The 66,352-nt window shown below is 40.7% G+C and overlaps 1 protein-coding gene across 2 annotated transcripts; it reads left to right on the top strand.

Annotated features, from left to right (window-relative positions):
- The first annotated feature begins 14,456 nt into the window (after positions 1-14,456).
- NDUFA12 (NADH:ubiquinone oxidoreductase subunit A12) lies at positions 14,457-43,831 on the top strand. 2 transcript variants are annotated; one of them, XM_043562144.1, is made up of 4 exons: positions 14,457-14,622; positions 15,546-15,628; positions 19,170-19,257; positions 21,318-23,173. In XM_043562144.1, exons 1-4 carry the CDS (start codon positions 14,537-14,539, stop codon positions 21,442-21,444), a joined length of 384 nt encoding a protein of 127 aa, XP_043418079.1. In that variant the 5' UTR covers positions 14,457-14,536; the 3' UTR covers positions 21,445-23,173. The 2 variants fall into 2 exon arrangements, with proteins under 2 accessions (XP_043418079.1, XP_043418078.1); XM_043562143.1 differs by lacking the exon at positions 21,318-23,173 and adding an exon at positions 43,564-43,831 and having other exon boundaries at positions 14,463-14,622.
- The last annotated feature ends 22,521 nt before the right edge of the window (positions 43,832-66,352 follow it).

Genomic DNA, 66,352 nt, shown 5'->3' with positions numbered 1-66,352 from the left:
GAAAAGATTGGTTGCAGGTCTGTGTACAGAATTATTGAATTATCTTTTTCTACCCTCAGGTCAAGTGACCACTTTTGTCCTTCCAGCTTTTTGAGCAGGAGGCAGAGGTTAATTCTCTTTAGAAATGAACTGGAAGAGCCGAGGATTTCCAGGGTACCAGGGATAACAGCTTGGATTAGTTATATTAAGGGTTGAAAATACAGATTAAGTGAAAATCTGCATTCTGAATATGGGCTCCCTAATCATGTTCCCACACTGCTGGCCATTGGAATAGGCTTCTCTGCCAGGATTTTTTTTCTTCAGAGAAATTAATTGGCCTTAGAGAAAAGATCTCCAGGTACTCACTTTTGGTTGTACCTTGATGAAAAGCCTCTTTGCTACTTTATCACTCTTCAGTGAAGCCAACTAATTTCCAAATTATATATATGTATATATATAAACATATACACACACATATATACAGACATACATACATACATATACGTAGGGTTTCTGTTCAGGTCTTTAGTGCCTACTATTAAATATGAACTTAGAACCAGGATCACTAGATAATTGAGGAAAATCTCCAGTACCTAAAAGAACAGACATTCTTAGGTCCCAGGGGAGGCAAATATAATCCAGGGATCAGAAAAATATCCACCTCCAGGGGCACCTGGGTGGCTCGGTTAAGCATCTGACTTCAGCTCAGGTCATGATCTGTTTGTGAGTTCTATGCTGACAGCTCAGAGCCTGGAACCTGGTTCAGATTTGTGTCTTCCTCTGTCTCTGCCCCTCCCCTGCTCATGCTCTGTCTCTCTCAAAAATAAACATTAAAAAAATTTTTTAAAAATATCCACCTCCAGAGGTAATATTTTGAAAGATGTTGTATCCATTAAATGAGAACAGGATGCTTTGAAAAGGGAAATTTGGTCTGTGTGTCCTCTCTCTCTGCCCCTCCCCCGCTCACACTCTCTCTTTCTCTCAAATATGAATAAACATTAAAGAAAAGGGAAATTTGGGGCAAGTAACTGTCCCTGGAAATTAAAAATGATAGCCAAAGTGATTCATTAGAAGGGTTGGAAGATAAAGTTTTTGAGAAACTCCCCCTGAAAGTATAACCAAAAGATAAAGTAAGAAAAAATAAAATTAGAGAATCAAATCAGGAGGCCTAACATTTTATAATAACAAGAGTTAAAGAAAACAAAGGCTTGAGGTAAGGAAATTATTAGATAATACAAGAAAAGGTCCACGAAGGGATATGTGTCTCTAGGTTGAAAGGATCCACGCTTTAAATGAAAAAGTTCCAGGGGCGCCTGGGTGGCGCAGTCGGTTAAGCGTCCGACTTCAGCCAGGTCACGATCTTGCAGTCTGAGTTCTAGCCCCGCGTGGGGCTCTGGGCTGATGGCTCAGAGCCTGGAGCCTGCTTCCGATTCTGTGTCTCCCTCTCTCTCTGCCCCTCCCCCGTTCATGCTCTGTCTCTCTCTGTCCCAAAAATAAATAAAAAACGTTGAAAAAAAAATTAAAAAAAAAAATAAATGAAAAAGTTCCTTACTGTCTTAATATCAGAACAATATATGGGGCGCCGGGGTGGCGCAGTCGGTTAAGCGTCCGACTTCAGCCAGGTCACGATCTCGCAGTCCGTGAGTTCGAGCCCGCGTCGGGCTCTGGGCTGATGGCTCAGAGCCTGGAGCCTGTTTCCGATTCTGTGTCTCCCTCTCTCTCTGCCCCTCGCCCGTTCATGCTCTGTCTCTCTCTGTCCCAAAAATAAATAAACGTTGAAAAAAAAATTTAAAACAAAAAACAAAAAACAAAACAATATAGTCAGAGAAGATACCATATTGCTGCTTCTAGCAATATAGTGGAATCAGTAGGTACCATGAAGGCCTTTGATCTGTTGCTGGGCTCATGAGTCTGACATGAGTTTTCAAAGAAGTCTAAAGTTGGTGCAGGTCCTGAGTTCTGCCCCTCACCCCCTACCCCACTCCCTGTTCTGGCAGAAGCAAATACACATCTTTTCTGGAAAAAGTATCCGTAATTTTTTTTTTAACATTTATTCTTCAGAGACAGAGTGTGAGTGGGGGAGGGGCAGAGAGAGAGGGAGACAGAATCTGAAGCAGGCTCCAGGCTCTGAGCTTTCAGCACAGAGCCCAACATGGGGGCATGAACTCCCCAACCACGAGATCATGACCTGAGCCAACATTGGACGTTTAACTGAGCCACCCAGGCCCCCCCCCAAAATATCCATAATTTAGATCAGAAGTTGGCACACTTTTTTGTGAAGGGCCAGGAAGTAAATATTTGTTTTACTTTGTGGGCCATCCTGTGTCTAGCAACTAGTCAACTCTATTGTGCAAAAGCAGCTATAGACAGTCCATAAACGAATGGGCCCGGCTGTAGTGTAGTAGAACACTTAAAAAGCAGGTAATGGACCAAACTTGGCCCTTGGGGCATAGTTTGCTGACCCGTAATTTAGAACCTCACCCCTAATTAAGCTCACCCATATATGAGATGACAAAATTACCAAACACAAGGAAACAAGCCACTTGAACAAGTCCGAGATAAGCAACACACATAGACCCTGAAAGACAGTATGAGATTCTAAAATTGTCACATCCAGATTATAATTATGATAGGTTTTAAGGGAAAAAAAAAAATAGGACCAAAAAGTAAGCAAGAAAAGGGAATAGCAAAAAAGACCAAGTAAATTATAAAAGCAAAGCCAAAACAATATTTCGAAATGAAAAACAAATTTTAAAAATCCATGGTGGAAGATCATGCCTCCAACACATACATTTAATTCTAACTCCCTTAGACATCATTAAAACAGCCAAAAGTTTGTTCAAGGCATTATCTCATAAAGACAAAAATAACGGGAGAGAAATAAATGAAAGCCACAAAATTTTGAAAGCTGGAAAACACATTAGTGGTGATCATTTTAGCAAACCTGAGAAGGCTGACTTAGCCTACAGTAGAGAAAGCTGAGGAGCAGCCTGATTTGCACCACACATCCTCCAGAATGCTCTAGGATTTGCAGCATCTGCTTGGGAAGGGGAAATAAGAGATTATGAAAAGTCTGTTAAAGAGGCAGGAACACTGGAATGATAGAATTTGAAGTTGAATTACCACGTGCAGAGTATGTGAAGCAACAGGATGTGTGTTGAAGGTGGGAGTGTTTGTTGATAATAACCATCTCCAGAAAGTAAATTTACATTACATTGTAAAGTATGTGCACATATCTGCTTATTTACCCTACAGAAGCTCTTGTACATGTGCCAGGAAGCATACTAAAGTCTTCACGTCTGCACTGTAAAAGCAAAAAAAAAAAAAAAAAGAAAAACTGTCCAAATACCCATTGACAGGAGAATGAATAAGTAAATAGCAGTGCAAACACCCAATGGCCTAGTATGTAACGCACAAAAAGGAACAAAATACCAGTGTCAATGAATCCCAAAAGTCATGTACAAAAAAGTAAGCCCAAAAGTATGATTTAACCTGTTTATTGAAAACAGGTAAATACAATAACATTGTTGAGAGTTACTGATATATGTAGTGAAATTAACTTAAAGGAAGGGCACCTGGCTGGCTCAGTTGGAAGAGCGTGTGACTCTTGATCTTAGGGTCCTCAGTTCAAACTCAATGTTGGGTGTAGAGATTACTTAAATAAAACTTTTTTAAAAATCAATAAAAAGTGAGGGATTATTAGTACTTAGTTTTTTTAAGCTTATTTATTTTGAGAGTGAGAGAGAACACAAGCACTGGAGGGGCAGATAGAATCCCAAGCAGGTTTTGGCTGTCAGCCCAGACCCTGCTGCAAGGCTCCAACTCACAGACTGTGAAATCATGACCCGAGTTGAAACCAAGAGCCAGCTGCTTAACCTACTGAGCCACCCAGGCACCCCTATTAGTACTTAATTTAGAACTGGGGCGCCTGGGTGGTGCAGTCGGTTAAGCGTCCGACTTCAGCCAGGTCACGATCTCGCGGTCTGTGAGTTCGAGCCCCGCGTCGGGCTCTGGGCTGATGGCTCAGAGCCTGGAGCCTGTTTCCGATTCTGTGTCTCCCTCTCTCTCTGCCCCTCCCCCGTTCATTCTCTGTCCCAAAAATAAATAAACGTTGAAAAAAAAAAAATTTAGAATACTAGTTACTTCTAGAGGATTAGGAAGAAGATACAAACGAGGAACATACAAGGGGCTTTCAAAGTATTAATAGTGTTTAATTCTCTTGCTTTGTAACAAACCACTCAAACTTAGTGATTTAAAATACTTGTTATGCTTAGGAATCTACAATGAGGTCAGAGCTTGGCATGGACCACTTTTCTACTCCATTACAGTCACAGCTGGGTCAGCTCAAAGGGCAGGGGTTGGAATTTTTGGAATCACACACATCTGGAGGTTGATAGTGGCTGTTGTGCAGGAGTGGCAAACATCTGGAAGAGCATGCAGAACCAGAAATGTTGCAGCCATTCTTGAGAAAGGATATAGCTCAGCAGCCTCAGAAGCCCAGTGTAGAGAAGAGCCCATCTTGACAAGATTTCCTGATGGGTCTTTGTCTCATAGAGTTGTTCATAAATTGATACATAAGAAACAATAAGATACCTAGGAATAAACTCCACTAAAGAGGTAAAAGATCTATATTCTGAAAACTATAGAAATTGAAGAGGGCACAAAGAAATGGAAAAGCATTCCATGGTCATGGATTGGAAGAACAAGCATTGTTAAAATGTGTATACTACCCGGGGCGCCTGGGTGGCGCAGTCGGTTAAGCGTCCAACTTCAGCCAGGTCACGATCTTGTGGTCCGTGAGTTTGAGCCCCGCGTCGGGCTCTGGGCTGATGGCTCAGAGCCTGGAGCCTGTTTCTGATTCTGTGTCTCCCTCTCTCTCTGCCCTTCCCCCGTTCATGCTCTGGCTCTCTCTGTCCCAAAAATAAATAAACGTTGAAAAAAAAATTAAAAAAAAAATGTGTATACTACCCAAAGCAATCTACACAATTAATGCAATCTCTTTCTAAATACCACCAGAGCTAGAACAAACAATCCTAAAATCTGTATGGAACCACAAAAGACCCCAAATAGCCAAAGCAACACTGAAAAAGAAAAAACTAGAGGCATCATGATTTCAGATTTCAAGCTATATCACAAAGCTGTAGTCATCAAGATAGTATGGTACTGGCACAAAAGCAGACACATAGATCAATGGAATGGAATAGAAACCCCAGAAATGGACCCACAACTATATGGTCAACTCATTTTTGACAAAAAGGAAAGAATATCCAATGGAAAAAAGTCTCTTCAATAAAATGGTGTTGGGAAAACTGGACAGCGACATGTAGAAGAATGAAACTGGACCACTTGTGGGGTGCCTGGGTGGCTCAGTTGGTTAAGCGGCTGACTTCGGCTCAGGTCATGATCTCACAGTCCGTGAGTTCGAGCCCCTCGTCGGGCTCTGTAATGACAGCTCAGAGCCTGGAGCCTGTTTCAGATTCTGTGTCTCCCTCTCTCTGATCCTCCCCCGTTCATGCTCTCTCTCTGTCTCAAAAATAAATAAACGTTAAAAAAAATTAAAAAAAAAAAACTGGACCACTTGCTAACACCATACACAAAAATAAATTCAAAATGAATGAAAGACCTATATGTGAGGCATGAAACCATCAAAATCCTAGGGGAGAATCCTCTTTGACCTCGGCCTCAGGAACTTCTTATTAGACACATTGCTGAGGTAAGGGAAACAAAAGCAAACAGGAACTATTGGAACTTCATCAAGATAAAAAGCGTCTGCATAGTGAAGGAAACAATAAAACTGAAAGGCAACCAACAAAATGGGAGAAGATATTTGCAAGCGACATATCTGATAAAGAGTATCCAAAATCTTTAAAGAACTTATCAAACTCAACATCCAGAAAACAAATAGTCCAGTTAAGAAATGGGCAAAAGACATGAATAGACACTTTTCCAAAGAAGACATCCAGATAGTTAACAGACACATGGAAAGATGCTCAACATCACTCATCATCAGGGAAATACAAATTAAAACCACAATGTGATATCACCTCACACCTGTCAGAAGGGCTGAAATTAACAACACAAACAACAGGTTTTGGTGAGGATGCAGAGAAAAGGGAACCCTCTTGCACTGTTGGTGGGAATGCAAACTGGTGCAGCCACTCTGGAGAACAGTGTGATGTTTCCTGAAGAAACTAAAAATAGAACTACAGCAATTGCACTATTAGATATTAACCCAAAGGATTAAAAAAATACAGATTCGAAGGAGTACATGCACCCCAATGTTTTTATCAGCATTATCAATAATAGCCAAACTATGGAGAGAGCCCAAATGTCCATCAACTGATGAATGGATAAATATATACAATAGAATATTACTCAGCCATCAAAAAGAATGAAATCTTGCCATTTGCAATGACACGGATGGAGGTAGAATATATAATGCTAAGCAAAATAAGTCAATCAGGGAAAGACAAATACCATATGATTACATTCATATGTGGAATTTAAGAAACGACAGATGGGGGCGCCTGGGTGGCGCAGTCGGTTAAGCGTCCGACTTCAGCCAGGTAACGATCTCACGGTCCGTGAGTTCGAGCCCCGCGTCAGGCTCTGGGCTGATGGCTCAGAGCCTGGAGCCTGTTTCCGATTCTGTGTCTCCCTCTCTCTCTGCCCCTCCCCCGTTCATGCTCTCTCTCTCTCTCTCTCTCTGTCCCCAAAATAAATAAACGTTGAAAAAAAAAATTAAAAAAAAATAAGTAAACGTTAAAAAAAAAAAAAAAAAGAAACGACAGATGAACATATGGGAAGTGGGGGAGAAAACAGGAAAGAGGGAAACAAACCACAAGGGACTCTTAATAATAGAGAACAAACTATGTTATTGGAGGGAGATTGGTGGGAGATGGGCTAGATGGGTGATGGATACTAAGGAGGGTACTTGTGATAAGCACTGGGTGTTGTATGTAAGTGATGAATCACTGAATTCTGCTCCTAAAAACAATATTGCACTGTATGTTAACTAAAATTTAAATTAAAAAAAATAAATAAACAGGGGAACCTGGGTGGTTCAGTCTGATGAGCTTCTGACTCGGTTTCTGCTCAGGTCATGATCTCATGGTTCATGAGTTCCAGCCCCGCATGGGGCTCCGTGCTGACAGCATGGATCTTGCTTGGGATTCTCTGTCTCCCTCTCTCTGTGTTCTTCCATCACTCTCTCACCCCCTCTCAAAATTAAACATTTAAAAATAAATAAATGTAATAATAAAAAAAATAAATTGTAAGAAGTTGTAACAATTGTATCATTTTGGACTAAAAGATACAGAACAGTACAAAAGACACCTTTTGAACCTTTAAACTTATGTGGGGGGGGGAAGGGCTAAGAAAACTACTCAACTATAGACATGGACTCCTCTCTTTGTGAGAAATGAAAGATAATTTCCATGTGGCAATTGGCACAAGTGATGAGAGAGACAGAAAGAGGAGAGACAGACGGAAGCCAGACAGACAGTCTTGTGACCTAGCTTGTCTTCCTCTGTTTGGGCTACTATAACAAAATACCAGACTGGGTGTGCAACCACTATAGATGTAAAGATGGATGGAAATTAAGATGGACATGCTAACACTTTAGCAGGGCTTGACTTTAAAGTTTATTTATTTTGAGAGAAAGAGAATGAACAAGAGAGCATGTGTGAGTGAGGGAGGGACAAAGAGAGAGGGAAAGAGAATCCCAACCAGGCTCCCCACTTTCAGCACAGAACCGGAACTCACGAACTGTGAGATGATGACCTGGGCCCAAATCAAGAGTTGGATGCTTAACCGACTAAGCGACCCAGGCGTCCCAGGCAAGGCTTGACTTTAAACTGAACAAACTTTTCTCTTCCTCATTCTTGAAGCCTCCTCCTCCCTTTCACTTGTTTTTCTGTAGAATCCTTTGTTCCAGGAACCCAGTATCTGTATTGGCATCTCGCTGACCTCAATGTATACTTAGTAACGAGACTCGGATGGTCAGCACTAGCACTGGTCATGAAACCACCTTAAAGACATGACAAATGTGGCTGGCAGCATGTACCAGATTCCTCTCAAAACCGCCCAGATCCTAGGGGCGCCTGGGTGGCTCAGTCGGTTAAGTGGCTGACTTCGGCTCAGGTCATGATCTTGCGGTCCGTGAGTTCGAGCCCCGCGTCGGGCTCTGGGCTGATGGCTCAGAGCCTGGAACCTGTTTCCGATTCTGTGTCTCCCTCTCTCTGCCCCTCCCCCGTTCATGCTCTGTCTCTCTCTGTCTCAAAAAGAAATAAACGTTAAAAAAAAAAAAAAAAGTTTAAAAAAAAAAAAAACCGCCCAGATCCTATATTTTCCTATAATAAAGGGCAGGTGTGCACTTTTGAAGGCATTAGCCAGCTGCAGCCTCCTTTGCCTGGCAAGGTAATAAACTATCGTTCCTCTGTGTCCCCATACTATGTCTTTGTGTTATGCTTTGGCTCTGGAGCACAGAGGTTGGCTTTCAACAACAGGTGGCTTATAAACAACAAACATATATTTCTCACAGTTTTGGAGGCTTAAAGTCCGAGATCTAGGTGCCAGTCTGGTCAAGTTCTAGTGACTTCTTGCCACGGGTTGCAGATTGCTGCCTTCTCAGTGTCCTCACATAATGGAAGGGGCTAAGGATCTCTCTGGAACCTCTTCTGGAGATACTAATCTCATCCATGAGGGTTCCACCCTCATTGCTTCTGTGTCATTTTATTCATTGAGGCAGACACAAAGGCCTCTCAAGTTCAGAGGGAGATAAAATAAACTATACCTCTTGATGAGACAGTGGCAAAATTCTGGAACAGTGTAAGGAACCAGAATTTTTTTTGCGGCCACTTTTGGAAAATGATCCATCACATATAGTGTTCTCATAGGCTTGGTTGTAGACCTTTAAGATTGGACAGTTTTATATGTATATTTCACAATATTTGATAGAAAAACAGTCCTTAAATGGGAAAAAATGAAGCACTCTTAGACATTTCTACATTTCTACAATTTCCTGTATCTAGAGGAGGGGAATAAGTCCTTCAGAGATTGTTAAGCACAAATTGGCCCTTAAATAGATACGTACCAGAAAATTCAGTAAATTGTATTGGGAGAATGAAACATGAATATATGTGGTGTGTGTGTGTGTGTGTGTGTGTGTGTGTGTGTGTGTGTGTGGTGTTATCAAAGACCTAAATTCTTATCTTCTAGCTAAAATTTTAAAACTCTAGAAACAATGTAAGAATGTAATCTAGCAATATGTTAGTGAATAGCAAAATAGACAGCTAAATGGTTGAAATGACTCCCAGATTGATTTTGGGAGTTGGAAATTGCATAAGGAAGCAGTCCTATATGATTCTTCTGACCATGTACATATGTTCAATGTATTCAATTCTTAAAAAGAAAAAAAATGGAAGGGCTAAACAGCAAATTAGATTGTTAAAGACAGAATGAAGGGTTTTGGCAATATTTTTGTTCACATGAGCAGGAAAGTATTATTTGAATGGATTCTACATATCTCTTCAGGTTTCTTTGGCTCTGTAATAATAAAACTAATATCAATCTAACGACAAAAATCAGAACAGGGTACTATGACAAAAAAAGCAATCAGACGTTAAGAAAGAGTCCTTGAAATAAAATACAAAAATGTTGAAATGGAAGAAAATCTACCAAGACAGTCTTGACTGTACCCACATAAGGAACAAATTAGTGGACTGCTACATAAAGGGGAAGGAGTGGCTCAGAATATAAAATGCGGACATAGAAATGGAAAATATGCAGGTAAAAATTTAAAACATAAAAGATCAATCCAGAAGGACAAATAGTCACCTAATATCCAGATTCCAGAAATGGATAGGGGAAAGTATCAAAAGAACAATTTCTACAACTAACAATGACACATCTCCAAATTTAAAGATGCTGTTGAATTCCACCAAGGATCAGCCAGAAAAAGCCCAAGATACATCTACATGAAATTTCAGAACTTAAAAAAAAAAAATGTTCATTTACTTATTTTGAGAGAGGGAGAGAGAGAGAGGGAGAGAGACAGCGCGCAAGTGCACACAGGGGGGGAACAGAGAGAGAAGGAGAGAGAGAGAATCCAAGGTAGATTCTGCACTGTCAGCACTGAGCCCTATGTGGGGCTTGAACTCATGGACCATGAGATCACAACATGAGTAGAAATCAAGAATTGGGCACTCAACCAACTGAGCCACCCAGGCACCCCAAGAAATTTCAGAACTTTAAAGACAAACAGAAAAATCTGAAAAACAAGTTTCTTGCAAAGGAATAAATAATTGTTGACCCTTGAACAACACAGGTTTAAACTACAAGGGTCCATTTAAATGCCAATTAAAAAAATTTTTTTAATATTTTTTTTTAAATTTTTTTTTCAACGTTTATTTATTTTGGGGACAGAGAGAGACAGAGCATGAACGGGGGAGGGGCAGAGAGAGAGGGAGACACAGAATCGGAAACAGGCTCCAGGCTCTGAGCCATCAGCCCAGAGCCTGACGCGGGGCTTGAACTCACGGACCGTGAGATCGTTACCTGGCTGAAGTCGGACGCTTAACCGACTGCGCCACCCAGGCACCCCTTTAATATTTATTTTTGAGAGAGAGAGAGAGTGTGTGAGCAGGGGAGGGGCAGAGAGAGAGAAGGAGACACAGAATCTAAAGCAGGCTCCAGGCTCCAAGCTGTCAGCACAGAGCCCGATGTGGGGATTGAACGAACCCATGAACCATGAGTTCATGACCTGAGCCGAATTCAGACACTCAACTGACTGAACCACCCGGCCGCCCTAAATGCCAATTTTTTACAGTACTGTAAATGTATTTTCTTTATGATTTTATTGATATTTTCTTTTCTCTAGCTTACTTTAGTGTAAGAATAAATTATATAATACATAGAAGCTTGTGTTAACTGGCTGTTTATATTATCGGTAAGGCTTCCAGTCAACAGTAGGTTATTAGTAGTTAAGTTTTTAGGGAGTCAAAAGTTATATGTGGATTTTCAACTGCATGGAGGGGAGGTGGTCAGCACCTCTGACCTGTGTTGTTCAAGCGTCACTGCATCAGATTGGCAGAAAGACTTTTATCAATGATATCAGATATTAGGAGGCAATGGAACAGTATTTCCAAGGTTCTACAAGAATTCCATGTCCTAGAATTCATTTTGAGCCTAAAATTCTATGTCCAAGTAAATGATCAGTCAAAAGGGAAATTTTATTTCCTACATACATTTTTTTTTTAATGTCTCAAGGGGTGCCTGGGTGGCTCAGTTAAGCGTCCAACTCTTGATTTCAGCTCAGGTCTCACAGTTGTGAAATCAAGCCCCTTATCGAGCTCCTCACTGAGTGTGAAGCCTACTTAAGATTCTCTCCTTCTCTGCCTCTGCCCTTCTCCTCTGCTCACGTGCTGTGTCTAAAAAAATTTTTTTAAAGTAATTTATCAAACTAATGTTTGTTGAGTACTTATAATAATACCAGGCACTGGGTTAAGTATTTTATGTGCCTGCTCTTATTTAATCCTCACAATGATCCCATAATGTAGGCAATATTATTAATCCCATTTTACAAATGAGTAAAGTAGGGCTTAGAGAAGCTAAGCAACTTGCCCAGTATAGCTAGTAAGTGACAGAGCCAAGATTTGAAGAAGCAAGAAACCCTAGGGAAGGGCTCCCTAGGTATAGAGCAGAAAACACATGTAGTATGCTGGGGATCCATCCAAAAGACTGGAAAACAGAATCTGGAAGAGATATTTGTACTCCTATGTTTATCGCAGCATTATCTACATTAGCCAAGCAATAGAAGTAACCTGAAATGTCCATCAAAAGATGAATGGATAAAGAAAGTGTGATATGTACATGTAATAGAATATTATTCAGCCTTTAAAAAGAAGGAAATCCTGACATATGCTACAACATGGATTAAATTTAAGGACGTTTTCTCAGTAAAATAAGCTAGCTGCAGAAAGACGAGTACTACATGATTCTACTTATAGCAGGGATCTGAAGTGACCAAACTTTCAGAAACAGAAGATAGAATGGTGGTTGCTGGAGGTTGGAGATAGAGGGAAAGGGGAGTTGTTCAATGCACACAGAGTTTCAGTTTTGCAAGATGCAAAGTTTCTAGAGATCTGCTGAACAACAATGTGCATATAGTGTTAACTGTATGTAAGCATAAGTACAGTACACTTAAGAAGGGTCAAAGGGCACCTGGGTGGCTTAGTCAGTTAAGCATCTGACTTCGGCTCAGCTCATGAGCTCACGGTTCATGAGTTCAAGCCCCACACAGGGCTCTCTGCTGTCAGCACAGAGAGGGTTTCAATCCTCTGTCCCCCTCTCTTTCTTCCCCTTCCCACCCTTTCTCAAAAAAAAAAAGAATGGTTAAGGTAATCCATTTTATGCTGTGTTTTTTGACACAAAAGAAAAAAAAAGATGCTACAATATATGGACCTTATTTGGACAAAGTAAAAATATTGTAGGGGAGCCTGGCTGACTCAGTCAGTGGAGCAGGTAACTCACGATCTTGGGGTTGTGAGTTCAAGGCCCATATTGGATGTAGAGATTACTTAAAAAATAAAATCTTTAAAAATACATATTATGAAACAATTGCTGAAATATAAACACTCCTCGGAGGATATTTGAGTATATAAAAATTATTAACTTCTTGAGGTGAGATAATGGTAAGATGGTTATTTATTTTTATAAATGTTTTTTCATTTTTGAGAGCGTGTGAGTGGAGGAGGTGCAGAGAGGGGGACAGAGGATCTGAAGTGGGTTCTGCACTGACAGCATCAAGTGCGACGTAGGCTCTAACTCATTAACTGTGAGATGGTGACCTGAGCTGAAGTCCCACCCTCAACAGCCACCCAGGTGCACCCAGATGATTATGGTTCCAACCCCCCCAACTGGCCATGATTGTTTTTTAAAAAGCTCATAGGTATACAGAAATGTATCACATGGAATTTTTCTGAAAACAAAAAAGTGCATGAAGTGTCACAGTTGAACAAATTCAAATGTGACATGATTTTGAGGAATTGATGGAATCTAAAAAAATCTGATCCTGATATTTGGAAGTTTCTGCTTTGAGGTTGAAGATTTAATAGCATATAATTAAATCCCTTCTCTGGGTCTAGTCATGTTACTTGGTCCTTTCAAGAAATAATATTGTTTCAATTTTTTAATTCTTATAGACAATTATGAAAGCTTGCAGTTACAGATTTGAATGTAAATCTTACAAACCTTGACCTTTTTAAAGAAATGATATGGCAGGGGCGCCTGGGTGGCGCAGTCGTTAAGCGTCCGACTTCAGCCAGGTCACGATCTTGCGGTCCGTGAGTTCGAGCCCCTCGTCAGGCTCTGGGCTGATGGCTCAGAGCCTGGAGCCTGTTTCTGATTCTGTGTCTCCCTCTCTCTCTGCCCCTCCCCCGTTCATGCTCTGTCTCTCTCTGTCCCCAAAATAAATGTTGAAAAAAAACAAATGAAATGATATGGCAGACTAGATTCTGGAAGAGGAAAGAATGAGAAGAGGTGAAGGAGGTGCCCATGTACTAAATTTCTCATCTCAAATAGTTGAGAATCAAGGAGAATGTTAGTTGATGGGAATACAGGTTTAAAAGCATATTATGTAAAATCATAAAATCGCCACTGGAAAATTATAAATAATATTCATTAAATATCCTTCTTTATTATTTAACAATTTTAAGTCTCATGCACGATTTAGTTTTCTAATATATTTTAAGTGTTTAAGTTTCGAATTTTAACTTTTCAACTAAATTCTTGAGAGCAGATTTAACCTTATACTTTTCTATACCTTCTCCTCGCTCCCCTGCTTACACAATGACACAACGCTAGTATATGTACTTAGTATTGAATGTACTCAATATCATTTGTGCTCAATATTGAATTCATTATTGGTATTTTGTTTCTAAAGAATCTTGGCGCTAGATGGGGCGCCTGGGTGGCTCAGTCGGTTGAGCGCCCGACTTCGGCTTAGGTCTTGATCTCACAGTCTGTAGGTTCGAGCCCAGCGTCGGGCTTTGTGCTGACAGCTCAGAGCCTGGAGCCTGCTTAGGATTCTGTGTCTCCCTCTCTCTCTGCCCCTCCTCCGTTCATGCTCTGTCTCTCTCTGTGTCAAAAATAAACATTAAAAAAAATTAAGAATCTTTGCGCTAGAATTTCTGAAGTAGCCTGAGCCAATCATTTTAGATGAGGAAACTGAGGTCCCCAAAGAAAGAACCTCCATCTGCGGAAGCCTAGTCTACATGAGCTCACCACCAGCTGCCCCGCGCTCTAAATAAAGACCCCGACGGCTGTTCAAAGTTCATCGCGCCTTTGCTTCCCGGGGAAACTAGCCGAGCGTTTTTCCGGAAACCGTAAAGTGGTCGCGCAGAGGGGCGCTAGCCCCGCACATGCGTAGAACCATCTCTGCGTATCTCGCGCGCGTGCGCGAGTCGGAATATTTTGTGGTAGGCACAGTGCTGCAGTGTTCGCTTCCTCCCGGTGCACTTTGAGCGTAGCACCCGGGGGGCTGGTCCTACGGGACAAGATGGAGTTCCTGCAGGTCCTGAAACGCGGGCTGCAGCAGCTCAGCGGCCACGGTGGCCTCCGCGGCTATCTACGAGTTTTCTTCAGGTGGGTGGTCAGAGCCATGCTCTTGGCCTCCGGGACTGGACTTGAGTTAGCTGGTTTCTCGGAAAGAGCCCTGGGCTTGGGTCCCCTTGGAGAATTCGCAATTTTTGTCAAGGACAATCCACCCAATCTCTACCCGGCTTCCCCAAGACGAAGTGTATGTGTGTGGCGGGGGGGGGGGGGGGGGGGGGGGGGGGGGGGGGGGAGCTGTCTCCTTGAGACAAGATCAAAACCAGGTTTAGAGACCGAGCTCTAAGAGTCGAGGGCGTGTGGGCTGCCCGGCCGGCTTCGTGGAGAGGAGTGAGCTTTGTCCAGTATTCACAGTGTGACCTTGGGAAAGTTTTTCCCTTCACTGGCCTTCAGTTTCCTCTGTGCAGTAAGATCATAATGGTCCCTGCTAGTCCTCACATTCTTTGAATTGGGGGAGCAACATTGTTCGCGGAAATCGAATCGGAGACCCACAATCGAATGAAAGCCTGGAGACATTCGAATCATTTTCAGATGAAATACTTTGGCCTCCTGATTTCCTGAGGGTTTTTGCTAACTCCAGTCCTCAAGGTCTAGTAGGGATAATAGATAAAAGTAGTCTTGTAACTTGAAGATATTGCGTCTGTATATTTAGTGTAATTTAAGCATATCGGTTGAGTCGATCTGTCTTTTCTGATCTGTCTTACCTGTCTACGTGGTGCTGGGGGCCACATGAGTAGGGATTCTAGAGCTCTTACCTGAAAGCTTGATTCTTCAACAGTGGGTGGCTTAATCCTGGAGATGAAGGCTAGAGGTGAACAACTAGTGACCATCCCCAGATTTCTTCATTTTTCTCGTTGGTGCAGCAGCCTTGACTGACTGAAAGTTGTTATACTCACTGTATTTTGTGTTTTGAACAAATAATCATTCTAAAATGTGTTTTCTTTTGATATTAACAGGGCAAACGATGTGAGGGTTGGTACATTAGTGGGGGAAGACAAATATGGAAACAAATACTATGAGGACAACAAGCAATTTTTTGGTGAGTACAATACTTTTTGATATAAATAATGGGAGTGAGATTGAGACTGGATTTGACTCTGTTTTCTATAATATAGAAATGCCTATAATATACTAGGAGCTTCTTTAATGAGTGTATAAACCAACATACACTTTCTTTTTAATTTCATGGGATTATGTATGTTGTGTGTAAACAGAAATATTTTTACTTAAAAATAATGGCCCATTTCTCCATATTACTAAGTTGGATTTATCTACAGCATTCTTTGGATATTTGTTTGTGTTTTTTCATTTAAAAAAAAATTTAACATTCTTTTTTTTTTTTTTTTTTATGTTGGTTTTTGTTTGAGAGAGAGAGAGAGAGAGTGAGTAGGGGAGGGGTGGAGAGAGATTGGGACAGAGAGTTCCAAACAGGCTCCTCACTGTCAGGGCAAAGCCCGACGCTGGGCTTGAACTCACAGACTGTGAGATCGTGACCTGAGCCAAAGTCCAGTGCTCAACCGACTGAGCCACCCAGGCGCCCAGCAACATTCATTTTAATAGCAACACAATTCTCAACTGTATGGAAGAATCATTATTTTTTCAAACACTTCACTATTGATAGACATTTAGATTGATTGCCTTCAACCTTTTGCTATTAGAAACAATGCTGCAGTGACTTGCTGGTAACTACATCCACATTCATTTGTTTAAATATTCCAAGAATAAATTCCTAGGAGTGGAATTGCTGAGTCTAAGTATGCACATTTAAAATTTTGATGTATATATTGTGAGATTGTTAAGGCTCTTCTCTGTCATCATGGCCTAACTGTGAAATCTTTTCCAAGGTTTCTCCATGTGCCTTCACATTCCCACTCCCCTGCCTCGTTGGATTACACTTTACTATTAGTTACTTATTCTCAAAATTGATTTCTCTAATGGAAGAAGCAAATCTTGAAATTTTATTTTTTTCTGCAGAAAGCTCTATTGTTTCCATTTGATCCAGGGCTTGGGAGAAGGCTCCAGGATGGTGTAGAAGCAACCTAGTGGCTGCCGGGAGAGGCTCAGGCATGCCAGAGGAGCGCCCTCAAAGGCATGGGCTCCAGAGGCTCTTAGTTGCACTTGAAATCTGTATTTCCTTTAATAGATAAGGTCACATTTATTTTGATCTTTTTTAACAAGACTTTTTTTTCATGTTTATTTATTTTTGAGAGAGAGACAGACAGAGCATGAGTGGGGAGGGGCAAAGAGAGGGAGACCCAGAATCTGAAGCAGGTTCCAGGCTCTGAGCTGTCAGTATAGAGCCTGACGCGGGGTCTGAACTCATGAGCCGTGAGACCGTGACCTGAGCCAAAGTCAGACGCTTAACCAACTAAGCCACCCAGGTGCCCCTATTTTTATCTTTTTTAAATGTTTATTTATTTTTGAGAGAGAGAGCATGTGCACAAGCATGATCTGGAAAGGGGCAGAGGGGGATAGAAGTGGGCTCTGCGCTGACAGCAGAGAGCCAGATTGGGGGCTTGAACTGACAAACTGTGAGATCATGACCTGAGCTGAAGTTGGACACCTAACTGAGTGAGCCACCCAGAAGCCCTGAGAAGGTCATACTTAAATAGCATTCCTTGATATTTGTTGATTATGTATTTACCCAGGAAAATTCTGTAAAGTAAATGCAGATTGCTTTTTGTTTATTGCCTTACAACCCACTATAGGGATGAATTCAGTATTTTCTATTTGTGGGGTTAGGGGCAGTAAGGGAGCAGTGGAAGGAATTGATATTTATTATGCGCTTTTTTGCCCAATGCTAAACCAGGTGTCTATGTGTGATATTTAATTTTCATAGCAAACTTAAGATGTAAGTATAATCATCTACTTTTGTTTTTTAAGATTTTTTTAAAAAACATTTTCTTAAAGATTTTTTTAATGTTTTTTTATTTATTCAAGCAGGGGATGGGCAGGCAGAGAGAGAGAGGGAGAGAGAGAAGCCCAAGCAGGCTGTGCCCTGTCAGCACAGAGCTGGACTCAGGGCTCAAACCCGTGAACCATGAGATCATGACTTGAGCTGAAACCAAGAGTTGGACGCTTAAGCAACTGAGCCACCTGGTTGCTCCTAAAGATTTTATTTTTCTTTTTTAAAAAAAATTTTTTTTTCAACGTTTTTTATTTATTTTTGGGACAGAGAGAGACAGAGCATGAACGGGGAAGGGGCAGAGAGAGAGGGAGACACAGAATCGGAAACAGGCTCCAGGCTCCGAGCCATCAGCCCAGAGCCTGACGCGGGGCTCGAACTCACGGACCGCGAGATCGTGACCTGACTGAAGTCGGACGCTTAACCGACTGCGCCACCCAGGCGCCCCAAGATTTTATTTTTCAATAACCTCTACATCCAGTGAGGATCTTGAACTTAAAACCCTGAGATCAAGAGTCCCATGCTCCACCAACTCAGCCAGCCAGGCAGCACCCTCCCACTTTTTTTTTTTTTTTTTTTTTTTTTTTTAAGGTAAGCTCTGTGCCCATCATGGGGCTCAAACTCACAACCCTGAGTTCAAGAGTCTCATGCTGTACTGACTGAGCCAGCCAACTGCCCTGTATTCATCCACTTTTAATAGGTAAAGAAACTGAGGCTCATAAAATTTGCCTAAAACTCATTAATAATAAGTGACAGAGTATTGATTAGAATCCAGGTTGATGCTCAACTTAAGGACCCAATAGAAATAGTTATCTATTTATTTATTTAAAGTTTATTTTTGAAATTTATTTTGAGAGAGAGATAGCAAATAGGAGAGAGGCAGAGAGAGGGAGACAGAATCCCAAGCAGGCTCCATGCTGTCAGTGCAGAGCCCAGTGTGGGGCTTGAGCTTACTAACCATGAAATCATGACCTGAGCCAAAATTAAGAGTCAGACTCTTAACTGACTGAACCACCAACGTGCTCCAAGAAACAGCTGTGTAAATTGTAGTTAGATCCCCAACTATTTCACAGAAATTTGTTAAATAAAAAAATGCAGCCATACTGTTTTGATGACAGGAGCTATCCTATTTATCTAACCATCATTTATAATGTTTGCCTGTTATGTGTGATCACCAGTTTCCAAGAGGATCTCTGGTGGTCATTTAAAAATATTTATATGGAAACATATAATTCAAGTATGATTGCTGTGAATACATTTCTCCTGCCCCAGTCTCAGGAAGAACACTTTATTTCCTGAATACCCTTAACAATTGGAAACACACTCCTTTACTTTCTCCTCTACTCCCTTGGCAGCGGTACAGGGGGAGAAGCAAGAGTTCTCCACTGTGGGAAATGCCTGAGTCCCACCCATAGAGTGAGGCTGAGTCCCAGTGTAGGGATTTTGCTTTGGCAGCTTCCGGGCTATTGATGAAAGCTTGCAATACACTTCCTGAGGCTTGTCCTCACTGATATACCCGGGGTGCTATTCCTTTAACGTTTCTTTTATGTGAAAGCACATAAAAGTCTCTTATTAAAAAAAAAGAGTTCTCTGATATAGAATTATACTTTTTTTTTTTTTTTAAAGGTTGTGTTTATTTCCTCACATCTTTATAAATGTTTATCTTTCCACCCAGGTCGTCACCGATGGGTTATATATACAACTGAAATGAATGGCAAGAACACGTTTTGGGATGTGGATGGAAGCATGGTCCCCCCTGAATGGTAAGCTAAGTCAACATGTTATTTTATTTGGCTTGGCAATATTTGTTTCATTACACAAATATTTATTGAATATCTGTTTGTAAAACAGTGATCTGAAAGCGTCTGTCCTAGTTACGGTGACTGTGTAACAAATAACCCTAAAACTTAGGGTCTTAAGACAACAAGCATTTATTTCTCAGTTCTTATGGGTCAGGAGTTTAGGCAAGTCATAGTCAGACTAGCTTATCTCGGCTCTAGAATGTCAGGTCGAAGACTCAAAGGCTGGATGCCAGAATCATCTGAAGACTTGTTCATTCGGTATCTGGCAGCGGGTGCTGGATGTCACCAGGGAGCACAGCTGGGGCTTTGGGCTGGTACACCCTCCGGTGGCCTGCACTGCTTCAGGCAAGTGCTCTAAGAGAAAGCACCAGGCAGAAAGCCATGTGGCCTTAACTGACTTAGTCTTGGAAATTATCCTGTATCGTTTCTGCATTTCGTTGGTTGAGGCAATTTGAAAACTCTGCCCAAGCTTAATGAAAGAGAACATAAACCCTGTGTCTTAATGGAGGCATGTCAACATCACATTACACGTTGGCATATATGATGGTGTGGCTGTCTTTGGGGAAAAACAGTATGCCACATTATCACGTGGCTATGGGTGAAGGGAAAAGCAAAATGAATTCTGACTCTGAATATTTGGCAATTGGACTTTAAGCAAGTTCCTTAACCTCTCTGGGGCTTAGTTTTTTCATCTGTAAAATGAGAGCCCTCAAATTCCTTAGGTCTCTAAAAAGTAATTTTATAATATGTCTGTTTTGAAATGAAATTCTAAATGGTCTTACGTGGATTATCAAATTTTGTGTAAAATATTTCAAAGCAAAGTACTCCTATCTGTTTCATAGATTGCTAAAATAATACCACTTGTTTGATACATAATTAAACTCTAGGTATAGTTTGTCTAGAAAACTAGAAATAAGTGTATTAGGTACCTGTGACATTTTATTTAATTGAACTTGATCATCAGAAACTGCTGGAGGCTCTGTTGTGTAGGAACTGGAATAATCTCAAGGGTATTCATAAAGACTCAATTAGAAATCCAGGCATATAACATAAGTTAATGAAGTACAGTGTGAGACAGTAGGGAGTAGTGGGGACTGTAAAGGACTGAAAAGCACACATTCCATCAAAGAGTGCAGCAGTGCTGTTCATCACTCCCTGGTTCCATCAGCTGAGAATTTGGTCAGCGGTTTCTAGATAGGATTTTCAAGAGAAAGTGGAAATGTGTATTTCAATGGTGAGATTTCTTGTTTTTTAAATGTTAATTTAAAATATTTGTCACCCTAAATACGGCACTATCCAGTAGAACTTTTCATGATCATAGAAATATTATATGTTTGTGCTGTCCAATAAGGTAGCCACTAGTCACATCTGGCCCAGGACACTGAAATTTAGCTAATGTGACCGAATTAAAGTTTTTATTTTATTTAAATTAAATAGGCTACTTGATTGAACAGAACGGTGTTTTTAAGAGTATATTGTGAACTACTGAAACCAGTACTGCACTGTGTTGTTAACTAACTTGAATTTAAGTAAATTTTAAAAATATATATATTGTGAATTAAGCACATATATCACATTTCATCTACAACCAGTTCTCAGCTTCTACTACTTGGACAAATTAGGAGCATTGACCTATATCAGTGATATAGTTTGAAGACCACGATGCAAACATACCTAGTTTCATTATGCTTTGCTTTACTGTGCTGCACAAATCAGAGAAGTTTTTTACAAATTGAAGGTTTGAGGCAACCCTGCCATGAGCAAGTCTGTCGGCGCCATTTTTCCAACACCATATGCTCACATTGTGTCTGTGTATCACATTTTGTTAATTCTCACAATATTTCAAACTTTTCATTGTTGTTATGTTTGTTATAGTGACCCGTAATCAAGTGATCTTTGAGCTTACTGTTGTAATTCTTTTGGGGTGCCATGAACCACACCTATATAAGATGGTGAACTTAATAAATGTTATGTTCAGACTGCTCCACCAACTGGCCATTCCCCTGTCTTCCTCTCCCCAGGCCTCCCTGTTCCCTGAAACACAATATTGAAATTAGGCCAATCAATAACCCTTCAAAGGCCTTTGAGTGTTCAAGAGAAAGGAAGAGTTGCACATCTGTCACTTCATTACATGTGCTGCTGAAGTGAGCACACATTTGTCACTTTAAATCAAAAGCTAAAAGTGATAAAGCTTAGTGAGGAAGGCATGTTGAAAGCCAAGATAGGCTGAATGCTAGGCCTCTTGTGTCAAACAGTTAGCCACGTTGTGAATGCAAAAAAAAAGTTCTTGAAGGAAGTTAAAAGTGCTACTCCAGTGAACACAAGAATGATGAGAAAGGGAAACAGCCTTATTGCTGATACGGAGAAAGTTTTTGTGTTCTGGACGGAAGATCAAACCAACCACAGCATTTCCTAAGCCAAAGCTTAGTCTAGAGCAAATCCCTACCTCTTCAATTCTGTGAAGGCTGAGAGGTGAGGAAGCTGCAAAAGAAAAGTGAAGCTAGCAGAGTTTGGTTCATAAAGTTTAAGGAAAGACACTGTTTCCATAACATAAGAGTGCAAGGTAAAGCAGCAAGTGCTGATATGAAAGTTGCAGCAAGTTATTCAGAAGATCTAGCGAAGATAATGAAGGTGGCTACACTAAACAACAGATTTTCAATGTAGACGAAACAGCACTCTATTGGAAGAAGATGCCATCTAGGACTTTCATAGCTAGAGAAAAGTCCGTGCCTGGCTTCAGAGCTTCAAAGGACAGGCTGACTCTCTTGTTAGGGGCTAATGCAGCCGGTGATTTTCAGTTGAGGCCTATATTCATTCACTCTTCAGAAAATCCCATGGCCCTTAAGAATGATGCTAAATCTTATGCTCTACCAATGGAACAACAAAGCCTGAGTGACCACACATCTGTTTACAGCATGGTTTACTGGATATTTTAAGCCTGCTATTGGGACCTACTGCTCAGAAAAAAAGATTCCTTTCAAAATATTAGTGTTCATTGTCAATGCACCTGGTTACCCAGCAGCTCTGATGGAGATGTACAGTGAGATTCATGTTTCATACCTGCTAACACAATATCTTTAGCCCACAGATGAAGGAGTAATTTTGATTTTCAAGTATTATTTAAGAGAGACCTTGCATAAGGCAATAGCTGCCTCTGCTGGATCTGGGCAAAGTAAATGGAAAATCTTCTCAAAAGGATTCAATCATTCTAGATGCCATTAAAAACATTTGTGATTTCATGGGAAGAGGTCAAAATACCATCATTAACAGGAGTTGAGAAGAAGTTGATTCCAACCCATTGATCATGGATGATTTTGAGGGGTTTATCACTTAAGTGGATAAAGTAATTATGGAAGTAAATGTAGAAATTGCAAGAGAACGAGAAGTGGAGCCTGAAGACGTGACTGAATTGTTGCAGTTTTATGATCAAACTTGAATGGATGAGGAGTTCCTTCTCATGGATGAGCAAAGAAAGTGGTTTGTTGATCTAGAATCTACTCCTGGCAGAGATGCTGTGAAGATTGTTGAAATGACAAAGGATTTAGAATATAACATAAACTCAGTTGATACGGTAGTGGCAGGCTTGAGAGGATTGACTCCAATTTTGAAAGAAGTTTTACTGTGGGTAAAGGCTATCAAATAGCATTACATGGCTACAGAGAAATCCTTAATGAGAAGGAAGAGTGGATCAGTGTGATAAACTTCATTGTTGTCTTATTTTAAGAAATCGCCACTGTCACCCCACCACTCTGGTCAGTCAGCAGCCATCAACTTCAAGGCAAGAACCCTCCATGAACCAAAAAATTAAAAACTCCCTAAAAGCTCAGATGGTGGTTAGTATTTTCAGCAAGCAATAAAGTATTTTTTAATCAAGGCATATGTTTTGGGTTTTTTTTAGATATACTGCTGTTGTACACTTAGTGTAGTATAAACATAACTTTTATATGCACTGGAAAACAAAAATTCGTTTGACTTGTTTTATTGCAATATTTACTTTATTGTGTTAGTTTGGAACCAAGCCTGCAATATCTCCAAGGTATGCTTGTAATGAATTGTCTTTATACCCCATTGGCTCTGATTGTGAGAAAGCAGCAGTGATATTACATGTTACCATAGCGTATCATTCTTTTAAGATCCAAGGGACTGTGATTTTAGATCAAGAGCTGTCTACTTTCACTGAGGGGCATTTTATATGTTAGGGGCACTATTTGAGACCCAGGACTCAAAAGTGGAATTTGGCTTTAGGAGGTAAGGTGTCCAAGTTATTTGTTTGGTTGATTGTTTTGGGGTGGAATTGGTCCTAGGAGGATGCAGAAGACCTGTGGGCTATCTCTTTCAGATCTCAGATAGATTGAGATCTATTTCCTTCAAAGCACTCATCTTTACTCAGCACTCATGGTCTATATTTTGGGAGAATGTGAGGGGAGGTGCGGGAGGGAACTGATTTAAATTATGTGATGAAACATATTTGAAATGATAACGTGGTAAAAACTATGAAAAGATAAAAGTACTATTCTGCCAAGCAAGTTCTTTTATATGATCTGAGATCATATGAAAAAGAGGTAGAAAGCTGTAGAAGATAACATCATTCCAGCAGGTGCCTGAGGACAATTGAGGATATAAAGCTGAATTTCTTTGTGGAGAGCAGCCTCCTAATGGCTGAGTACCTTTGATGACCCTTGTTTATAAGGGAAGCTTAAAGGCTTATGATGTAGGGAAAAGTGTTGTCGGACAAGTTTAGCTGTTTGTTTCTCAAGAAGACCCCTCTTTGCTAAGTGTAATACATTGTGGAATTCTAAATTTGTGGAGTCTTACCTTTGATTTGATCCATGAGTAAATTTGTTGTTGGGTTGATTGATTTTCTTTTTTTTTAATTTTTAATGTTTGTTTATTTTTGAAAGAGAAATAGCGCAAGCAGGGGAGGGGCAGAAAGAGAGGGGGGCAGAGGGTCTGAAGCAGGCTCTATGCTGACAGCAGAGAGCCCAATGTGGGCTCTCACCAACCATGAGATCATGACCTGAGCCAAAGTTGGAGCCTAACTGACTGAGCCTCCCAGGTGCCCCGATTCAGTTTTAATTAGAGAGGTATTATATACAAAGTAGCGAATAGCAAACAGTTTATCATTGTTATTCAAATAACTATTTTTGTTTGTTTGGTTTTTAGTGTTTACTTATTTTTGAGAGAGGGAGAGAGGGAGAGTGTGAGCAGGGGAGAGGCAGAAAGAATGGGAGACACAGACTCCAAATCAGGCTCCACGCTCTGAGCTGTCAGCACAGAGCCTGACCCGAGGCTTGAACTTACGAACTGTGAGGTCATGACCTGAGCTGCATTTGGATGCTCAACCAACGGAGCCACCCAGGCGACCTTCAAATAACTATTGCATGCCTACCAGATGCCTAGAACTGTTACAGACACTGGGAATACAATAGTAAATAATGAGAGTTTTTGCTGTCATTGAATGGAGACAGAAGAACAAATGTATTCTATATTTTAGGTAATGGTAAATGCAAGAAAGATAATATGAAGCTGGCATTCATAAAAGGATAAAGAGTAATGGAGTGGCTGTCTTCTCTGGAAGTTAGAAAAGGCTTCCTTGAGGAAATGACATTTGAAGAGGGAAGGGAGCAAACCAGGGAAGGGGACAAAGAGCTCCAGGCAGTAGAAACCACAGTGCAAAAGCCTATCTGTTGAGATATATTTGCATGTATACAAAGAACGGCAGTGTGGCCAGTTTGGCTGGAATGGAATGACTGCAGGGAAGATTTTAGGTAACTAGGAGAAATAGCTAGGGCCTGGATCATGTAGATGTGGTAAGCCATGCTTTTTTGGCTTTTTTTCCCTAAATTTCTTTGAAAGTCACTGGAAGGTAAAGTAGGATGTGATCTGTTTTATAATTTTTTTTTTTAATTGGGAACAATCCTAAACTTCCTGAAGAGTTGGAAGTATATGAATCATTTCAAAGTAAGTTCCCAAAGGATGTCCTGAATACTCCAGTGTGTAATTCCTACAAACAAGGATATTCTCCTATGTAACCACAATTTAACCGTCAAAGTCGGGAAATTAAGAGTCATATCATCTTCAGATCCCATTTAGTTTTCATCAGTTGTACCAACAAATGTCTTTTATAGCCAGAGGGTCTAATTGTGCATTTCATGTGGATCTCATTTCTCTCTAGTCTCTTTAACACTGGATTTGTTCCTTTGCTTTTCCTTAATTTTGATGACCTTCACACTTTTCAAAGTTACAGGCCAGTTACTATTTTTTTAATGTTTTTATTTATTTTTGAAGGAGAGAGAGAGAGACAGAGCATGAGTGGGGGAGGAGCAGAGAGAGAGGGAGACACAGAATCCGAAGCAGGCTCCAGGCTCTGAGCTGTCAGCACACAGCCCGATGCAGGGCTGGAACTTACGAACCCTGAGATTGTGACCTGAGCCAAAGTTGGACGCTTAACCAACTGAGCCACCCAGGCACCCCTACAGGCCAGTTATATTGTAGAAAGTCCTTCAGTGTGGGTTTGTCAAGTGTTTTCTCATGACTAGATTCAGACTATGTCTTTGGCAGAAATTTCACAGAAGCAGTGTCCCATTAGGTGGTACCCTATTTTGATTAGTCCCATTACTGATGATATCTTCTCACTTGAATAGGGTATATCTGCGAAGTTTCTCCTTTCTAAAGTTTTCCCTTTGCAATTAATTAGCATTTTATGTAGAGGAACTTTGAAGTTATTTAAGTATCCCATTACTCATCAAACTTTCAGTCTACTCATTTATTGTATCAGTATGAACTCCTGTTATAATCAATGAGTTATAATTCATTACTATGCTTGTTCCATTTGTTTATTTATTTACTGACTTGACTTATTTTCCTGCTCTTCTTCACCTATATCACTTATCGCCCTGCCCCCATACTCTCTGGCAACCATCAGTTTGTTCTCTGTATTTATGGGTCCATTTCTGCTTTTTGTTTGTTTTGTTTTTTGTATGTTTTGTATATTTTAGTTACTTATATGTGAAATCATATGGTATTTGTCTTTTCCAGTCTGACTTATTTTGCTGAACATAATACCCTCTGGGTCCGTCCCATCTGTTGTCGCAGATGGTAAGATCACATTCCTTTTTTTATGACCGAGTAATATTCTACTGCATTTGTACACCACATCTTTTTTATCCATTCATCTTTGGATGGGCACTTGAATTGCTTCCATGTCTTGGCTATTGTAAATGGTGCTGCACTTAACGTAGGGGTACATATATCTTTTTCAATTGGTGTTTTTGTTTTTGTTGGGTGAGTATCCAGTAGTGGAATTACTGGATCATATGGTAATTTAATTTTTAATTTTTTGAGGAAGCTCCATACTGTTTTCCACTGTAGTTGTACCAATTTTATTTCTACCAACAGTGCACAAGAGTTCCTTTTTCTCCATATCCTCGCTAACACTTGTTATTTCTCATCTTTTTGTTGCTAGCCATTCTGACAGCTCTAAGATGATATCTCATTTGGTTTTGATTTGCATTTTCCTGATGATTAATGATGTTGGGCATCTTTTTGTGTGTCTGTTGACCATTTTATTTTATTTTTGAGAGAGAGAGACAAAGCATGAGTGGGGAAGGAGCAGAGAAAGGGAGACTCAGAATCCGAAGCAGGCTCTAGGCTCTGAGCTGTCAACACAGAGCCCGACACAGGGCTCGAACCCATGAACCGGGTGATCGTGACCTGAGCCGAAGTCAGACACTTAACCGACTGAGCCACCCAAGAGCCCCCTGTGATTTACATTTTTAAAGCATCTGTGTCATTGCCGTGAAGAATGAGGAAGGGGGGGCAGTGTTGGAGCAGGCTGATTGCTGGACTAACGTGCTAGTGCTGCGAGTTGTGAGTTCGGGGACTGTACCGGTTATCCATTACTGTGTTAACAGATTATCTTAAATTTAGCTTAAAACAATAAACAGTATCTCTCATGATTTCTGTGGGTAAGGAATTGAATGCAACTTAGCTAGATGCCTCTGGTTTAGGGTCTTTCACGAGGCTGCACTCGAGATATCGTTTGAGGCTGCAGTCACCTCCATAGCCAAATTCATTCACGTGGCTGTAGACAGACTTCAGAGATTTGCTTCTGCGCTCACTCATGTGGGCCTCTCCACGAGGCCATCTCTTATGGCAGCTGGCTTCTTAAGACCAAGTGAAGAGAACACCTGAGATGGAAGCCACAGTCGTGTGTGTGTGTGCGTGTGTATTTTTCCTTTTTTTTTTTTTTTTGGAAATATAGTTAACATGGTGTTACATTAGGCCAGTCTTTTAAAACCTAATCTCAGAAGTAACATCCTACATTTAATGCTGCGTTCTTTTTATTAGAAATGAGTCAGTAAATACAGCCCATACTCATGGAAAGTGGATGAAAGTGGGGGAAAAAACCCTCAATTTCTTTCTTCCCTAGTAGGGAAAAACTCTTCCCTGCTGTGTGTTTCTCTTGTGAGTCTCCTTTACATACCAGACACTTCACTTCTGACACTTCCGGTTACCAAATGTGTAGGGATTCCACCCCTCCCCCCCCCCCCCCCCCCCCCCCCCCCCCCCCCCCCCCCCCAACAACAAGAAAGTCTCTGACAGCAGCTGGGTGTCCTACAGTTTAACTCATTTTTGACACTGTCTATCTGGAGATAGTGTCAGATCCCACAACAGGTAAGGTTTCAGTCCCACAAGACTGCCCCCTCTACCTCTTCCTCTGATGCCACTCACAAGCCCAGTGCTTCTGAGCAGCCAGCTATAGATTGGTCAGGAGGTTAGGGGGTGAAGCTGAAAATTCCAAGCTTTTGATCATGGCTTGGTCTTCCTGGTGACTACCCTCATCCAGGACCGTCTTGAAGCCTATCTAGAGTCACCTCATTAGAACAAGAGATGCTCCTACTGCTCTTATTACTCAGGAATTTATGAGAGTGTTGGGAGCCCTGTGTCAGGGTCAGATCAGAGACAGATATTAAGGGGCACCTGGCTGGCTCAGTCGGTGGAATGTGTGATTCTTGATTTCAGGGTCGTGGGTTCCAGCCCCATGTTAGGTGTGGAGATTACTTAAAAAATCAAATCTTTAAAAAAACATTTTTTTTTTTAATATTTATGTTAGAGCATGTGCAAGGCAGAGGGGCAGAGGCAGAGGGAGGGAGACAAAGCATCCAAAGTGGGCCCTATGCTGACAGCAGAGAGCCTGATGCAGGGCTCAAACTCACAGAGAGGTCATGACCTGAACCGAAGTCAGAAACTTAACCAACTGAGCCACCCAAGTGCCAAAAAAAATAAAATCTTTAAAAAAAAAAAAAAAGACAAATATTAAAACAATAGATGCTCCTAGTGTTATCATTAGGAAGTTACAAAAGTCTCAGGAGTTTTGTGCCAGGAGTTGGGTATAGAGACCGGTATATATATTTTCTGTTATCCATAGAGGATTACACAAAGGTATGTATACCCAGGGGCTGTGGTCACGGAGGCCATCCTAGAGACTGCCTACCACAGGGATGTATTTTGAAGTAAAATGGAGGATTTGCTGATGGAGTGAATTTTGAGAGAAAAAAGTCAAGGATGACTTCAAGATTTTTGGCCTGAACTACTGGTGGTAACTGAGGTGAGGAAGATAGGGTAGGGTGGGGGAAGCAGAACTGGAAGAGGTAATGAAGAATTCTACTTTGTCTATGTTAAGTAGGAGATGCCTATTAGAAAACCAAATGGGAATGGTGGGTAGACAGTTAAACACTAGTCTTTAGGTCAGGATAGAGGTTGGTGATGGAGATAGGACTTCATTGTCATTTTACCTAGTGTAGTATACAATGGAACTTAGTGAATTGTAGGTAAAAGGGTTAAGTGAATCTGATCTTCAGTTAAATGCCTAGCTTTGTTTCCCTGGAAACCAGATTTGATTGTAGCAACTACAGGAGTCCCCTCTTATCCACGGTTTTGCTTTCCATGGTTTCAGTCACCCCTGGTCACCCATGGTTTAGAAGCAGGTGATCTCCTGATGTGTGGTCAGAAGGTCACTAGTAGCCTAACACTATGTCACAATGCCTGCGTCATTTACTGCACTTCCTCTCATCAGAAAAGTGTTTTATCATCTCACATCACAAGAGGAAGGGTGAGAATGGTACAATAATATTTTGAGAGGAGGGAACTATATTCACATAACTTACTATATTACAGTTCTATTTTACTATTAGTTATTGTTGTTAGTCTCTTACTGTGACTAATTTATAAATTAATCTTTATCCCAGGTGTGTAAATGTAGGAAAAAGCATAGTATTTATAAGGGTTGGTACTATCCACAGTTTCAGGCATGCACTGGGGATCTTAGAACTTAACCCCTGCAAACAAGGAGGGGGACTACTATATACTGCTAGACAAAATTGATCCTTGATTGGTACATTGCATCTGGATGAGAGCAGTTATAAATGCCTGGTGAGTTAGCTGTTTGAGCTTCCTTGTGTATTGCTGCTCTTAGACCTGGGATGTCCCTTGTGAGAATGGGAATCCTGAAGCTGCGCCTGTGGAGTTGTTGTTATTAGAGGTGTCAGATTTTGTACAGCATGAAGCCTTTAAGTCAGGGCAGCTCCTGCACCTGATGCGGCTCTCCTCTCACTTGAGCCTAGGGAGTCCAAGAAAATGGGTCCTGAACAGCAGGGTGAGCAGCTGTCACCTGCACGAACTATCGCAAAGTCTCCCAATGAGAGGAACACCTGATGTTGTCTATGGGGTGAGCTGTAGTTCTGTCCTCTTTCTGAGACTTCTGGTGCTGGAGATGGCCTGTGATAGTATATGAATCTGTAGGGTAGCTGCATAATCTCAACTAGAGAAGGATTCCCTCCTGAAGTGTCAAGTGTTTATCCTAGAAACAGGGAATTTCTTCAGTAAACTTCTGTGGTTCACATACTGTTCCCTAATCTAGTGGGAACATTAGAAATCTTGTGGGAAAAAGAGTTCACTTTATCTCATCGCAAGGCCTTCATTTCTTTCACTGTCAGCAGCTAGTGAGGCTGTTGGGTCTACCAGTAGATAAACAAAAGGTGCATATGCTGATGTGAATGTCTGGGAGGGGCAGTGGAGTTCCATGTACCTTGAAAATAAAAAACTGAATGCCTAGAACCTAGCACAGTACTCAGCTTACAAATCACTTATTCAACAAATGTTAAGCATCCCAGTATGTATCATGCACTGATAGATTTACACATTCACAGTGGTAAACAAAATAGACGGTCCTTGCTATCTTGGAGTTGATAGTCATTTAATGAATGCTAGCTGGTAGACTGTACTATAACTGAGTGTTATTTTTCTTTGTTACAGTACTTTTATTTTCTTAAAAAAATCTTTTTTAATGTTTATTCATTTTTGAGAGAGAGAGAGACAGAAAAGCATGAGCAGGGGAGGGACAGAGAGAGAGGGAGACACAGAATTTGAAGCAGGCTCCCGGCTCTGAGCTGTCAGCACAGAGCCCAATGCAGGGCTTGAACCCACGAACCGTGAGATCATGACCTGAGCTGAAGTTGGATGCTCACCGATTGAGCCACCCAGGTGCCCCTTATAATACGTTTATTTTCTTATGTAAGTTCTATTCTCTTATAGAATCAGCAGTGAGATTTTAATTTCTTTTTCAGGAGTTTATATGAGCTTAACCTGACTGAATAGAATACTCAAAGTATTTCAGTAGATCACAAATAGTCTTTTATGCCATTATACTCTTACACCATTTTGATTATCCTTAATTTTATCTCTATAGCCACCAGCTATACAGTAATGCACCAAAGTCTTTATTTCCTTCCTTCTTCCTTCCTCCCTTCCATCCTTCCTTCATTTCCTTCCTTCCTTCCTATTTTGAGACAGAGAAAATCTTAAGCAGCTTCCACACTCAGCACGGAGCCATGGGGCTTGATCCCATGACCCTGGGATCGTGACCTGAGCTGAAATCAAGTGTGGAACACTCAACTGACTGAGTACCAGGTGCCCCCTTTATTTTCATTTTTATGCTTGTTAGCTTTTGCATAGAATTAGTGACAGACTGGGGTGCCTGGGTGGCTCAGTTGGTTGGGTGACTGACTTCTGCTCAGGTCATGATCTCACAGTTTGTGAGTTTGAGCCCCACATCGGGCTCTGTGCTGACAGCTCCGAACCTGAAGCCTATTTTAGATTCTGTGTCTCCCCCTCTCTGTACCCCTCCCCTGCTCATGCTCTGTGTCTCTCTGTCTCTCAATAATAAATAAATGTTAAAAAAAATTAAAAACAAAAGAATTAGTGACAGATAAACCAAGTAAGTAGTTAGTATCTGTATAAAATTTGACAAAGGAAAATGTTGAGAGAGTAAAATGGTGGAAAATTTGGGCTCTTTTATGCATAATAGTATAAAATTACTGTTTCTACTTCTATCAAGAGTTTTTTGAAGTGTTGGAACCCTGAAATCCTTTAAATCAAGTTAAACAAATATGGCTTACCTAGATTTTTCTCTACTATGTATATACTTTTTTCCCCACTTGGTGGCACCTTCTGTTCATTTCTCAGTAACATCTTTTCTCCCTCAATGTAGTACAGCTAGTCTCTCCTTGTATATTGATTTTTCTTATTAAGATTAATGGTTAAATTACTGAAGTAATACAATAAATACACTATTTTCCAAATAATAGTGTATGTTGAAAATTTCCTATTTTAACAGAAAATTATTTTTGCCTTGAAGATTTTTCCATAGCCATAGCGTAATTAACACATGTTTTTACTCTTGTGAGGATCCCTTTTCCTTGTGGTCAGCTTTTTTTCAGTTAGCATATGAGGTTCTAGATGCCTTTGTAGAAAAATAGGGTGCAAGTTAGGGAGACTGAGCGTGATAGGAATCAAAGTTGCTTCATAGGTTTAGGTTTGAGAGGTTGGATGGTGTCACCATTCACTGGGACGGGAAGACTGGGAGAAGAGTAGGATGGGGAGTGGAGGATTGCGGTCAGATTCTCTTTGGATATAGTAAATTTGAGATACCTATCAGAAATCCAAGAGAATAGATGTGTCAGGTGACCAGCTGGTATATAAATCTGGAGTTTAGGACAGAGGTTGAGCTGGCAAAGAAAAATGAGAAGTACCTAGCAAGGTAAGAGGGAAGGCAAGAAAGAATAGTGTTTCAACAAAGAAGAGAAGGCTAGCTGAATTGATTGATGCTGAGAGATTGCTTGAGATAAGTAAGGACAGAGAAGCATCCATTTGATTTGGCAGTATGAAGTTCATTGAGTCAAATGGAATCTGTTCTTAAGAATGTGAGAGACCAGAAAAGTTTAAAGAATCTGGCAGGGGCCAGGGATAATCTACATAACCCCTGAGAGACAACTGTCGACATTTGGCATATTTCCTTTAGTCATTTTAAATAATTTTTTATGTCATTGTTGTGTCCATAATCATATTCAGTTTTTTTCTCTTAATATTATAAGCAAATTTCCAGGTTATTAAAACAATCAGTACAATTACTGTTAATTTTTTTCTAATTATAAAAATGTGTAATTGTTATAGAAAACTTGGAAAACCCAGAGATACATGCAGTGGAAATAAAAATAAACTCCTTGGCCTAGAAATAAACAATGTTAACATTTCTTTTTTTTTCATTTTCTTTTTTTTTTTTTTAATGTTTATTTATTTTTGACAGAGAGAGAGAAAGAGCATGAATGGGGGAGGGGCAGAGAGAGAGGGAGACACAGAATCCAAAGCAGGCTCCAGGCTCTGAGCTGTCAGCACAGAGCTCAACACGGGGCTCGAACCCATGAGCCATGAGATCATGACCTGAGCTGAAGTCAGACGTTTAACTCACTGAGCCACCCAGGCACCCCTGAGGATCTGCATTTAAAGAGAAGGAATATTTCAAATGGATCACAGTGTGGAGAACAGATTACGATTTGTTGATCATACCCTCTTTAGAAGAAGGTTTGTGATTATAAATAACTATATATAGATATGTGTGTGTAACAGTATTTTGTTTGCTGGCCTCCTTTTCTCACTTAATAAATCACAAACATTTTCCCCATTTCACTAAATATTCTGCTTGTCAGTTTGAGATTTTTAGTGTCTAAGGGGCTTTTGATGTATAAAGATTAATGGAAATTTGGATTTAAAATGAATATACTGTTTATTACAGCTGCAATCTATTATCATTTTTTATTTTAGTTCCAGTATAGTTAGCATACGGTGAACTGTTAGTTTCAGGGGTATAGTGATTCAGCTCCTCCTTGCACCAGCCTGTGCTCATCACAAATGCACTCCTTAGTCCTCATCACCTGTTCAACACATCCCCCGACCAACTCCCCTCTGGTAACCATCCGATTGTTCTCTGTAATTAAGAGTTAAAGCTGCAATTTTTAAAACCTACTTGTTCTTCAGCCTTGAGGTCCAATTTATAAATAGGATAACAAGATTAGTAAATTGAACATTTTTGCATAAAAATAAAGAACAGTTATTTTCTCTTGTTTGATAAACTCAAATGGAAAGGATTAAAATCTCTTAAACAATTATCTCCTTTTTCCAGTTTAGTTAATTACATTCCTTTCAACATTTTAGGTCACAATTATAAATGTAGGATATATATTTTTTCAATATCTTCAAATGCCCAACATAGATAGATGAACAGACCTATCAAGCAAAATGTTCTTAAGCCCTTAAATGACTCATGTTTAATCATGCTAGAAACTTAAGGGTCGTCCTCACGGGTCTTTTTTCTCTAATATCCAGTCAATCAGCAGGTTCCATGTGATTACTTTGTGAATATGTCCCACATCTGATCACTACTTCTGTCATTATTACCCTGGTCCAAACCACAGTTAACTCTTGCTGGAAACTTCTACCACAACCTTCCAACTGGTCTGATTACATTCTTGCAGCACGCTAGTATTCTCCACATACTTAGTAATTGGAGTGGTTATTTTACAAATCTCTGCTCAGAACTCTACATTAGTTTCCTGTCATGATGACAGTGAAAACCCCAACTCCTTGCAAGGCCTTGTGTGCTGTTGGCCCTGCCAGGCTCTGCATACACTGTCCTGTTCACTGCCCTGCCAACTCTTGACGTAGCCACTTTGTCCTCACTTTCCCTTGAATGGTGAGCATACCCACCTCAGTCACTCTGTACCACCTGTTTTCCCAGATCCAACATGGGTCACACCTTTACCTTATACAAGTGGTGAAAGGAAAGGGCTCTTCTGGATAGGGTAGACTGAGGAGCCACCCTTTCCTTTCACACTGTGTCCTCTTCCCCTGCTCTAGTGTTTTCCTTGGTAGCGCTTATCTCTGCCTGGTGTTTTGTTATAGAGTATTTAATTTATTGTTTCCCCAACTACCATGCTTCTTGATCATAGCAACTTTGTTCACTGCTGTGTCGCTAATGCCTAAAATGGTGTTTAACACATAGTGGATGCTCAATAAATATTTGTTGAATGAGGGGTGCCTGGCTGGCTCATTCGGTTAAGTGTTCGACTTTGGCTCAGGTCATGATCTCACAGTTTGTTGGTTCAAGCCCCGCGTCAGGCTCTGTGCTGACATCTCAGACACTGGAGCCTGGTTGAAATTCTGTGTCTCCTTCTTTCTCTGCTCCTCCCCTGCCGGCACTCTGTCTGTCTCTGTCTCCCAAAAATAAATAAAAACATTTCAAGAATTAAAAAAAAAATTGTTGAATGAATGTAGATATACTGTCTTACTTGAAACAACCTTTGTTTTTTTTTTTTTGTTTTTTTTAAAGTACACTTCACACCCAGCGCAGAGCCCAATGCAGGGCTTGAACTCCTGACCCTGTTATCAAGACCTGAGCTGCGATCAAGGGTTGGACACTTAACCAGCTGAGCCACCCAGACGCCCCTAATTTTGTAATTTGAATACAGTAATTGTCTTTGCTTCTTCTAGTTGATCCAGAAATGCTATGTCTGTCACTTCTTTTACAACTTGTATTTGAATTTGAAGGTAGATTTACATATGAATTCTATTCTGACTTTAACCTGTCTTTGCATGAACCTGCAGGTGATTAGGGGAGAGGCAGAGATAAAGGGAGAGAGAATCCCAAGCAGGCTGTTGCACTGTAAGTGTGGAGCCTGATGCAGGGCTCGAACTCACAAACCATGAGATCATGATCTGAGCCAAAAATCAAGAGACAGACACTTAACCAACTGAGCCACCCAGGTGCCCCAACCTGTCCTTTCTAATACCTTTTCCCACTGAATCATTTGTTTTGTTATAGTCTTTTAAAAATATTCCCCTGAATAAGTTGCCAGCTATCAGGAGCAGAGCATATCTTCCTTTGGGTACATCTGCTTAATCCAGCCTCTTTCGGGTCAGGGGTGTTGTGTAAAATACTACTTGACCTGAACCAAAATGAGTGTTATTCAATACACTGTGCTGCGAGATTCTTTTCAAAACAGATCCTTCCTAGTGTTTTATTTTCTGCTCCAGAAAACCAGAATATTAAGCCACTGTGCTCTAAGAACTGCAGACTGCCTGCTTAGGTAGATTTTCCTGTGTTACAGAATGTTACTCTATAACATTTCTCTGTCAAAGTGTATTAATTATATGCAGGAGACAAGATTTTGATTTTTAAAGTTCAGCTTTTGTTGAATACATTTCACTTACTATTCAGTGCTTCATTTAAGGTCAATTCTCACTTTTTTTTAATTTATTTTTTTAATTTACATCCAAGTTATCATATAGTGCAACAATGATTTCAGGAATAGATTCCTTAATGCCACTTACCCATTTAGCCCATCCCCCTCCCACAACCCCTCCAATAACCCTCTGTTTGTTCTCAATATTTAAGACTCTCTTATGTTTTGTACCCCTCCCTGTTTTTATATTATTTTTGCCTCCCTTCCCTTATGTTCATCTGTTTTGTATCTTAAAGTCCTCATATGAGTGAAGTCATATGATATTTGTCTTTCTCTAATTTTGCTTAGCATAATACCCTCTAGTTCCATCCACATAGTTAGTTGCAAATGGCAAGATTTCATCTTTTTGATTGCCGAATAATACTCCATTGTGTGTGTGTGTGTATATACCACATCTTCTTTATCCATTCATCCATCGATGGACATGTGGGCTCTTCCCATACTTTGGCTATTGTTGACAGTGCTGCTATAAACATTGGGGTGCCTGTGTCCCTTCGAAACAGCATACCTGTGTCCCTTGGATAAATACCTAGTAGTACAATTGCTGGGTCATAGGGTAGTTCTATTTTTAATTGTTTGAGGAACCTCTGTACTGTTTTCCAGAGTGGCTGCACCAGTTTGCATTCCCACCAACAATGCAAAAGAGATCTTTCTCCGCATCCTCGCCAACATCTGTCATTGCCTGAGTTGTTAATGTTAGCCCTTCTGACAGGTGTGAGGTGGTATCTCATTGTGTTTTTGATTTGTATTTCCCTGGTGATGAGTGATGTGGAGCATTTTTTCATGTGTCGGTTGGCCATCTGGATGTCTTTGGAGAAGTGTCTATTCATGTCTTTTGCCCGTTTCTTCACTGGATTATTTGTTTTGGGTGTTGAGTTGGATAAGTTCTTTATAGATTTTAGATACTAAGCCTTTATGTGATATGTCGTTTGCAGCTATCTTCTCCCATTCCGTTGGTTGCCTTTTAGTTTTGCTGATTGTTTCCTTCACTGTGCAGAAGAAGCTTTTTATTTTGATGAGGTCCCAGTACTTCATTTTTGCTTTTGTTTCCCTTGCCTCTGGAGACGTGTTGAGTAAGAAGTTGCTGCGGCCAAGATCAAAGAGGTTTTTGCCTGCTTTCTCCTTGAGGATTTTGATGGCTTCCTGTCTTACATTGAGGTCTTTAATCCATTTTGAGTTTAGTTTTGTATGGTGTAAGAAAGTGGTCCAGGTTCATTTTTCTGCATGTCGCTGTCCAGTTTTCCCAGCACCACTTGCTGAAGAGACTGTCTTTTTCCATTGGATATTCTTTCCTGCTTTGTCAAAGATTAGTTGGCCATACATTTGTGGGTCCATTTCTGAGTTCTCTATTCTGTTCCAATGATCTGAGTGTCTGTTTTTGTGCCAGTTCTATACCATCTTGATGATTACAGCTTTGTAGTATAGCTTGAATTACGGGATTGTGATGCCTCCTGCTTTGGTTTTGTTTTTCAAGATTGCTTTGACTATTTGGGGTCTTTTCTGGTTCCATACAAATTTTAGGATTGTTCTAGCTCTGTGAAGAATGCTGGTGTTATTTTGATAGGGATTGCATTGAATATGTAGATTGCTTTGGGTAGTATCAACATTTTAACAATATTTGTTCTTCCTATCCAGGAGCATGGAATCTTTTTTCCATTTTTTTGTGTCTTATTCAATTTCTTTCATAAGCTTTCAGTAGTTTTCAGTGTATAGATTTTTCACCTTCCTGGTTTGATTTATTCCTAGGTATTTTATGGTTTTTGGTGATTCTAACATTTTTCAAAGATGAGTTGTTGGCAATTTTCATAGCTGGAAATAAGGAAATAAACTACCTATTAGTCTTGGGACAGAAGGAACTGCTCTTAATTTCAGTTTCCAGAATAAATCTTTATTGTGTTGAAAGGTTGTCAGTGTATATAGTACATGCTAGAGATAGTCTCATGTAGAAAATTTGAGGTTTCTAGATTAAAAGTTCATTATTTGAACTTTTCCCATGTAATTTCAGTGAATGACTTTGCATGATGGAGTTGGCTTAGAAAAAAATTCCATTAAGGTAGACTGAGAGAAAGTCTGTCTGCCACTGAAACATCTGGGAATACTTTACATTGAGTGATTAAAAAAAAATTTTTTTTTAATGTTTATTATTTTTGAGGGGGAGAGAGAGACAAAGTGCAAGTGGGAAGGAGCAGAGAGAGAGAAGGGGACACAGAATGTGAAGCAGGCTCCAGGCTCTGAGCTGTCATCACAGACCTGGATGTGGAGCTTGAATCCATGAAACGTGAGATCATAACCTGAGCTGAAGTTGGATGTTTAACCGACTGAGCCACCCAAGTGCCCCTAGATTGAGTGATTTTTTAACAAAAGAAATGGTGGCTTAAGTGGTATGAAATGGAGTTAGATTAGAAATGGACAGAACCTATTTATGGTCTCAAAATAAAAGACAAATGACTTGGGGAAGATTTTAAAACTGCCTCTAATTGGTCTGAATTAGAAGAAGGATTTTTCTTTTTAATAGCTTAATTTCTTCTTATAAAGTAGTACATGTTCATTATAGGAAATTCAGAAAGTAACAAAGGAAACAAAAATAACCTATTATCCTATCACACAGACAAACCATTCACACAGACAAATCACTGTTAACATTTTGACATATTTTTTTTTTCAACATTTATTTATTTTTGGGACAGAGAGAGACAGAGCATGAACGGGGGAGGGACAGAGAGAAAGGGAGACACAGAATTGGAAACAGGCTCCAGGCCCTGAGCCATCAGCCCAGAGCCTGACGCGGGGCTCGAACTCACGGACTGCGAGATCGTGACCTGGCTGAAGTCGGACGCTTAACCGACTGGGCCCCCAGGCGCCCCTTGACATATTTTTTAAAGTATTTATTTTGAGAGACAGAGTGAGTGAGCATGAGTGGGGGAGGGGCAGAGAGAGAGAGGGAAAGAGAGAATCCCAAGCAGGCTCCACATTGTCAGCACAGAGCCTGACACAGGGTTCAAGCTCATGAACCATGAGATCATGACCTGAGTTGAAATCAAGAGTTGGAGCTTAACCGACTGAGCCAACCAGGCACCTCAACATTTTGATATATATTCTTCTGATCTCTTTTTCTATTCATACAAATCCTTTTGTTTTTGTTTTTAATGTTAAGTAGGCCTTTTGAAGAGGTAGCCTGGGTTTAAATTCTAGCTCTACTACCTTGGGCAAGTTTTTAATAATGTACCCCAGTTTCCTCATCTATTAAATTGGGATAATAATATCTATCTCATAGAGTTGTTATAAGGATTAAAGGAGTTAATACTTGCAAAGTATTTAGACGGGCGCCTGGGTGGCTCAGTTGGTTGAGCGGCCGACTTTGGCTCAGGTCATGATCTCACGGTCCGTGAGTTCGGGCCCCGTGTCAGGCTCTGTGCTGACAGCTCAGAACCTGGAGCCTGTTTCAGATTGTATGTCTCTCTCTCTCTGACCCTCCCCTGTTCATGCTCTGTCTCTCCCTGTCTCAAAAATAAATAAAACGTTAAAAAAATTAAAAAAAAAAAGTATTTAGAATGGTATCCATGACTTATAAATGCTATGTAAATACTGTTAAATAAATTAAGTGAATAATCTGCCATTTAAACTTAACATATGGTGAACATTTTCTCAGTCATAAAATATTCTCTGTAATACAATTTTTAATAATGTTTTAGTCTTCTGTCATGTATATGTCATGAATTATTTAAAAAAATTTTTTTTATGTTTATTCATTTTTGAAAGACAGAGAGAGAGAGACAGAGCACAAGTAGGGGTGGGGCTGAGAGAGAGGGTGATACAGAATCCGAAGCAAGCTCCAGGCTCTGAGCTGTCATCACAGAACCCAATGCAGGGCTCGAACTCAGGAACTGTGAGATCGTGACCTGAGCCGAAGTCGGATGCTCAACTGACTGAGCCACCCAGGCGCCCCTATGTCATGAATTATTTAAGTATTGCGTTTCATTCTTGGTTTTATTCTTTCCATTTTTTTCACTAATATAAATAAAGCTGTGGTCAGTGACCTTGTTCTTAAACATTTACCCACATGTCTCCATTTCCTTAAGGCACATTTCTATGGGTAAAATTGTTGCATCCATGAATGAACATGTTTTGAAAGTGTTCGGTACTTCTTGCCAAATTGCCCTCGATTTATATTCTTAGTGTATATACATTCAGTTGTATGTGAGTGTTAGTCTCTATAATTTCACCAGTGTTGGGTATTATTACTTTTTAAAATCTTTGCCAGTTCAGCAAATAAAAGTATAACTATATCTGATTTTATTTTGCATTGCTTTGATTGAGCTTTTTGTGTTTGCCATTTTTACTTTTTTCTTTTATGATTCATCCTTTAATGGCTTTTGTCCATTTTTCCTTTGGACATTTGACTTTTTCTTTCTGATTTGTAATGATAGGTGAACTACTTTTCTGTATATGACAAATATTTCCCCATTTGTTTTATCCTTTAATCTTGTTTGACATAGACATTTCAGTTTTTATGTAGTAGAATTAACACTTTTTCTTTATGCCTTTTTGCTTTTAATGTTAATCTTAGAAATGGTTCTTCACATTCTATAGATATCAATATTTTATGAATATAAATATTCACTCATGTTGTATCTGAGCATTATTAATCTGTCTGGAATCCATTTTGATGTATGCCTAGGGAAATCTAACTTGATTTCTTTTCAACAAAATTCATTATTCTAGCATAATTTGTTGAAAAATATTTAGTTGCCCCAATAATTTGAAATGGCAGCCTTACCTTATATATACTTTAGTCTGTTTGGAGAATTTTATTCCATATTATTGTTCTTTTTTACCAGTTTTTATACCATTATAATGTTTGCAACCTTTAATGTCTGATAATGCCAATCTTCCTGATTGTTGGGGGTTTTCAAAATTTTCTTGGGTAGGCTTTCAGCTGATCCATAGAAATATAATTGTCAAAACCCGTTGGGATTTTGATTCAGCTTGCATTTAGAAATAAGAGTTACTGAGCCCACAAGGTTTGAGTTGGCTATCTTGTGATGAACTATTTTTGTCTTTTAAATGTTAGATTTATCATTCCCATCCTGGGGTTATTTAGATAGCTCTCAGGATTTTGGCAGATACTTAGATGCTATCATAATCCTAACCCTATTTCATCTCTTGATTGTAATTTAAGTCTCTTGACCAAAAGGTTCTCTTCAACCATTGAGAAGCTGTGTTCAAGCCTCAGCTTGGTGGCATATGTGCTTTGGGACCTTGGGAAAGTCATTTCAATTCTGTGTACTCAGTTTTGAAATATGAGATACTTAGATTAGTATGAAGTAAGTAACTGAATGGTATGTGTGGATATGCTTCATAAACTAAAGTGGGAAAGAATACTAGTTTTAGTATGATGAACATTTTTACCTCAAAAAACAATCATGTTTTTCTTTAGTCTTTCATATCCATTAAAAAAAAAACAAACATTATTTAATGCCTGGGTGGCTTAGTCAGTTGAGTGTCTGACTCTTGATTTTGGCTCAGGTCATGATCTCACGTTTCAGGAGTTCGAGCCTCGCGTCTGGCTCTGTGCTGACAGCACAGAGTCTGCTTAGGATTCTGTCTGTCTCTCCCCCTCTCCCTCACGTGTGTGCTCTCTCTCTTTCTCTAAAAAATGAATGCATGAACAAACAAATACTAAAAAAAATTTAATGACCCAGCTGAAAATCTGCTTTGCAAAAACTGTTTGGTGTGGAAATCTAGAAGGTATGATTTATTTAGCCTTTATTTAATAATACTATACCAACAACAACAGAAAGGTTACATCAATCTAGCAGATTATAAACATTTTCTTGTTTCTTATAGCTCTTTATACTGCCATCATGAGAATAAATTGTTGCTCACTCATTCCTTGATTCTTGCCTGTAGCCTTGCTGGATAAACATTTTCAGATTTTATGTATTATGGTAAAAATATTTTTTAGTTTTCTTGAGCATTTTCTATTTCTCCCTGAGATCTTCAGTCCCTCATTTAAGTAACTGGATAGACATATATCAGATTTGGACTCTTTTCTTAAATATCATTTTAACCTTCAAGAGTCTTGACAGCAATTATTTAAATAAAATTTTTCTGTTATTTTGTTCACATAAATTAGTTACTTAAGCTGCCTCAGCAAGGTAAAAGTTAAATATTTCTGTTGTGCCTTAAGCTTACATAAAGCCCCTTGGCAAGTATCAGCCTTAGTTTTGACAACTAATCCCTCCTTTGAGTGGCTAGTAGAGCCTGTCTCACTGCCTGCCAGCATCTCAGTTGGGGCTCATGTTCATAGTCGCAGTTCACTGGTCCACGTCATTTTCCCTAATCCCCAGTTTCTGTTGGAGGATGTGAGAGAGACACCAACCCAGTGTATACAGATGTCTTCATTCCTTATTGTGTTAGCTGATGATGATACAATGTCTTTAGATACAAATATAGCATACAAATATAGTAATACATATGCATACAAATACATACAAATGTATACATACAAATATAGTAATAATAATTTATCTCCTCTCTTTTTGGTTTTAGCCAATACCTAGCTATATCTATCAATTACTACTAACATATTCTTAAACATAAGTAGCGTCATAAACTTTTCTCATTAATGTAGTCTTATTTTACTGAAACCTCCTCTACTTGTCCTTTTCTCTATAGCTAGGAAATCCCCCCTTCCTTTTTTTTTTTTTCTTGGAGCTGCCTTTCTCTGCCTGTTCCCTCCCCTCATTCCCTTTTCCCATAACATCATCCTTTCTTGTGAGCTTCCAGCTTTGGGGAATCTGGTACGAATCCTCTTTCCACTTCCTGTCCCATATAAACTCAGTGTGGCTTCCTGCTCAGTTCTTCTATTTGTCCCTTGGACTTTGATCCCTGCTTTTTCTGCCCTTAGCGACAGCTTCACTGTCTTTTTCCTTTTTACTCCATGCACCCAGCTTCCTTTAAATTGTTAAACACTTAAAAGTTGAAATACTTGTGAACTTTAGGCTGTGATTTAATGTTTTTAATATAACAAATTGTATGTTCTGTAGTATTCATCTGAAGCTTGAATTTAAGGTGCTTGCAGAGATCTCTTCTTCAGCAAGAGCCTCTCAGTTTTAAACTAGAGCTTCATCAGCCAGAGCAGCCTGAGCATACCGAAACTCCAGATCAGCCTCTAGCATCTAATAGCAGTGCTGTATTTCATCAATTCTGAAATACATTTTTACCTCTAAAATTAGGGTACATATTATAATCAATAGTATCATGAGTTAATTGGCAGCATGTTTTTCTTAGAGATAACATATAAAATGGTGTATATTTGAAAATTGATAGTGTCGTAGATATGATGAAATATAGTAACAATAAAAACAATAGCTAACATCTTTTGAGTACCTACTGTGAACAGGAATTTTTCTAGAGGCTTTATGTGTATTATCTCATTTCATCCTTATGCCATCTTTCAGAAGTCAGGATGCTCAGTTGAAAAAGCTAAGGCATAGAAGTGCAGCTAGTAAGTGAGGGAGCTGAGATTTGAGCTCAAGCCACAGAATAGCCCCAGAGCTGCCCGCTTAGCTCGCCTGCCACCACACCATCCTGCCTCTTCATAACTGTCTTTCTTTTCCTCTTTAAGGCATCGTTGGCTTCACTCTATGACTGATGATCCTCCAACAACAAAACCACCTACCGCTCGTAAATTCATTTGGACAAACCATAAGTTCAATGTGAGTGGCACTCCAGAACAATATGTACCTTATTCTACCACTAGAAAGAAGATTCAAGAGTGGGTCCCACCTTCAACACCTTACAAGTAAAGACGATGGAAAATAATTTAAACATGTATAATATGGGGCTCTTCATGTAATTGCACTTTTACTGATTAAAATTGTTTGATTAAGCAATGTCTTTTATGCCTTTTTGCCCTTACCTTTGTCACTTATGAACTGCAAAATAGAAGCTTACAAACATGTGTAATTGAATTAGACCTCTGTTGGGGTGTATTCCCTCCTTGCTGCCGTGGGCATGGCTGTGCTTCAGGACATTGCCTCACATAGTTGACCGACAGGGGAAGGCCTAAAGCTGAGCTGAGTCCAACAGACTTTATTGTGGGAATCTGAAACATGGTGGGACACAGGCTGAGTCACCAGAGCTGAATGGCTTTGATGGTAGCTCTCTAAGGGGAAGGTTATCAGGGATTTCCTATTTCCTGAGTTTTGGTTCTTTCACTGTTTATTTGGACCTGTGAACTATCACAGGATCCATTCCAATATATTCTGATTTCCTTAAGCTAACTGGGATCATTGATTTTTCTTGTTATTTGCAAATAAAAGAACTTTAGCTAATATCCAGATTGGTTCCAGAGAATGGGCTGTAGACAAAAGACCTTCAGGGAAATGTGGAATCTTCAGAATTGGTCGTATCTGGGTACTAGGAAAAGCAGTGCAACACCCTTCTGTATTCTGGATGGAAAGCTAGCAGCTTCGGTGATCAGACAGCCTATCAGATTATTGCCTTTAGTCACCAGTTTCCATGAGCTCCCTGAGAAGGCCTTTGGGTATTGGTTAGCAGCCACCACAGAACAATTTAACGGTGAGAGGAGAAAAATGCTAGGAATTTGAAACCAGATGGTTGCTTGCAAGAGCACTGGAGAACTTACAGGAGAAAGTGAACCTCAATTCCCAAATCGCAACTCCAGGCATTGAGTAAAACTCAGGGCAATTACATGACTTTGCTAACCTCCTCGGGTTCTTATATGAAAATGAAGGGATAGAACGGACTGACTGTTGATATAGGGACATCTGGAAGAAGTTAGAATGTCATTGGCTACACATTAGGGTTACCTGGGGTGGTTTTGGTTCTGGTTTTGTTTTTTTAATACAGAGATCCAAGTTACTAAATCATCTCTGAGGCTGGGATCCAGGCACCAGTATTTTTTAACATTCCCCACAGTGTTCCCCCACCTGATGAATCCATTTGCAGCCAAGGTTGTGAATTACTAAGCTAAAGAAATCAATACACCAAACATTCTTCTGAAACATTCTCGATCATAAGACACTAGAGGTTGCTCCCAGCCTCACTGTTCAATATCCCTTACTTACCTGGATCAGATTATATTTGGTGCCCTCAGGAGATACTGTATTCATTGTGCTATGTTGGGCAGTTTGCCGATTAATGAAGTTTGCCGATTAATGAAGAGCAGAACCAAACACTAAAAGCTGGCCTGTGCTAGATTGGATTTCCTACGCTCTGTCCGTCTGCCACTTCACTAACTGTTCCGTCAGGGCCCAAAACATTGTTTTCTCATGCCGTTAGGGACACATCAGACTTGTGAGCAATTAGAAATTCTGTCCTGGCTGCTATTCTTTATGGATCAGATATGCTGGAAGTTCACCTGTTAGAGAAAAATGGGTGTAGTACTTATGGGGAGGGGAAAGGTAGAAAGAGGTGATAATTAGGAAATGACCTGAGCTGCAGCAATCTCTGGCTATGTTTAAGTAATCTTAGGGCTTCCCGGTAGGAGAGCACCAGGCAGCCACCTTAGGTCTTAACCTGATTTGTGTGCGTGTGTAAACAACTTTACAGATCTAGGTAAGGAGCGCTTGAGTCAAGCTAGAAGATCACAGTTTCTCCCTTAACTCCTAGACGTGAGGTGATTCTTAGGACCAGAACCCTTGACTTAAGAGCCGTGCCCTTAATAGTAGATATGTGTGCTATGAACCTTCTGCCCAGCTGCTTCTTCAGGTGATGTATACTTGGAATGGAGAAATAGCTAAAGTTTTCAGGGATCCGCGGATACTTGCTCCAAGTTAGCCCCAACTTTAGGGGGAAGAGAGAACACTATAGCCCACTCACTGGTCAGAATAGAGACCATGGGAGGCAGATGGGACCCTCATTTCACCGGAACATGAACTCTTCTGTCTTCACCCCATCCATCCCTTGGTCTATTTCCTCAGTTCCTAAGTGTAGATGGGCTGGACATCCTTTGCAGAACCTCAACATTAGGTCTCTGCCCTGGGGAGTAAGTGCTCCAGTGGCAGAAGGACAAGGAGAAGCCATTGTGTGTTCCTTCCCTGCCCGAATAAGTGAAAAAGCAGAATCTCTTTGGGGTGCAACGTCAGTACAACCATCAGAGGGTAGAAAGATGCGGATCATTCCTGTCATATCCCCAAAGGGACAGTGTACGTCCATTTGACTGGTAAGTAAGAGTGATCGTCTTGGAGAATGACAGTGGGCTGTACGATAAAACTAATCTTAAGATGATCTAAACTGTAGCTCCTGTTCCTGAAATGGTCTCTTTATTGGAGCAGCTTAATATAGCCTCTGGCATTGGAGAGGTAACTATGGGTCTAACCACTGCATTTTTATCCATTTTGGTTTGTAGAATCCATCAGCAGCTGTTTGCTTTTACATGGCAGGGACAGAAATAGCTTTATAAATCTGTCCCACGGATGTCAAGTCCAGCCATCTGCTACACAAGGACACATAATGCCTCACTGAACCATAAGATGTTACATTAGTCTACTGTGTTGATGCAGAACAGACAATACCAGAAACCCTAAAGCCTCGGTGAGACACACATATACCAAAAGATGAATCTGATTCTTCCAGAAATGTAGGGACTTGACTCCTTAGTAAAATCCTCAGGGATTCAGTAGCCTGGCACATGTAGAGATGGTCCCTCCAGTGTTAAGGACAAATTGCTACAACTAAGAAAGGCATGGTACTTTGTGGCGCCCTGGATTTTAGGGACAGCGTATAGCACACAGGTGTCTTGCACTTATTTATTTACCGGGTGACCTGAGAACCTGGCAGTGCAAAAATAGTCTCTCTCGGTGGCTTTAGTCCAAGCAGCTCTGCTGCTCAGCTCTCCAAGTATTGGGATGATCGGGATGCTCACTGAAGTCACAAACCGCAAGAGTCACAGTGGAAGCCCACAGGACTGCGGAGCAAGGCCATGACCCCATCTTGGAAGATTAGTCTTTTCCCTTTGAGAAACAGCTTCCATTTGTTCTGGTATGTTAGAGACCATGGGACACCATGTATGCTCTAATCCACCTACTGATTAAGTTACCATAGCACTGTGTCACCTCATATGGTAACAGAGCAGGCCAGGAAGGCACTTCTAGTTTGTGGGAGCAGAATTCTCCCCACTCTGTGCCTTTAACCACCTATTCCCACACCTGCTGCTACTGATCTGTCCCTTTGCTCTTGTGGAGAGTTGTTGGCTAATTGAGAATGCAGAAAGTCAAGCCTGGCTTATAGGTATTGTGGAACAATATTTACTGCCAGCTGCAAGCATACTCTGGTATACCACAGCCCCTGTGAGCAGTTATCTCGAAGGACAGCAGAAGGCAAATCTCACTCATTAGGCAGGATTTCAAGCAATGCCTTGTATCATGTACTTTGACTTGAAGGAAACATGATCTGAGTCCGGTTACATAACCAATCACCGATTATATGGTCAAAGACTTGAAAAAAGCAACATTGAAAATCGGTGTGAAGGTTTTGGGACAAGCTTTGCAAATGGACCTTCAGAATTGGACCCACAGTCCAGGAAGATTAGAGCAAAGCCGCTAAGTGTTTATAGGGATCACCTCCTGAGCACAAACCCTTGCCTCTATGCCAGCTTCTGGGGAAAGCCAACATAAAACACACATCTAAGACCAGCAGCCTCATCACGGCAAGTTCATTTCATTGGACTGCTTCCATTTTGGAGGGAGCTTGATTTGTTTCCAAGGAAATAGGCACTTACTCTAAATGAGGATCTGCTTTCCTTGTCTGGTATATCTGGGTCAGCACCAACATTCTTTGGCTTAGAAAGCCTTCTGTTTGGGACGCCTGGGTGGCTCAGCTGGTTAAGCAACCAACTCGTGATTTCGGTTCAGGTCATGATCTCAAGAGTTTGTGAGTTCAGGCCCTATGTCAGGCTCTGTGCTTAGCTCAGAGTCTTGGGATTCTCGCCCTCTCTCTCCGCCCCTCCCCCACACGTGTGCATGTGTGCACTCTCTCTCTCAAAGCAAATAAACTTTCAAAACAAAAAACAAAAAAAAAAGCCTTCTGTTTCATCATACACAGGAGAGTGCCCCTGGCCAAGAAACTCTCTTCACAGAAAAGACAAGAGGCAATGAACCCGTGTCTGCTGGAGTCCCCGCTTGTGTTCATGAGGTGCCCTCGTCTCTTTCTCAGACCTCCTCTTTCTCCATTCTCCCTCTATCACCCATTTTGTATGCCACATCAGCCTTTCTATTCTGAAAACAGCCAGGTTCACTCTGGTCTCAGGGCCTTTGCCTTTGCTCTTCCTCCTGCCTGGAACAGTAACATCTTTGTACTGCTTCCTCCTTTTTATCATTGATGTCTCAGTTTACCAATATCGCCTCAACAAGATGTTCTGGGTCTGCCTAACCTAAAGGAGCTCCTGTGAAACATCCTATTATTTTACAGTTTCAGTTATATAAATTTGCTTGCTTTACCTTCTTCATAGTACTTACTGTTTCTTTTTGAGAAAAGGCATGAATAAAATTATCCCAGTAAATAATCTGTAAATCCAGTAAAGAATTCCAGTAAATACTCTGTGTGTTAAGCATTTACTGAATACACCTGTGAAGGCACTATACATATAGACATAATAAAGTAATCTAGTACTGATCAGATTTAATAAGTTTGCTACAGGAGAGATAACAACTGAAATTAAGTAGCAGCAGCCTTGAACAGCATGCTAATTCTGTGATTTCAGGAGGTAAAAACCCTTGTGGAGAATAACAGCAGAGCATGCAAATAGTTACAAATAGGAAACCAAAAAACTCGCATCGACCAATTTTTATAAGAGAAAGAAAAAAGTACACTCATTGGCATGTTGTTGTGCCGCATTTCCAGAAAGACTGGTAATTATTTTCAAGGTTTGTGGTCACTCGTGTGATCGGCCTGCAAAGATCTCTAGGCCTGCTTCACAGCTTTAAATCTCACCCCTACATGGGGAGAAACCCCATCTATAATATTCTCCTCACATGCAATGGAATCCATACCCTGCTGTGCATGAGTATGAAATGCTGTTGCATCCTAAGTGCACAGTAATCAAGCCACATTTGCCAGCTCTGGCTCCAGCAAGGCAATGTCTAAGATTGAAGCAAATAACGAAATGACAGAAGTGGACCTGTGGTGGATTGTTTAACAAATCCGCTGGGATAGAACAGGCCTTAGAAAAGTTGTTTCCCGGGGCACCTGGGTGGCTCAGTTGGCTGGGCATCCGACTTCGGCTCAGGTCATGGATCTTGAAGCTTGTGAGTTTCAAACCCCACATCCGGCTCTGCGCTGACCGCTCAGAGGCTGGAGACGGCTTCAGATTCTGTGTCTCCCTCTCTCTCTGCCCCTCCCCTGCTCACGCTCTCATCCTCTCAAAAATAAATAAACATTAAAAAAAATAATGAGAAAGGAAAGTTGTTTCCCGGGCTGATGTCCAACCCTCCTGTGCCAGAGCAAGGGACACCGTGCATGTCTCACCTACATGCATAGGATGTGAATGGTGCCCCCTGCATGCACAATGCATTAGTTCTGGGTTACTCACCAGGATGTGTCAGAGAGAGAATCCAGTTCCTGGAAAGCATATGTCTGGGCATCTGTTGTTTGTGCTTGCCCAGCATTGCTTTTCTTGTCTTCTGTCATAGAATCCTGATTTCTCGTGGGGACCATCCTTCCCCTACTTTTAGTCTATATGAATCAGTGGATTTTTACCCACTCTCCAATTCTCAAAATATTGTATGTATCCCACTGGCTTCAGTGATTGATTCAGGAAAGAATACACGACCCAAGACATGCCAATGAAACTCAAGTACATGACATTAGTTGGAAATACTGGAAAATAGAATTCTTCATTCTATAAGATTTGAAGCTAGGTTTGAAGATATGTGCCAGGTGGGGCCGGGAGGCACTCCACTAAGGAAGGCAGCCTGAAAGTAAAGTCAGTGTGAAGGAAAGTGGAGCCAAGAGAAGGAACGAGACAGATTCCTGATGACTGTTCAGCACCTGGCTCCAGATGAGCCTGAAGCTAGAACTCACTTAGACTTCTCAGGAAAGCGGACCAAGAAATTTCCCCAACCTTTTCTCCTGAATCTAGATGACGTAGGGTTCTTCCGCTTGCAACTGACTGTCCTCACTGACATGACATCTGTATGACTTTATTACTTCTCTATAGTCATGAAATTTGTTATTGGTATGCACCATCTTTCTTGTCAGATATGGCCTGAGTATGAATTTTCTGACTCGTAAATGTGGGTATATCGTGGGCCAGTGGTTGTTAGGATTTATTACTGTAAACTAATAGCTTTAAGATTTCTAAAATTTGTGCTGAGGTGGGTACATACATTCCGTGAGGCTCCTGCATATGTGTTTGAGGATATATCCAGGTCTTTGAAATTCCTGTATGTGATGGCTCAACTGGATGATTCCAGTTGGAGAGGTCTGTGGATTTGCAGATTCAGCTACATGTAGTCTGGAGTTGGAACTTTGAGCCACAATAAAATCGCTAAAAAATGGACGATCATGGGGCACCTGGGTGGCTCAGTCAGTGAAGTGTCCGACTTCAGCTCAGGTCATGATCTCGCAGTCTGTGGGTCGGAGCCCCACGTCGGGCTCTGTGCTGACAGCTCGGAGCCTGGAGCCTGCTTCGGATTCTGTGTCTTCCTCTCTCTCTGCCCCTCCCCCATTCGTGCTCTGTCTCTCTCACTCTCTCAAAAATAAATAAACAGTAAAAAAAATTTTTTTTTAATGCACAATCATTTTTATGTCACTAAATAAGGCTAAGCATCAGCACCACAATTTTAAGTGATTTATAATGCTCTTTTCAAAGCAATGGGAGGATGAAAAATTATGTACCAGAAAATCTGCATCCTAATTTGAAATTTAAATTAAGTTGCCATAAAAAATTATTTTTTCATTCATGAAAAGCTGTCTGTTTGTAGGTAGGATTAATAAATTTACAATGTTAATGTCAAAAATTACTCACAGAAGAAGCAGTTTGCTATATAAAAGGCATCCACACAAAATATGCATATCTCACAAGTATTATCTAATCAAACAGCAATAAAGGCTAAGAGAGGATGCCTATGGGGGAGGGTGTTGGTTTTCAGAATCTGGGAGGAATCTATATTTTAAAGATGAATATATAATATTAAAACATAATTTTGCATTGGTAAAATGAATAAAACAATCCACCGTATTATTTTCATGATACAAACTGCAAGGAACAAAACTCAGTCAAATTCGTGGCTGTTCAGACATGTGAGTTAAAAAGAAAATTGAGAATTAGGATCAACTGCTAATAGGTATAGGGTTTCTTTTCAAGGTGATGGAAATATCCTAAAATCAGTTAGTGATAATGGTTGCACAGCATTGTGAATATACTAAGAAGAACTACTGAGTTATACACTTTAAAATTTATGCCATGTGATTTTTTAAAAAGGTCTAAGAGGGGCGCCTGGGTGGCGCAGTCGGTTAAGCGTCAGACTTCAGCCAGGTCACGATCTCGCGGTCTGTGAGTTCGAGCCCCGCGTCAGGCTCTGGGCTGATGGCTCAGAGCCTGGAGCCTGTTTCTGATTCTGTGTCTCCCTCTCTCTCTGCCCCTCCCCCGTTCATGCTCTGTCTCTCTCTGTCCCAAAAATAAATAAACGTTGAAAAAAAAAATGGTCTAAGAAACTTAGTTCTTAAATTTTTTTTAATGTTTATTTATTTTTGAAGGAGAGAGAGAGAGACAGAGTGTGAGTGGGGGAGGGGCAGAGAGAGAGGGAGGCACAGAATCCGAAGGAGGCTCCAGGCTCTGAGCTGTCAGCACAGAGCCCGACGCAGGGCTCGAACATCACAAACTGTGAGATCATGACCTGAGCTGAAGTCGGAGGCTTAACTGACTGAGCCACCCAGACACCCCATAAGAAACTTAGTTCTAATAGACTATTGACAGTGATCCAGGATCTTCAGCACACAAAAAAAGTGATGTTTACCTGACTATAGATCTTCTTTTTTAGAAATGTTTTTAAAGTTTATTTATTTTGAGAGAGAGAGCAGGGGAGGGACAGAGAGAGAAGGAGAGAGAGAATCCCGAGAAGGATCCATGCTGACAGCATGGAGCTGGACGCGTGGGGCTCAAATCCCACGAATGGTGAGGTCATGACCCAAGCTGAAATCAAGAGTCAGACGCTTAACTGACTGAGCCACCCAGACACCTCCTACTGTAGATCTTCTTAAAATCAACTTGTCTCCAGGCAGACAGGAGACATATGATTATTCCATCTTCTGGCAATAGGTTGAGTTTAGTCTTCTGCAAATTCCCTTACCTGAAGGCAAGTGCAATGTGACTTGAGGCCGGATAAGGTATGAAGTAAAGGTGTGGGAGGGGAATGGGAAGGAAGGGAATGAGAAAAAGGTAAGTGAGGATGCCAAATGCCTAAGCATTATAAGACCATATAGAAGTTGGATAGCCACTGGGGAGGGCTGGATGCTGATCTGACCAGGATGTCCTGATATTAGATTTTGATACCTCTGGCTAGGAGAGAATCTCAGGAAACTTTGGCTAAAAAGAAAACCAATTTAAAAGTGCCTTCAGTAATAAGGCATTTAGGGGCACCTGGGTGGCTCAGTCAGTTAAGTGTCAGACTTTGGCTCAGGTCATGATCTTGTGGTTCTTGAGTTCGAGCCCCGCATCAGGCTCTGTGCTGACAGCTCGGAGCCTGCTTCAGATTCTGTGTCCCCCTCTCTCTCTCTGCCCCTCCCCCACTAGCACTCTGTCTCTCCAAAAAACCCCATTAATAATAATAATAATAATAAGATTTAATAATACACATATTAAAGAATCTATAGTTAGACTTTAGCAAATAGGTAGTTTCTAAGTTCAGTGGCTTAATACCATTATCAAGGACTCTGGTTTTTCCCATCTCTACCCATCCTCACTATGGTGATGTCTTCTCTTAGTTTGGCTCCTTTCATAGTCCTAACTACTGCAGTTCTGGATGTCACATGCAGATGACAACATCCAGAGGCAGAAGAAGGGGGATGCCCCTGTCTTCTACCCTTTTTTGAAAGGACAAAAATCTTCCCAGAAAATTCCAGCATTCTCTTGGTCAGAATTGCACCTCTTGCCCATGTCAGTCAGTCACTGGACAAGGATCATGAGATGACCAAGTCTGATTTATTAATCAACAGTCATCCCCAGAGGCCAGACAAGGACTCAGCTTTGTTGAAAGACATGAAAGGCAAACAAAATTAAGGTTCTGTTAGCAAAGGCTGAAGGAATAACTCTTGGTTTGCACTAATGATATCTGTCATGGAGAATCCTAATCTGAGCTTGGTGGTGCCCTACTGGCTCTCATGGTGTCATAATGGAGAAAAGCGGCCTTGTCTGCTGGAAAAAATACTATTTTTCTGGGGCTTTGTCCAAAAATGTAAATCTCTCTTGACAAAAACCTTTTTATTTTGAACTATGTACTTATAGGTGACCTCAGACGACCTCCCTTACTTAGGTCGGCTTTACCAGAGAATCTCAAGGCGGTTGCATTTGGAGACAGCTTGCCCTGCAGGCTGATCTGGATATGTTTCAGTTTGAGAATTGAGATGGCCATTAATACTGTCATATGACTGTGCTTGCTCCAGTTCCTTATTGTCCTCACACAGTAAATTAAAACCCTTAACTAATTTTCCATTGTTGAAGAAGAGCAAAGATCTCATATTTTCCCTCATGGTCCCTTAGAGCAGTTTCTCCCTGACTTTTGACTGAGTAATGGCTGCCTTGCCTTCTTGTTTCTTGTTCATCTGTGTTTGCTGATTGAGTTTGATGTTGAAATTTCTTTTAGGGTCCTAGAATTAGCCACTCTTTCATTTTGCACACCGTATTTTGGAGAACATCTTGGAATCTAAGAAATAAACTTCTTTGCCCAACTTTCTAGCATATTTATACAATTAATGATTCAGTGATTATTTTAGAACACTTGGTTGTTAGATTCCTATTTTATTAACAAACACCCTGCACGATTTTGTTGTTCTCTCCAGCATTGCTTAGTCCGGGAAGCAAGGTGACAGATTAGAGGGACGATCGGTTCTAGAGTGGACCTAAGACCACCCTAGAGGTTACTAGCCATGTAGCCTTGAACAATTAACTTCTAGGGACTCAGTTTCCTCATTTACAACACATGAATAATAAAACCCTCCTCACGGAGTTGTCAGGTAAAGTACCTGATATATGGTAGCCATTACTGTTATTATCATACCTTTTTTTTTTTTTTGGTAATTTAATTTTATTTGTTTTTAAACCACTTTATTGAGGTTGGATTGACAGATAAAAAGCTGTACATATTTATTGTATACTACTCGATGAACTTAGCAATAAGTATACACCCGTGAAACCATCATCATCATCAAGGCTATAAACATAGCCATCACCTCCCAACTCTTTATTGTTATTATTATAATGTTCTGTGGTAACAATGCTTAACATAGGATATACTTTCTTTTTTTAAGTTTTCTTTTTTAATGTTTATTTAGTTTTTGAGAGAGAGAGAGATAGAGTGAGAGAGGGGTAGAGGCAGAGAGAGAGGGAGACACAGAGTCTGAAGCAGGCAACAGGCTCTGAGCTGTCAGCACAGAGCCCGTGGTGGGGCTCAAACTCACGAACTGAACCATGAGATCATGACCTGAGCCAAAGTCAGAAGCTCATCCAAGCCACCCAAGATGTACTTTCATAACAAATTTTAAGTATGCAATCTAGCGTTGTTAGCTACAGGCATTATGCTGTATAGTGAATCTCCAGAGGGCATACCTTAATTATTGTAAACGGCTCACAGGCAGGGACGCCTGGGTGGCTCAGTTGGTTAAGTCTCTGACTCCTGGCTCCGGCTCAGATCATGATCTCGTGGTTCATGAGTTTAAACCCTGCTGTCAGCACAGAGCCCGCCTCAGATCCTCTGTCCCCCTCTCTCTTGCCCCTCCCCTTCTCACACTCTCTTTTTCTCAAAAATAAATGAACGTCTAAAACAATGTTAAAAAAAAAATAGGCTCACAGGCTAAAGATCCAAACACCTAACAAAAATTCTAGAATAATGATAATTTGGTTTGCTGAGGAATAGTTCTCAAAAGTATGACCAATTTTAGGCCTTTTTACTATTACTTATTTTTAATAAATAGAATCATATAAATACTAACTAGTTCAACGAAACCTTATATTAGCTGTCAATATAGGTCACTAGGCAGTACACTTACCATGATGGCACTGAGTAATGTATAGAATCACTATATTGTACGCCTGAAATTAATATAACACTGTAGGTTAACTCTCCTGGAATTAAAATTTTAAACTTAATAAAAAAGTATGGGTCACCTATACAAGAATGACTTAGAGATACTTTTGAAAGTTTTTTCATGCAATATTCCTTTAAGTATTTTTTTAAGTTTATTTTACTTCTTTTGAGAGGTAGACAGCGTGTGCATGCACGCTTGTACATGAGTCGGGGAGGGGCAGACAGGGTGGGGGGGGAGAGAGAGAGAGAGAGAGAGAGAGAGAGAGAGAGAGAGAGAGAGAATCCCAAGCAGGCTCCACACCAGCAGCACAGAGCCCCACACAGGCACAAACCCACCAACCATAAGATCACGATCTGAGCTGAAATCAAGAGTCTGTCACTCAGCCAACCAACAGAACCACCCAGGCACCCCTCCTTTAAGTTCTAATAAAAACTTAATTTTGAATTATTATTTTACTGATTAAAAAATCTATAATAAATGTAACTTATATTTGGAAATAAAGATCAAAATATAGCTATGATATTAGCTTTTATCCTTTTAGTATCTCCTTTAATTTATGGGAAATTTGTATTTGATATTTTCAGTAATGTACAGTTAATTTCCCACCTCCTTCGGGGGCTAATTAAATGCTTTAGGAAGATCAAACCAAGTCCATAGTACATTCCAGACAGCTGTAATTCTGTAATGTTTTGCTTTTGCCAAGACAACTTAGACCAGCTTAGGATAGTAGCAGGTTATGAAAATGACTTTAATAACTAATTCAATGAAAGTGGTGTACATTTGTTCTTTATCCGCTCAGCACCAGTTTTTTCTCTTTGAAAATAGTATCCCCTTCCTTTGAGGAAGTTCTTCGCATCCCAGTCCCAGAGTACCCCACCTCCTATCCTTACACCAGGAGTGAGTATATGACTGAGGCCGGGCCAATCCTAGGACCATCCTCAATTAGTGGCCCAGAAATAAGCATGTGACCCATACCAGGCTAATCAAATCCTTCTCTAGGAATTTTTCTAAGTGAAACTGGTAGAGAAATTACTCTGTCCAACCACGGTCACAAACACATATGTATATATATACATATATATGTATATATTTACATATATATATTTACTATATATATATATATATATATATATATGATGGAATATTACTCAGCTATAGAAAAGAGTGAAATCTTGCCATTTACAACATGGATGAAACTAGAGGGCATTTTGCTAAGTGAAATAAGTCAGACAGAGAAAGACAAATATCATATGATTTCACTTATATGTGGAATCTAAAATCCGAACGAAACCAACAAACGAACAAAACAAAACAGAAACAGACTCATCGATACAGGAAATAAACTGTTGGTTACTACAGCAGGGAGGGGTTAGGGAGCAGGCAAAATAGGTGAAGGGGATTAAAAGGTATAAACTTCCACTTATAAAATAAATAAGTCATGGGGATGTGATGTACAGCATAAGGAATATAATCAATAATTTGTAATTATTTTGTATGGCGACAGGTGGTGGGGGTCGTTTCATAATGTATAAAAATATTGAATCACTATGATATATACCTAAAGTGAAGAAGGTATTGTATGTCAATTATACTTCAATTTTTTAAAAAATAGTTTAAAAAATTAAAGAAAGAAAGAACGAAAAGAGTCCCAGGTGTGTTAAGTCCCTGATTCCTAGCTCTGGAGAGCCTTAGGGCTGCCCAATTCCTGGATGTCTTCCTTTGATTCTATGATTTTCTCCTTCCCACAAGTCCCTTTTTGCTCAAATGAAGTTCCAGCTGAATTTCTTTTACTGGCAGGAAAAACAGCCCTGACAAATAAAAGAGGGCATTAGTAGTCTTCAGTGGTACTTGGCTAACAATCAGTGCTTTCCAAGCTTATAAAGCGGGTTATGGAAGAGAGTAATTTTTATTTTCATTCTTGTGAGATAGGATTATTAGTGTCTTATTTAATGCTATGTGGCTTTAAAGGAATAAATGTCATTTGTAATTAGATTAAAGGGATGTGTTTGACAGCCTTCACTGACCTTCAGTTTTCTACAGATGGCTTTCTCTGGCTAAGTTGTCACTCCAAACCTGGACTTTGATTGAGCATTGTTATTTTGGGTCATTTGTATGAGGCCTCCATTAGCCCAACTCAGCCTTTTGCTCTTGCTTTATCTTTGCAGCCTCCTAACGACAGGTCAGCTTCCAAATGCCACTATGAGACTGACAGTCACTACCTAGGCCATGTTACTTCTGACTGTTGCAGTGGATCTTTTGCTTCCACTCATGGAGCTTGTATCACTTGACGTTGATTTCTTTTCAGCCGTTGCTAGGATACGCCATCAGCATCCATTCATCCTTTAGAATTACAGCCAACTCAGGCTTTTCCTGACTTCTCAGTATTGCAAAAGCAGAGGCAATGTCAGAAGATTCCCATTTGATTTTGTGAAGGGTCATTAGGAATGTTGTTGGGGCCTTGGGGAGGGCAGGTGCTCTAGCCCTGAGACTCAAACGTTGGGTAGGATCTTCCTGGTCCTTCAGATTTGAAAAAAAATGGACTTAAACCCTCCCTGTTCCTTTCACATTTGAACAAAATCCAGTAATCTATCCAAAGATTCGGGGAAGGGTACAGTTTATGTTCATACAGATTAAGCTCTGACTCCAGATTCCTATTTTTGTTGAACTAATCCATTCAGAATTAGTCCATTCAATAGAATATAGAGTCCTATATATGCTATCCATTGCAATTCTACAACAGCATGGATATAGACCTCAGCCCCTTCTCCTAATTTCCATAAAAAATTACTCACAATAGATATTTTTCTGCCCAGCAGACTTCAAAAAGACGATTTGGCGTGACCGATGGTCTTATTCTTCAAAAAGATTATCAATCTCAACATTAACATCAGGTATTTGTAAATGTCCTCCTCAAATCTGTTGTGTTGCTTGCTTTTCCTCTTCTCCTGTTATTTCCTGCTCTGTAAGGAGCTAAAAAAAAAAAAAAAGGAAAATGAGTTCTCATTTACATAATACAGAGCAATTCAGTTTTCATCTATCCTATATCCAACTCTCTTTGCATATCTAAGAATTTTGCTTTGTCATTAGAGTGTATAAAGGCCCAGGTTTGCGTTCATTTCGTCTCACGTCAACATTTTGGGAGCTTGCTGTGCTAAGTGCTCTGTAAGGCTCTGTGCTGAGTGCTTTTTCCCTGTGTATCTCATTCAATTCTCAAAACCACCCTGTGAGGCAAGATGCTTATCTCACAAAATGAGGCAACAGAGGCATAGCAAGGTAAATGGCTGTGCCCAGGGACACTCAGCTAGTTGATTTTGAATTCAAGTTCCAGGGCATTCTAGCAACCACTAGAAAGAAACATGATTTGAACATGAAGGCCTCATGGAGCTGCACATAGCCCTGGACTCTCCACCTTTGAACTACTTTCAGGTTCTCACCAAGATAGAGTACCAAGGCTCTATCTTAAGTTATATTATTTCTCATCTTTTTTTTTTTTTTTAATTTTTTTTCAACGTTTATTTATTTTTGGGACAGAAAGAGACAGAGCATGAACGGGGGAGGGGCAGAGAGAGAGGGAGACACAGAATCGGAAACAGGCTCCAGGCTCTGAGCCATCAGCCCAGAGCCTGACGCGGGGCTCGAACTCCCGGACCGCGAGATCGTGACCTGGCTGAAGTCGGACGCTTAACCGACTGCGCCACCCAGGCGCCCCGAGGGTCTCTCATCTTTTTTACTAGCAGCTGAACAGAATTCCTAACCTATTCCTAACCAGGAATCCCTAACAGAATTCCTAACCTCTACTGGGATTAAAAAAATAAACTATTTGCCAGTATTTAAAAATTGGGTGGTTATACATAATAATCTAGATTTCTGCTTTCTCTTGAGAAACAAACCTATCAACCCCGGACCTGTATTACCCTTGGTGACAATCTGCTAAAGCCCGACCACTGGTGGATAACTAATTTGTGTTACTTACAGGCTTTTGAGCTTCTTTCACCTCCGTTTTGTTACTTTTTGTCCCCCAGTCCAGCAGGCTGGTGAGCAGAAAGGAGAGGCATTGGGGGACTGAGCTAGAAGCTTGATGTGTTTACCTCCTTCCCTACTTGGGAAAAGCCCTGTGATGGGGACCTTTGCATTTCTACACTCTGGAGTCTGTTGAGAGGGAGTTTCTTTGTCTGTTTTGCTCTGAACTCAAGAAGGGAGTGATCTCTAACACATCTGGGGCATGGTGGCTGCAGTGATGGTGGCCACTAATGTGGGCTGTATAGGGGTGGCAGTTCTGGAGAAGGTGGTTGAAGCAGTGGGCAGCACCTGAAACCCTGGCATGAGTGGTCAAGGAACCCCTGAGCTCAGCGTAGCATTCCCTCCTGATGGGGGTTGAGGACTGGAAGGATCTAGGGATTGTGGGAAGAAAAATTCCACAGGGGGTGAAGGGGGAAGGTGACTGCCCCCTTACTAGAGTAGGAGAGCCTAGACTCTTGAGATGCCACTCCTGAGAGCAAGGAAACTCCATCTCCAGACCCAGAAACACGAAAATGCCCCACATGGCTGGGCCTGGGACTGTTCTCCTACAATGGGATCTCATTTAGATGTGAAGTAAGGGAAAAACCAGTCAGCCTTGGGAGTCCCCAGAGTTCCCTTTACTGATCTAATTGGTGCTGTGTTTATTCATTCACTCATTTTTACATGCATGTATGCATTTCTTCCCTTGCCTCGTTTCACAGAGGATTTGTGGCTGCTTACAAGAAGAATACCAAAATTTTTAAGGAGTAAAATATAAGTACACTTAGAGGTTTACAGATGCAGTGGGTATAATTTTTTAATTAAAAATAACTCTGCTGTATTTTTCTTATTACAAAGGCAATAAATGAGTGTTGTATAAAACTTAGATAATATAACAAGAGAAATATTCGAAAAGAATATTCATAAAAAATAAAAAAAGAAAAAAAAGAATATGCATTATCCCACCACCTGGAGAAAACCACTAGAAGCACTTTATGGGATGCTTTTGGTGCAAAAAATGTAAATATTTTAGTATTTTATAAGTGTAATTATAACCTCCATGTTGTTTTGTAACTTTTTTCATTCAACAATTTATTATGAGCTATTATGAGCATTATGCAAATACATTTTCATCTACAGCATCGTTTTATTTTGTTTTATTTTATTTATTTTTAATATTTATTTATCTTAGAGAGAGCACAAAGGAGGGAGGGGCAGAGAGAGAGAGGGAGAGAGAGAATCCCAAGCAGGCTCCATGCTCAGTGCAGAGCCTGACGTGGGGCTCGATCTCATGAACTGTGAGATCATGACCTGAGCCAAAATCGAGAGTTGGGCACTTAATCGACTGAGCCACCCAGGTACCCCTACAGCATCATTTTAAATGACTGAATAGAATTCCATTATATATTCCATTATCATAGAGGGGCACCTGGGTTGCTCAGTTGGTTAATCATCCGACTCTTTTTTATTTAATTTTTTTATTTTTTGAGAGAGAATGAGGAGGGGAGTGTCAGAGAGAAAATCTTAAGCAGGCTCCCCGCTCAGTGTGTTGCAGGGTTCAATCTCACAGCCTGACCAGAAATCAAGAGTCAGAAGCTTAACCAACTGAGCCACCCGGGTGCCCCAAGCGTCTGGCTCTTGATCTTAGCTCAGGTCTTGATCTCAGAGTCATGAGTTCAAGCCCAGTGTAGAGCCTACTTTAAAATAAATAAATAAATAAATAAATAAATAAATAAATAAATAATAATTCTATTATAGAGATATATCATAATTTATTTAAACCGTTAACCTGATTACCAGACAAGATTTTGAAATCTGCTATGTTCTGATATACTAGTTGGAGACTTTTATTTCAGATAAATATATTGGCTCTGTCAGCCTGGCAGACCCCTGGCATGAATCAAGAACATAGCTCAGGAAGTAAGAAGAAATCTATTGAACAATCATACGACCAAAACTATTCTACTTTTCTCTTCCACGCACAAAGGAATGATTGTTCTCATTATTTTCTATCTTCCATATTATGTAACATTAGAGTTTTGAACTGAGCTATGCTAACATTATTAATTGTATCTCTAACTTGGGAAATTCTTCAGTGAATGAATGGCGATCCATTTCCCATGGCATACGTGAACCACAGTGACACGCAGAATGCTAATATAGTGCTGGGTTTCAGGAAGCAGCCATCCTTGATAATAAATAAAGCAAGAACTTAACAGAACATTAACTTGCTCTTCGGGGTGTGCCCCATGAGTCCTTCCAAGAACACCGGGTAAAGTATATGTATCAAGATCCATCTTCAGAGATTATTCATGGGGGTTGTTTTCCTATGTCTCATTTCATGTGATGGAGCAGCTGCTAGCCAGCTGAGCATCCCTTCTCTTCCAGTCATCTGTTCCAGTACACCTCCCCCCCACCCCACCCTTTTTTTAAGCAAAAGCCACGTTCAGGAGAGAGACTTTCCCTATTTGCCTTTCTCTTTGATTGAGAATGTATATTACACACATTTCTCCTTTTCCTGTACATCTGATGTTCAGTGACCTGTTATTGGCTATCCAGCCATTATTCCCCCTCCTTCATAATAATAATATCCTATTTACCTTAGGAAACCATCACCCCCACCATCCTCAGCCACGGAGAATTTATGTGAGGGACTCCATAAATTAGATTTAGATTAGAACCTGATTTCCTTTCCCCCGGACACAGTGATTGGCTCAGAGTTGGTCACAACACCTAAGCTAGTCCAATCAGAGGTCCTTTGACTGGGATTCTGGGGTTCTGGGGTACAGAGTCCATTCTCTCCTATTTGATAGTTCAGTAGTCCCCCCTCTTATCCATGGTTTCCCTTTCAGAGGTTTCAGTTACTCCAGACTGCAGTCCCAGAGTAGAGGATCCTCCTTCTGATGGATTGTCATAAGGTCAGTGGTAGCCAAACATAACATACATAACATGGTACCTACGTCATTCACCTCACCTGATCTCACCACATAGGCATTTTATCACCTCCCGTCATCACAAGGGGAAAGGTGAGCACAGAAAAGTAAGCTATTTTGAGAGAAAGAGGGACCACATTCACACAGCTTTTATTACAGTATGTTGTTGTAATTGTTCTATTTTATCATTGGTTATTATTGCTAATCTCTTACGGTGCCGAATTTATAAGTCAAACTTTATCACGGGGTGTACGTATATGGAAAAACATAGCATATGTAGGGGTTCAGCACCACCTGCAGTTTCAGGCATTCCTCTGGGGGTCTCTGAACATATCCCCTCCTGATAAGAGGAGACTGTAATGAGAAAGCATCTCCTCCTTTGGGCTGCTGGATCAAATCTTCCCCAAGTCCACATTACATTTGTCCCTTTCAAGTCTGTGAGCCAATAAATTCTTTTTCTGTCTAAGCCAGTTTGGGAAAGATTTTCTAGAAATGCTTACAGCTGAAAGATCCCTAAACTAGCTGGTGCCATTTGTGAAGAAACTATAGGTGGTATAGTTTCCAGCTTTCTTTCCGTTGACACTCTTCTTATTTACAAATTCTTCCTCCTCAGTAACCCATGGGGTTCCGCCCCTTAAGCCTACAGAGCTGCTTCTCCTCACTGCCTTTATGCACCTCTCCTTTTTTTCCATACATCCCAAGCAACCAGCCAGCCTCCTTTTCTTTTCAAAGCCCCCAGCTCCTTCTCCCTGGGAGATCTTCTGTTTCCAGAAGTAACAAAGAAATGGGACACAATCCCCCAGTTTCCTTCTTCTTTCCTTAGAAGGCAAGCACTCAGGATCTTTCTGAGTCGAGTTTGTTGCTAACCGCTGGGGGAAAACATTTGAGGAAACAAAATTGTAAACATGGGATGTTTGCATGGGTTGCAGATAGCACTTGGCTATTTGTCTTTGGGCTGTAGGACCTAGTTCCTGGCTGGTTCCAAGGTTTTCCCCTTATATGACAACAGATAATTGTCCTAAATGGATTAGTTCAGGATAATGGAAGCTTGTGCCTTTACTAGTTCTGGGGACATATTAAATTGCAACCTAAACTTGCTTCCTCATTTTTGCAGCAGGTGTGGATTTCTAGGTCTCCTTAGAGGACGGAAGCACTTCCGACCTCCTCCCCATGCCCTTCACCTACATTATAGATACCTCATCGGCCCTCTGGAGAGCTCTCCAGCTCTGGCCCTTGGAAATCCTACCCTAGTGTAAATAACACCTATTGTTTATTCCTGGCCTTAAGTTTCTTCCTTCAAGGTGAGAGTACCCGGCTGGAGACACCTCTCCCCAACGTGTACTCATGTGCTTTGGGCAGGAAGGCCCTTAGCTCCATAGGTGGGCTCTGATAAACTAATCAGTAAAGCCCACATGTCGGACTACAGTGATTGGTTCAGGATGGGCGCATGACCCTATTAAGGCCAAAGAGACATGAGGAAATATTTGCTGAAGTTCTTTATCATCTCTTGCAACTTTACAGATGCCTTGGCTTCAGCCCCTGGAAGTCCTCCCTTATTTTCATGTCCAGATCTCTCTCTGTCCTACTCAGTGTGCCTCTAGTGCTTTCTCAAGACAGATATTCATGCAGATTCTATTCTAACGTTTGGTTCCTTTACCTCTTATTCTAAACCAGGGATAGCAAATAGGTTTTATCACGTGGGTCCTGATCCATAAGTATTCGTTCTCTGGGATCTGTGCTGAGAAAGACTGTGAGGATGCCTCTGGCTTCAGCAAGAAAAGGTATGATGATCACTTAGTAATGTCTGCCACATGAGTGGAATGGAGAGTGACCATGTATACCTCATATTTTTGCTATCACTCTTTGTTTTTTAAAAAATGTTTATTTACTTATTTTTGGGAGAGAGAGCATACATGATCCAGGGAGGGGTAGAGAGAGATGGAGAGAGAGAGAGAGAGAGAGAGAGAGAGAGAGAATCCCAAGCAGGCTCCGCACTGTCAGCGCAGAGCCTGTTGAGGGGCTCAATCTCGCAACCTTGAGATCACCACCTGAGCCGATGTCAGGAGTCAGACGCTCAACTGACTGGGCCACTCAGGCGCCCCTGGGTATCACTGTTCTTAGTCAAGTTCTGAGCCTTGCTCTTCTAGTAGTCACATGGCCTCCCAGTGATTAAATGTGTCCTTTCCGGGTTCATGACTCTTATGGGTGCACCCAATAAGCTTTTGCTCCCTGCCTAAGGAATACTTTGAGTTCACAGTCCTCTTGCAGACTGAAATGATTGACCTTTCCTAAGGCAAACCCTTCTTGGTTTGTATTATTTGCTCCTTCCATCTGCTCAAGTGCCTGGTGGCTCATTCAAGTGTTCCAGTGGGGTTCCTCCCCTTTTCTCCCAGCTACGAAGTTTATCTTAGAATTATAAACTTACAATATAAAAATGCTTAAGCACAAATAGACATGATTTCCACCAAGAGAACATGTGGACTGTTTATCACACACCAACCCCCATCCATGACTAATCAAGATTCATCCTTTTTCTAGGCATAACCGACCCAGACGTTATTCATGATTCTTTCTTCAAAACCACAGCAAAGTCTTTGGCAGTGTAGAAATTCTGATCCCTGAACAAAATCAATTTTTATTGGCATTTGAACCCTACAAATGCCTTACTATATTTGTCCTGTTTTTAATGGGAGAACTTTCTGTCTTGTGATTATAAACTATTTCTCATATGGGTATCCAACGTAGTGTATGATGAGTGCCAACTTTTACTTAGTATCACAGCTCTGGGACAGATTTGTTTGAGGTCCCCCTCACCTTTGTGAACAAGTTCTCACTAGTGATTGGAATAGTGATGTAGCATTTGCCGAAGGGTGTGTCTTAGTCTGTGAGCTCCTCGTGGTCTGTGCTGTAGAAGGTGCAAGGGGGCCCAGAGTCTTCTGTGAGGATGAGAGAATCCCCATCTCAAGACGCTTAATTAATCACACTGCAGAGTCCCTTTTATCATATAAGAGAATAGGTTCCAGGGATTGGGACACATCTTTGGGGGCCATTATTCAGATTGTCACAGACTTGTGTCTGTAGGGGTCCTGCTGCTGCTCAGGAAGAACAGGCTTAGCATTATGTCATTTTCTTGCCCCACACTGTAACTGTCGGCAATATGATAACGCTGTATACAGTGCACACAATTTAATGAAAATTTTGGAACATAATTCATGGCTCCGTCTGTGGTAGACCTGTTATGGTTTTGCCACCCGGGGTCCATGTCTCCTTCTCACCGTAGCCAGACTGGGCTCATCCCCAGCTCTGCCACTCACTAACTGACCTTGGGGAATGTACCTAAACGCTGTGTCTCAGGTCTTTACACGTAAAGTGAAGGGATATGTGTACCTCCAACACACGATTGTTATGAGAATTAACTGAGTTAATGTGTATAAAGTGTTCTGAGCACTGCTTGACACACAGTTTATGTATGAGCTGTTCTTACTGTTACCCCCATTTTCCCCTGGAGAAACCGCTCTTCCCTTCTTCCCTCAGCCTATGTGATTCAGAGAGAGCAGCTTCACTTTTACCTCGGCTTGGCTTGCCGTCTGGCATCCGAGCCCTGCCTGAGTGGGGGATTTGCTGGCCCAATTTCCCCGGGAAGAAAACTTGGCCAGGGAGTGGATCCAGGGTAACAGTTGACTTGCCTTTGGTTAACTGCCACTGTTTAGTAAATCAAAGCTTATTTTATTTTATTTTATTTTATTTTATTTTATTTTATTTTATTTTATTTTTTAATGTTTATTTATTTTTGAGAGAGAGAGAGAGAGAGAGCGCGAGCCGGGGAGAGGCAGGGGCAGAGAGGATCAGATGCAGGCTCCGTGCTGATAGCAGAGATGCTGGGCTCGAACTCACAAACCCTGAGGTCATGACTTGAGCCAAAGTCAGATGCTTGACGGACTGAGCCACCCAGGGGCCCCTCAAAGCTCATTTTATAATTTAAGTGATCCACTTTATAAAAGAAAATACTCCCATAATAAATAAAGTCAAGATTAATTTGTGAAAGCTGTCTGCTCTGTTCTGAAGTGATAGGAGCCGAGCCAGGATTTCTGATCCAGCTCCCTCTGTCCTGCCGAGTCCCACTTCTCAGGACGACAGCTTCCAGATGTTGTTGAATCGTTAGCTGGCTGTCAGCTCCTCTCTCATTCTTTTTGTCCTTGTGGACTTACACCTAGT

This window comes from Prionailurus bengalensis, chromosome B4 (genome assembly GCF_016509475.1).
Source record: "Prionailurus bengalensis isolate Pbe53 chromosome B4, Fcat_Pben_1.1_paternal_pri, whole genome shotgun sequence".
Lineage (NCBI taxonomy): Eukaryota > Metazoa > Chordata > Mammalia > Carnivora > Felidae > Prionailurus > Prionailurus bengalensis.
This window is presented reverse-complemented; position numbering and strand designations above follow the sequence as displayed.

Excerpts from the sequence above, each read along its gene's own strand:
- NDUFA12 (XM_043562143.1), top strand. The coding sequence starts at position 14,537 with ATGGAGTTCCTGCAGGTCCTGAAACGCGGGCTGCAGCAGCTCAGCGGC. Across the intron at positions 14,623-15,545 it reads TATCTACGAGTTTTCTTCAG|GGCAAACGATGTGAGGGTTG; the intron begins GTGGGTGGTCAG and ends TGATATTAACAG. Across the intron at positions 19,258-43,563 it reads AGCATGGTCCCCCCTGAATG|GCATCGTTGGCTTCACTCTA; the intron begins GTAAGCTAAGTC and ends TTCCTCTTTAAG.